Genomic DNA, 65,504 nt, shown 5'->3' with positions numbered 1-65,504 from the left:
TTACACGCGATCGTTCAACTTGAAAGAACCTTTTTTTAATGTTTTTGTTATATTTTATTTTCTGTTCTTCGTGAGAAAGAAAGGAGAACGAACGGGGAAACGATGTGTCTTGATTAAAGAAGGCAGAAAGTAAGAGCTGTCGTCAATACACATGTCAGACATTTCAATCCCGTTGATATCTCATATTTGAAAACTGAGCAATGTGGGTCCCACACTATGTGATAGATCTCGTCTGAAACACACCGTATTTTTTCTGTATACATGTACTTTCAAATAAATACCTAAATATGCCAAAGATTTTGTATCTTTGTTTGACAAAGCTGTGACATTGCTGCCTCTTAAAATGATTACAGTGGAAGAATATTTTGTCATCTTTGATAACTGACACTCGGAGTACAAAATTAATGTAAAATCACTTTGAGTAAGGTTAGCTGTTGATGTTAAATCATGATCTGTTTTGGCAACAAGTCAACAGAATACAGAAAAAATTATTTTGATTTATTTTGTATGATAATACAAAGATGTGTCGATTTGTCAAAACATAAGAGCTATTACCCTAATAGAGAGATGTGAAATTTAACATGTTTAACATCCTTGTGTATGACTGATAAGCTTATACAACGCAATATGTGCCTGTGCCGTTCCCTCCCCTCGACACCCCCCCCCCCCCCCCCCAATCTCTTTCTCTTTCTCTCTCTCTCTCTCTCTCTCTCTCTCTCTCTCTCTCTCTCTCCCTCCCTCCCTCTCCTCTCTCTCTCTCTCTCTCTCTCTTGGGTGATGTCGGACAACTTGAATACCCATCTATTACATCAAATTCTAATGTTCCATGATCAGGTGGGAAAAATGTATATATAGGCATTTGGCACTCTGCGAATAACATGACATGGATTATTCCACACATTGATGCTTAGTCATCAAGGTATCATTGGAGAGCAGGTAATTTCGACATATCCATCTGCGTTCTACACAATCATGTCTTATTCATTATTTCCAAGAATGTTATATCGGAAGATTTTCGACGACTGTTCAGATATTATATTCTATAGCTGATTTTTGTTTAATGGATTTAAAGAACAAACGAACAAATACTACTAATAATGATAATAATTAATGATAATGATGATGCAGATATTTATAATGAGCAAGATAGCCACCAGGGCCCCATTTCACAAAACTTGTCATCAGCGACTTTTTGTCATAAGCTAAAGTGAAATCCTTGCTTCTGAATAGTTATCAGAAGATTTCTCAATGATTTTTGTCATTTATCATTGAAAAAAGGCTTTGTGAAACGGGTCCCAGATGGTTCTCAATGTGCGTATTAATAAATAGATTAAAATGTAATAACAAAAGTACTTATAATGAAACATGATAACAGTTACAGTGGAATAGAATGAACATTTTAACCTGTGTAAATTTCCACTTTTCTGTATATACACACATATAGTTATGAGAAAATATCATCATCATCATCATCAAGGTAGCTTTGATTACTTGGCAACTATCGAATTTCATAAAACCGCACATCAAAACAATTACTCATACTTTGGAATTTGAATGTCACTCTAGGGACTTTTTCTTTTGTGGTTAATGCAATAAACGAAAGTAACCATCATTGCATACTTTATGACGCAATTAAATTTAATAAATGAACTAATAAATAAATACTTTTTATGGATATAGTATTTCCCTACGTCTTCTTACCCTTGGAATTCAGAATTCGAGGGTAATTAAAATTAAAATGGATTAATTGTTTAATTGTTTTTTTAACGAATTCCAACGTTGCTGTCAGTGTTTATGCTTGAAGCATGTGAAGGTTATACGATCACGATTAAACCGCATGAAATCTATGAAATTCCATTTCTAATCAAACTATTAAATTCTTTCAAAACAAGGTCTATATCATTTCATGGATGTATTAGATTTCGCGCTCATTTATTCATACGTGTTGTGGTTTCTGCTTTCTATAACAGGAGGTCGTTGTGGTATTTTCACGCATAACCCTTAATTCCGATTAAAAACACTGAATCGAAAAAAGGGGAATATAGGAAGCTATTGCTTATTTCACACGCCAGCAGTTGAAGCTTGAATTAATTTGTTTTATCTCATCTATATTCGTCATTGGCTAAAAGATTGATCGTGACTCAACGACTCAATAGGTTGGATTTGGTTTTCTTTAGAAACAACTTCGGAATTTGATTCAACTTATAAAGCGAGATAGCGTTTTAGTTTTAGGCGTATTTTACAGGTGAGCAACTAAATTTGATCCATTTTATTCTATATTTTATATTTTATATATTAATATGTTTTAATTTGATTGCATGTGCATAATCTCTATGCGTAGACAATGTTGAGTTTTCTTTTCGAAATATCAGACTTGCAAGTGGAAACTGGAAAGGTGTATATTGAATTCACACTTCCCGTTCATTGCGTATTTTTATTCAAAATATGACTCGGTACGTGTTGATGTATCCCCGACTAATATGTTAACATCAACACCAAAGACAAAAACAAAACACTCGTATATTTTTGTACCTTTATTTTATCTTTTTAAAGCAGCACAATGAAACATGGCGTGTCTAACGAGTTTTCTCACAACGAAATTTATATATCTCTGACTTTTGTTACTTTGCTGTCTCTAGCAATCTAGCGACAGTTTGTTGAAATGTTGAAGAGATATAGTGTGTTTACTGTCCAAATACAAGATAAACCTTTTTCACCCGCATTGCTGTAAATTTTGTTTACATCAATTTGAGGAAGTGTTTTGGCGTGTATAATAAAGACTGCCAAGGTCTTAAAGACACTGGTTTTTAGATTAAGTATTCTAGTGAGAAGAAACCACCCGATGGACCAGTTGACCTGCTTGTGAGCACGTGACATAGGTCAAGGGTCAGGACCTTGAGTTTGGGTCTTGTCTATGAAGTGCTTCATTAAGTCGTCAAACCTGTCGTCGTTTGTTTCTATTGTGGTTCATAGTACTTTATCAGATATACTTGCTACAGCTGCCTCGTCTCGTTTTCTCTCGCAACGAATCGAACCTAAAACAATTTAGATTTAATGACGAGTACTTTTTTGCCATTTTTATATTGGTTTGGTTATGTTTTTTTTTTTTTTTTTTTTTTTTTCGTTTTGTCTTGTCATGTCTCTATTTGTTCATTTCTTCCCGTTTCGTTTCGTTTCGTTTTTGTTTGTTTTTGTATTGGGTTTTTTTCGTATTGTCTTTTTAGAACCTACCCCGCCTTGATAATTATACGCTAAAACATTCTTATCACATTGTCAACAAGATATGTTTGAAAGATGACTTTTCACACGAAATCGACCTTTAGGAGAGACCTCAAATTACAACAAACTTAACCACAGCATTTAGCAAAATAGATCAAGAGTTAGTTGGGAAAGACACCACTGACTATATACGGTAAATTTAATTCTAGGTTAAGTGTTTCAGGAAAGACTGAGGAGTCATGCACTTTGTACATCTGATACATATTGAGATGGTGCTATATAAAACACAGACCCGTTCATTCACACTCGATTTGACAGTGGTAACCTGTGAACTCTTTGAACTTTGTAAGTGTTTCTATTTATTTTTATGTTAGTAGATACGTTATGATTTACATCGTTCTATATTTCTTTTTCCTTTTTTTTTGGTATTGCCTGACATCATTTACGAAACTGTTAAGTTAGGGGATACTAATTGTTTGCAAGAAATCTTTTTTTTTTTAAATAAACATTATTGAGTAAGACCATTCGGGAGACCATTAAAAGAAAGAAACGTGTTAAAACAAAATCAAACAAAAACATGAAAAGACTAAGTAAATAACTCCTCTCTCTCTCTCTCTCTCTCTCTCTCTCCTCTCTCTCTCTCTCTCTCTCTCTCTCTCTCTCTCCCCTCTCTCTCTCTCTCTTCCTCTCTCTCTCTCCTCTCCCTCTCTCTCTCTCTCTTTCTCTCTCTCTCTCTCTCCTTCTCTCTCTCTCTCTCTCTCTCTCTCTCTCTCTCTCAGCAGTAGAATTGACCATGAAAGGTATTTATCTTATATTTACAGAAAAAAGACACCCGTCAGGATTGACACCATGTCGTTACTAATATTTATATAGCAATTACCCTTACTATGCTAGGAAAAGTCGGCCAATGCATGAATGGTATATCCAGAGGACTGTATGACCAAACGACCAAACGATGAACTTTTAGGACAAAGTACTTTGTGGCCTTTACAAATTCATTTGCTTTATGAATTCATTTGTGTGTCACATTTTAAATTGTATGAGATTTAGAAAGAATTAATTTCGCTCTAAAATGATATTAATGTAACTGGTTTTGATATCGGTCGTGGTGCTTGTGATAGGGTTCCCCATTTGAACGATTCAAGGCTTTGACTGTGGATGGAAGGAAACGGAAGAGGAAAGAAGGTAAGTGAAACTCAGTTCACCTGGATAGAAAGTATATTTACTCAAAGAAAAACAGAAGAAGACATTTAAAAGTGAAGAGCTGAATGGCCTTGTGAACTTCGAATCTATAAAGTATATTAAATCGTGAATTTGACCGTTTGACCATTTGGTATCTCAGACAGTTAGAATCCCGCTAAAATTAGTCCTCGTGTCAACTATTTTTGTAAATTACCGGATAATACATTACTCTACTAGTATCCTAATGCATGGAGCACCTGTCCCATGTTTAAGTTTCCCAAAGTCGAACAGAAAAAAGAATGTGCAGGAACGGCAAATTTGTATTAGATTATAATATCGCTTTAAACTAATGAATTTACGTTATAGGGGAAGCCCACCCTGATATAAATTTGGAGAAGCAGAAAATAAGAGAGACACAAATTAGTGAATGTTTCAGCAAAATCCGATTAAAGGTAGAAAAGTTATAAATTTTTCAAATTGTCATCAGTGAAACACAAATTGGCAACACTTTGACGTATCATGCGAGCTCATAGAGATATATATATATATATAATACTGTCTTATTAAGTATATATCTCTATGTGCGAGCTCCTCTCCAATTTGCTCTGTACAGACATTTCGATAAACTTTCATGTTGTTAATTATTGATGACGGAATAGATTTGTTTCATACGAGGGTTGTATAAAAAAAAAAACATATTTGCATTCATTTTATTTAGGGTGAATGTATGATTGAATATTTTGTTAAAGGGAATATATAGATATTTGAAGGTTTTTAGTGTAGGCAAAGGGGATGTGAGCTCACAAGATACGTCACATAGTTGCCAATTTGTGTTTGATTGATCGCACCTTTAACAATTCACAACTTTATTATTTGTATTCAGTTTTTACTCAAACTTCCACTGGCCTATTTCTCTCATGTTCTGCTTCTACTAAAACCAGCTTAATGTTAGGGTTAACTCCTCCTTTAAATATTAACTTGAATATTGGGACGTTTGAACATAAACCTTGTATGCAAGTGACATCTTTATACATACTATCATCATGATGGTGCACGTCTAGGTTGTACCTTATGTTGTTTTAATTATTCTCTTCTCAATTTAAAATTGCAGAGTAAATCATGCACTTATATTGACAAGGTTTGCCTCGCTGATATAGTGAGTTTTTGAAAAAACAGTTTTGGAATATTATCCTAAAACAGGTATCCCTACCAAGGAAAAGACTAGTTTTAGTGAGTTAACGGAGTTTTTCCACGATGCTTTTGGCACAAGGGTCGGTTAATTTGTGGTCTGGTCATCCATGCTCTAACCGTCTTATTAAGTGTTGTCTGAATGACAACACATACCTTACAACCAAGAACAATTTTGTGGATCGGCTATATGTTATACCTGAGATTTATATTTTTCTCGTCTGTCTACCAGTATGTTCCACCTAATATTGCACTTTTTTCTTCTTTTTTTGCTTTTCTAAGCAAAACTCATAAACGGTTATAGGATTTCCGGCAAGGGAAAGTGAGATTAAAGAGACCAACCATGATGTTGAATCATTAGTTTGTTTTACTCTGTTTTTCTTGTGATCACATTTCCTCTTTCAGAGTCTCTTCATGCCTCATTGATATCGATCGATCGATTTGATCCTATAACAAATTCATGAATCATACTTAGGTGTTTGCTATCAATCCGGAACAACACGTATCGATCACTCGACCACCACTATGTATATACCTATCATCAACCCTACCTCGTTCTCCTACCATCACCCCACCACCACCACCACCACCACCTACTCCTCCTCCTCCCCCTTCCCCTCTCATTGTCATAACAATTTCCGTTTATATAGCCTACATGATATTTGCGAGCATAATTATATCACTAGCCCCCTCCCCTCCCCCTCATCTTGCCTTCCCTTATGTATGCCCTCAATCATGTAAATTACAATTAAAAGAAACAATCCCCCAAAATTGATAAAATGCATGGAACAAAATCGTGTACTTAGTTTTCGGATTTAGCATATCAATGGTGCATTTCTCAAATCATAAATCCCATGATAATTTCGGGAAACATGTAGTATGGATAGAATAAATACATACTACATTAGTTATTCCCATACTTACCATTATTCGACCTTAGAAAATCTTCCAACTTAGAATTAGGGAAGGTTGTTACTCGGCCTTCCATACTTGATTCATACACAGTTTTACCTGAAACAAGGAGTTATGTCGCCTCCCTGCCTAAAATGAACGCATTCAAATAAACTAAACATGCTAAACAAGCATTTAAGTCTATTTTCTATCTCAATTTCGCTTGGAAATATCACCGAACGACATAAAGATTTTGAATATGGTAGAAGTTATTTTGTTGTAATAAAAATTAAAAAACAAAAACAAAGACATACTGCTGGTGATCGAAATGTCATCATCAATCATAAGATTACCTAGATTTGGTTGAGCCATTACTTTGTTTGCCTACTAAAGTAAGTTCAATCGGAAGGAAATGATGTTTGTGGCAAGGATTTAAGTTTTGAGAAGAAAACACACGTGTGCATAGGAATGTGAATGAACAATTTTTGACATGAGCATGAGAATGAAACACAGTGACCTCGTGCAAACATGTGTGTCACAATGATGTTAAGGAGACCATAACATGGAAAACAATGTACCTAATCGAGAGAGAATACTTATTGTACAAACAACGACGGAGTCAAATCAATTATACAGCCCTAGACAGAATTCTTGATCAGATATTAAGGACAAAAGAATATAGAAGATTGAAACTCGAGTTTTACTTTATTTTGCGTTGTACTCCAAAGAGCGCCAAACATTTTCGTGCGGGTGGCATAAGACGTCTAAAATTCGGTAATTATACCCTATTCACTCTTTTTTTTTCCTTCTGAAATAGCGTATGTACGTTTTTCTTTCCTTTAATCCTTTTAAAGGGATAGTTGAGTTCTGTTGCAGAGGGCGCTACACACATTTTTTGTGTGTGTGAGATAATGAAATACTGAGTGTCAGATTTGAAAGAACATAACATTTTAATGACAAAATCATCTTTGTTTGATCAAAATCGGTTCAGAGACGGCTGAAATATAACGATTTCTAAAACTTATGTACCACCACAAATATTAGATATTTAGAAAAATTTGAAAAAAACCGTTGGAAAAACGAAATAACGCCTTTTACGTTGTATTTCGGCCAATGCCGATGTTGGCTTTTTTGTTGGCATTTCCGTGTTGGTTATATTACGCACAACCAGCCGGCCCATGTATTGTTATTTTTAATCGAATAATTAATTAATGGTCACCGGATTTGTTTAAAGTGGAGCTGAATTGGTATGATCGTATTGGCTAAATTTAACACATTTTGGGGTCTAAAATTACCTTAATAGCAAATTTAGGTTCTAAAAGGGCACTATAAATGTCATAGATAAGAATAAGAGCAATAACCATGCACTTTGAAGGCATTTGCGGTCTGAAAACAGAACTCAACTATCCCTTTACGGGTAGGTCTCTTGAATAGAAGAGGTAATGATGTAGAACGAAAGAACATGTGAAAAGCACCACACCGATGAGGAAAGTTTTGTCTTTTGATCTGTTTAGAGACGGACCAGAACATCTATTGATTAAGTCTTGGTTTATTTAGAGAGAAAGGAAAGTGGCTTTTTGCTAATGCATTAAGCTACTTAAAAAGAAAGGAGATGGTCATTTCATGTCGATATACGCTTGTATGGGCAGATGGATTTATCTCTTTCAACATTTCTAACAAGGGACTGTTTTCCTTATTTTGTCTATACATGTTTTTGCAAGAATTAGAATGTGCAACTGAGGTTTAAAAGGAAAGGGAAAAAAAGAATATCCGCAGTTTTGACAATGATTTGCAATTCGTCAATAGAAAGCGTGCAAATATATTGTCAAGATATACAGTAAACGGTGACATGTAGAAAGAATATAATGATGGTTTCCTCGGAATGAAGTGTCAAAAGGGCGAAGATTACATCTATAGAATATCACAAATATGTAAAGTATTTGCTATAGAATGATTAAAGAAGTTCAAAACTAGAGAATGATATGCGAGCATTTGAAGAAAATTTACGTTTTCTGTTCCAACTATGGCGTGTCGCAGGCGGGCAGTGAATTTGTTTAACCATTGTAAATCAAATATATTGTTTTCTCCTTCGAAAAAATGAACTTTGAACCGAGACAAACTTTAGAACAAACTTAATTGCCTATAATTATATTGCAAGTTGTCGGAAATTAATACCTATTACTCGTGCAAAAAATAGAATTTAGAGAACCAGTTATGTATCGAAATAAACATGTATGTCTTACATTTTGGAGTACAGAAGTGAACACAGAAGAAAGAAGTAAACGAGGAGAATGTTTGTCCAATCCAGAATTCAAATTTGAGATTTTGTCAAAAGTTGAACTCAAATGTTTGTTCTTCATACAAAGTAAAGAATGCCAAACTGAAATTCTATCATTTCAGTGAACGTGCGCGTCGTCTGGTGTGCGATGTGCGTGCGTCGTGTTAGAGCTGGTGTACTCAGGAGCAGGGTGTATTATATCTCACAGTCATTAGACTGAATTAATGATACGGGATGTAAACCTTCTTCGCTGGCTTGGGAGCACCTGGGATTTACATATTATAATTGGATTCATATTTCTGGTGCGTATTGTTGCTGTATACTTCTTTTGCGTGTGAGTATATAGTAGATTTATATTGCAACCTGCTACAAAGATGAGTCGGTGATGATCTCATGAGGCATGTAGTCATGATTAAGCAGAGAAGATGATAGTGAGCACTGAGAATGATAGGGATCGATAGAAATTATAGTAATTTGATACTTTTGTTGATCTTGGAGTGAAGTGCAATAGTAAGAGAGGTTTTTTAATTCCACATCAAATCCATGTTAGAGATATTAATTGCTGTATCTTGGTAAATCGAGTAGAATGCAGATGTGATACAAAAACAAATATTAAAGAAAATTCAAGGGACATTAGGAATAAGACAATTATGAACATTTTTCGCTCCTGTCTAAAACTTTGACTTAATATATATATTTTTTTTTTTTACTGTCATTGTCTCGATCACTAATATTTATTTGAGGTGAGAATTGGGAAAGTCTTTTTTTTATAAAAAATAAGTCAGAAGCTGAAAGAGAGGAAAGTGAGAATAAGAACGCACGAGAAAGAAAGAGGAAAGGAAAGGAAAGAGAATTGTTAGAAAGGGGAGCGGATAAGTGACTTTAAAAAGGATCTGCTATACCATGTCTCATACCTCCATTTGATGTCATTGTATTCATTATACTGCTCTTTATACGCCTATCTTTGTACTAATTTCTTTTAGTCTACACTGCTAAAATCGTGTCAACATGCACTGATGATTTATTTGCATTTTTATTTGCATCGGGTGTGACAAATGTATATTAAACTTTGTTTCAATAGTTTTGTTTATTTTGAATCGATGTCAATAATCATTTATCAGAGGCAGGTCAATTAGTTTCTAACCGTGAAGGATTAGAATGTAATTAATTACTCCCATCGCCCTTTGATCGGATACCACCCACTACAAACATGATTTTTGTTTTAATGGATGAAAAACAATTTTGAGACGGTATCACGCGCTTTCTTCAATCATTATTTGATATGGGCCTTGCACTTTTCAGACTTTACAGGTGTTTCCTTTAATGTGTTTGGTGATTCAGTTTATTTCCTACATCGTTCATGCAAACCGGGTCATTCTCTACTACTGAAAACTTGCACCTTCTAATCTATTTCCTCGGTACTAGTGGGATATTCCAATTCAATTACTTAATCCGCCCACCTTTAGACTAATGACTTTCAATAAGACAGTTAGTGCAAAACGTTTCAACCACCATGCAATGATATACATTTACACTTACACTATAACAGGTTTACTGTAACATATATAAATTCTATTCGTGTGTATATGACAAAATTTACTTTTACTTCACACGTTGAATTGATATGGACTCGTATAAAGACACAACTGCATTTATAGCTAACTTATCGCAGTATAGAACACGGTACTTTTGTTGTTGTTGTCGTTTTCGAATGGGGAAAACACAAGTTCAATTCATGATCTCATTGCCAAGTATCAGAATGTATTTCCTAATTCTATACCCGTATTACCCGAGAAATCTAATCCTTTCAAAACATTGCCATAGTACAAAACATTCACAAACTAAATTTTTCAAACAAATGAAACTTGTGGTAGATCATATTGGTTGGTTGATGTTTTGCACCGAGAAAGTTTCTCTTGCAACGCTTAATTTTCCCGAGCACTTCAGAAGAAGCAGTTCGTCTAAAATTATTTTCGCCGATTCCAAATATACTGTATCGTGTATATTAATGTCAATGATTTCATAGCTTTCTTGTCACAATGCAGCAAACATAATTTATACACAATGTATAGATTGATTTTATTATAACTACCAATGATAATGTTAACATGAAGTAATAGCTTGGTAGATTTTTCATGATGTGGGGCTTATAAGAATCAACGGCATAAAAACAGATACACATTTTTTTTTCTTCAATGTTATATTGCTTATTTTGTAAGTCTTTATCGTATATAAAATATATATCTCTCAATCATAATATGTTGCCATGTCGGCCCATATAGACCTCATTACCGACAGTCTTGTATAGTGGGATATATTCATCATGTATCAAATACAAACGGGAGAAACAGGAAAAGAGGGCAGTAAAATCGACTATGATTTCCTAATGTGTACTGAATTTCTTGGTAATACACAGGATGTGGACTAAGCTATAGTCATGCTAGCCCAGACGACTGTGTTCTCAAAATATAACAAAAGTCATTATTGAAAAGACATTAATAAAGACATGTGACAGTCATTATGGAACCGCCTTCCCAGGCGACAATGTACTGCCTCATGAATTCATTCATGTATTAGTGTACAACGTGATATGGAGTTTATTTCCATCTTTCTATAATGCAGATATTTTGAGAACTATATTGCTGCAGGGAGATGAGATTTTAAATTCTCATCTCCCTGATTGCTTTTTCTTTTTTAGGTTAATTGTAATTCCTCTCCCATCATAATTACGAAATAAGTCATCCCAAAAGTCAGTACTTTTTTATACAGTAACCATGGTTACCCGTTTACTCGTTGTGTAAGATATTGCATTGTACTACGACTAGACATTTATGATAATAAACTGATACCAATTGTATGTGCATATTCTGTCTATCTATACATTACATGTTCTTTTCTGTTTATTTTGTTTCAATCTCTTTCTTTTGTCATTTCTTCTTTTATTTAACGTGCTTGTCCTTTATCCGTGTGCTTACAATATGAGCCCATGCTATATCAAACATGTATAGGCCTATTATTCCAGTTTGTAAACTTTGGTTGTAGACAACTTTGAGAGACGAGGGGTTTATTCAATTCCATAATACCACCGCCCCCTCCCAAAATAAACGTTATGGTCACAGACCTTATCTTATCTTCTTTCAAAGTGTTTACAGAACTCACACAACAAGTTGTAAAACGTCCAAGTTATCTGGATTATCTGGATTTCATTCCAAAGTCTAATTTCAAGATTTTGTTAACGCCTAACTAATCTAACGGCTGATTTAACTTTATCTTAGTTTACAATTTCATTGACACACAAGCCCTTGTAAACTTACAACACAGGAAAAACAAATCGATTCCTTTTCCACCACATCTCCAACCAATACTCTCATCAAAGAAAAACTAGTTTTCGGATCACGAGGTTTAGCTTTATTTTCATTTTTGCGAGTATCAATATTTGTTAAAACTATTACTTTCTCCCTTTTTATTAATAAATCCGTAAGTTGTGCTTTACTGTTTGTACACAGCCGTTGAATATCCAACACTTATTAATGAAAATAGCTTGAGTTTATCTGGACTGCTGCTTGCATGATGTCGTTATTAAACCAAACTATTCTGTTGTACCTCTTGACATGAACTCGAGAAGGTCTATACGTGAATAACTGGTATAAGTTGTGGTGAGTTCGAATTACTGTATATTATAGGCTTATGTCACGGATAGTTATGATTATTTTATCAAATGATTAAATGGTGCTTTAAAACTTCTCAAATGTTATCTGTTACTGATATCCCTGATGAGATAAGCTCAAGTATCAATTAGGGTGAGATTTGAGTAACAATCGGAGGACTAGAATACCAGCACCAAACATTGACACAATTTGACTTCCAACGTGTAATGATAATGTTATCAGACAAGTCTCCCCCCCCCCCTTTCGGCCATCTATTGAGGAGAGGGGAGGAAGACAGAAAATTGGAAGATGAGTTATATCCCTCTTCTATCCTCCCCCGCTAAGTCGCTTTGTTCTCTTGCATTTCGTCCACTTAGTATGCCTAGTGCCCCTCCCAATAACAAAGACGCATCTGTTCCACCCCTAACTTCTACCTCTTTCTATATATTCGCTGATATTTTAGGAGGGAGGGGGGATTCCGTAGGGACACCTGTACCCGTAATTTACCAAAGTGGATGAATATTATTCAGTATTGGTGCAGTCTTTGATGATTTTAATGATAGTGATACTTATACATGAATCTCTAGTAATTTTCTCACCTGTTTCCGGCATCTCGTATCTGTATTTGGGAAGCATCTCTATTTGAGCATGACGCAGAGTTTTGTTTAAGTTCTTTGTGACATGAGTGATGTCATAGTTATTGGATATAGACGTACAAGGATAAAACAAATTACTGATTCACAACAAATGTGAACGGTAAACGATTTTCCACCCGACCTCAAAACGACTTTCATCTGTATACCTCGTTATAAGTGGATTGAATGGGCGAGTAGAGTGGTCTTAATCGCAAACTTTGAATTTGAAGTTCAATGTGAGATTTTAAGGGGAAGCAGCTACGGAGAAGACAACAGCTTGGTGAAAACACCCCAAAATTAGGATCATTGTGTAAGATGCAAGTATTATTTTCATCAACGGTCAATTTTTGTTCCTCTTCTTCACTCATTCTTCTTCTTCTTTTTCTTTTACTTCATCAGCCTCAATATCATCCTCACAATCAGGATCATCTTTTGTATACTTACTTTATTGTTCTTGCTTATCTTATCATTCTTTGAGTAACCATTTCATTGAAACCCTTCAATATGTTGTAAGTTGTACTCTTTTATTGCAAAGATAGAGATGCATTTCGTTAGAATCATTGTATAATATTTATGTGGGATGTACTGAATATTCGCAAGGTTGACAGAAAGTATAGGATTGATGCAGGTGTAATGATTACTTCGATGACATTTGATCGTTTGTGCAGATGAATTCAAAAGAGCAATTACCAACAATCGCTTTGCGGTCAAGCCCATTGCTGTGGTCAGCATATTCTAGTTCTAATTCAATTACAATTATCAATGATATATATCATGTCCATGAAGCACGTGGGAACTAACCGAATCAATTGTAATCACTTAATCGATTTAAGTGCACTTAGCTATGAACAGCGGCAAACATAATACGAGTAAATAGTGAAGACTGTATAGATGATTGTGGTAGTAGATGTATGATTGATATATCTCTCTTCACAGTAAGAACAGTAAGAAGGTCATGTGGGAAGGGATCACACCTCGATAATGTGACATTACGGTGCAGTGTGGGAAGGCAGTACGCTAGTTGGTGGGTGTGATATACAGTTTACCATTTACTCATTAAACTTTTGCTGCCACATCTTAAATGTGCCATGCACGCCATACTGGTGCCATATTTTAATGCTAGAACGCTATTGAATAATGAACTTGAAATTGATAACAAATTTATGTCAAAATCTAATAATGAGGGTTTTGATGATTCGTGAAATGTATATAGATCTGTCAAAGAAATTGATGACGTCGTCTTCCTGTTATTTATCTCATTCCTTTTCCTCATCAAACAAGTTAAATACCGTCAGATCTTGATTTCATTCATCGCACAACCCTCTCTTTATTTCGTTTGTTCTCTATAACCCTTTCACTCCTCTCTTTCATGTTAACACTCCCTCCCACCACTCGTTCCCCATCTCTGCCCCCTGCCCCTTTCCCCTTCCTTACTCCCCATCTCGTCTCTCCTTCCTCCTCTGTTTCCACTTTTCCATTTCTTACCATTCTCAGTCTTCTAACTATACGTCTTCTCCCTCTATTCTACTCTCATTGTTCTGATTAATTTCATATTATTCTTTTCATCTCTCGGGTATAACTCGAGGTGTTTTTCCAACACACAAAAACAACATCACCAACAAAAGACAAGAATGCGGAAAATAATTCGACAAATCTTTCCGATTCATTTCTGCGATTGTTCCACCGAAGAGAGAAAGTCTCCAAGATTTGACTGACGCCGGTCCAATAATCCTTCAAACAAAATCTGTTTTCAGATTTTTAAAATGAACCCGACCACCAGGAGCGTTTATGCAGCCCCTTTTTTGTACAATGATAAAAAGAGATCAAGTATTTAGGGGGTCGACTCCGAACTTCTTCTATTAACGTCACTTGTCGTATGGTTATAATATATTGAAGCACAGTTCTTTTCCTATCCCTATATTCGCGAGGAGCGAGTCTTTTTTTAATAAAATAATGGTATTTTCATTGGTTTTGATTGTTACAGCTTGTAGCAATGGTCTAGATTATTGTGGAATTTGTTCGTAGACTCACAACACATTTTGTTTTCTTTTTCATGTATTATGACAGTGTGCAGCATTTAAACAATCTTTTAAAATTTGAACATTTGTTCACATTGATCAGGGTTTGCTCCTATTAAAGGCATGTGGGAGAAATCATGTGATCATATTTAGATTACATTGTCACATTAGATCTTTTCCTTCATCCCATATCGTGGATGTTCGTTGAAAATGGAGGGGGAGGGTGGGGGCAATCAGCTACGTTTACTGCTTGTAATGGCATACACAGGGTAACATTTCTTTCTATAATCTCATCAATGGTGTAGTAAACCCATCATGACCATGAGCGCCAATTACTTTACATACCTCGTTAATCATCTCTCATGGTGTACATGATTAGAGTCTGTGTCAAAGTAGATGGGGTACCAAGATATAAAAATACGTTATCATTTTGTAATCTTCTTCTTAAAGGGATAGTTGAGTTCTGTTTTCAGACCGCAAATGCCTTCAAAGTGCATAGTTATTGCTCTTATTCTTATCTATGACATTTATAGTGCCCTTTTAGAACCTAAAATTGCTATGAAGGTAATTTTAGACCACAAAATGTGTAAAATTAGCCAATACGATCATACCAATCCAGCTCCACTTTCCCAAAACATGGTGACCGTTAATTAATTATTTAATTAGAAATAACAATACATGAGCCAGCTAATTGTGGGTAATATAAGCAACACGAAAATGCCAACAAAAACGCCAACATCGACATTGGCTGAAATCCGTCGTAAAAAGGCGTTATTTAGTGTTTTTTTTCAACGGTTTTTTCAAATTTTTCAAAATATCTAAAAATTTGTGGTGGTACACAAATATTAGAAATCATTATGTTTCAGCCGTCTCTGAATTGTCATTTAAATATTATGTTCTTTCAAATTTGACACTCAGTTTTTCAGTATCTCACAAAAAAAATATTTTGTGTAGCGCCCTCTGCAACAGAACTCAACTATCCCTTTAAATGATGCGAACATAATTTCTTGAAATTCAGACAATTTACTTTCTATTATTTCTTTCTTCTTCATTATTTTCTTATTGTGCTTGTACTCGAATGACCGGGGTGAACTCTGTTAACATGGACATGAGGTTTGTGAAACGAAAAAAGAAAAAAAAAACTTGTGGGAAGCACGAAAGATTACTCCTGGCGTCCCGGAGTCAAAAGACCCTCCCTAATAACCCCCCAAATCAAGAAATTGAAAAGTGATTATTTCGATGAAAGACTGGACCAATATTTTTGTAAGAAAAGAAAACGGACCGAGGGCTCTTATTCTCTATTCTCATTCAGACTCTTGACAATAGAATAGTAATAATTCAGAACACATGAAATCACTTAAACAAGTCCGTTTTGGACAGTCTCCCTTGGTGTCGCGACACACTTATCTCGTAGTCTATGCCATAAGTCTGTTTGATCATATTTGACCAAACGGGCTATAAGATATAACCTGCACATATATTTGTTTAATGTGCTTATATCGCTGCTCCATTTTGCTTGCACCCATTTAAATTCCTTAATTACTTTTCTTCCAAAATGCGTTATGATAATACATACATATTTCGATGTTATACAATGCTGGCGTTTGCTAAAACCAGAAAGATTATCAACTTGATTTGTTACAGGGGAATATAGGATTTATGGTATTCCTCTATTGAAAATCTACACAAAGTTTCATTCAATCTGTCAAATAATATACATTATACAACACCTACGTGGATCCTTGTCATTTGATCGGACGATTGTTGGTCACATGATATTCAATAGATGGTATATTGCACGGTCGTGCATTTTTGGTTATGCGCCGTGCATTTTTGGTTATATGCAGACTGCGTACCTCTCTGCTGCATGTGCGCGCGCGTATCCCTGCGTGTATCTGACGCGAAGGCAATCTGCATGTAATTAATTGAGAAGGCTTGACTCGAACTGTAATTTATCTTTATAAGGAGTAAAGCATAATTTGTTGATTAACGTTCTATTAGGTCTTCTTCGATGTTGTATAAAACAAATAATGAATGTTTTTCATTCGTTTAATAGTGCAAATATTTTCATTCGTTGAAAGATTAACGTTAATTCTATTCAACTCGGCTGACGCCTCGTTGAATAGAATGTTAATCTTTCAACTCATGAACATATTCGCACTATTGAACTCATAACCATTCATTATTTGTATAATATTTGTGTAAGATTGTGTAAAGATAAATGCTTGTTGAGAAAGAACATGCTTTTAAAGAAGAAGGAAAAAGTGTCTGAATGTTAAGTGAATAGACTAAAGTGACGTATGATTTAATGTGTTAGCATGTGTATACTTGGCATTAACCGAGATTTTGGCGGGCTGACCGGAGGTTATTTTAGTTGAGTATCAGACGACATTCAAAAAGATGTTGCCTTTAGACTTCTTACTTAAATCGCGTGTGACCAGGAGCCCTACTAACTTCTTAAAGCTACAGTCTCTCTTTGAGTAGATCAATTTTACTCAGCCATTATCACTTTAAATATAAATAGTTCATAGTATAGCGACATTATCTAGCGGCTTTTACAATATCTTTGATTATTCAATTTCTTAATTCGTCGTTTTATCCATTGATCATTATTTTGATGTGTTCATTGATTCATTAATACGTAATTCGTTGCGTCGTACATTTTCAGTAATTATTCATTGAATTATATTTTTTATTTTTTATTTACCCGGTTAGTCATCCTCTTTTCCGACTCATTTGCTTCTAAATCTCTTAATCTGTCCATCAAATCATATAAACTTTCATTGCACATCTTACAACAGCGAAAAGTTTAGGATATCTCGAAAATGGAAGCTTTCGTTTTAAGAAAATAATATTTCTAGGGGGTACAGTATATACGTGCCTTATACTTTCATAATATGGGTATCTATAGTATAGAAGTGGGTGACCTCTGTGAACTTTACCAATACTTTGCAATTCATATGAGGTTGCAATTAAAGACATGTTTTTCAGAAGATTGTAAACCTCATTACTGTATTCATTCTATCGTTTGTAAAGGTTCGTATCACACCTTTACCTGTTCTGGTATTGCATAACCCGATCTATACCATTGTATGGAGAAGAAATCAATTGGTGTTTGTTTAAGAAAAACTATTTCGCCTCAAACTCACGCCTCCTTTTATTCCTGTCTTTTTTGCTAAAATACCCTGTGGATTTCATTGAGATTACCGTGTGTGTAATCCTTGTTTAATTGCGTTTCTTTGATGTCATGTAGTCAACGAATAATAATTGTCACGAGCCATGTATTAGTTTTTTGTGAACAAACATTTTCCACTTGGTTTATCTCATTTCTTTTACACTGTCTTATTGATCGGGCTTATTCTGATGTCTTGAATAGATGTTTTTCTTAGTACGTACACAAACGAAGCATTGGGAAATTGTTTTGAAAATTCACTGGGATGGGAGGAGTTATTTAAATGCTTAACAAGGTTGTGTCTAATTATGAAGGTGTTAACATGAATAGAATAGACGGGCTTTAAAGCAGATCCGCAGGGATAGATTCCCATGTACATCTATAGAGCTTAGTTAGCAGAGGACTTACCGTGTGGCATATTATAAGGCGATCAGGATATTTTGGTTTATTTAAGAATTCTAGTAAGTTGGATGCTTAGAAAGCGTGTTCTGGGTTGACTGAATTAGATGAACCAAAGAGAGAACGAAGAGAGAGAGAGAGAGAAAGAGAGATAAAGAGATAGAGTTTGAAAGGCAAGTATACAAACCATAGTGGTAATCACTAGGGGGACATTGAAAGGGAGGGTGTGTTTTACGTGCCTTATCGAAGGGCCCTATCGAAAGGCACTCGCATATACCGACTTGGATTCGAATCCGGGATCTGCTTCGTTTTAAAACCAAAGGGCCAGCTGACTACCACTCAGGGTACTTAGTAAGGGGTATGTATTAGGGGATAATTATCCTAGATGTGTTGTTGTCCGGTATATGGTGTCCAAGGAGGATTGCAAAGACTTTCGAAAAATTAACTTTCAACAGCCTTATCCATCGCCATTTGATACAATGACATTACAATAACTATTCGGCCTATGTAAACCGAACAAGATTTCATATGAAGTACAATGATTAGGGTTTTAAAATTACCCCTAAGTTCATTTAGGGTAGTGTTGAGGTTTTTGCCCTCAATAAAGATGTTTAGGAGTATTTGCCCTGGATGTGTTCAATGTTAGGAGTGGCTGTCCGGAAATAGATATCCGGGGTAGTTGTCCTGGAGCAGTTGCTTTAGAATCATCTAAAGCAATTCATACATTTGCATTCTCTTAAGACCCGTTTCACTCTTACGTGGTTTGCACAAAATGTCAGAATTTATTTATCAACCATCAAATGTGACTTTCCGTCCCGTAACCAATATCTCAACTCCACCATACTCCCAAATGTACCTGTTCGTGAGAATGCGTCATTTTAGCCGTATATTGAACTGTCTATTTCAGCCTCACCTGCCAGCGACCGAGCTCCCTTGCACAAAGGTCAATGACAACACCAACACGTGGAAACTAATTTCCTCTAGGGTGAGGTAAGGTGGTACTTTCATTCACGACTATTTTATTGGAGATCCCTCGAGAAAAGTACACATTTAGACGACATTTGTTGTTTTATGAAAGGAAAAGACTCAGGAAGAGAATGTCTGATTTTTTGTTATTTGGAGCAAGGCCTCAGGAAATTGAGGGGGTTTCTCTTGAGCGGCGACGGCGATGGTTTTTTTTTTTTTTTTTTTTTTGGGGGGGGGGGGGTCGTCAGCATTCTCTAGATTCAAATTTACGGGAAAATAATATTCAGAACTACTTTAACCAAGTTGGCCAATTCAGAAAGATCTGACAACCTAATACTAATTTTTGTTTTTATTTTGTTTTGAGTTGCTTAGACATTGTGGCTTTTCTTGGTGAACTTGACTACAAAACTTGTCTATTAAACCCCCACTTAAATGTGTTTGCACTCGTCGCCTTTGAGGAACCAGACATTCCTCCTAACTCGTCAGTCATTGAACTCTTCAAATTGGTCTACCATAACGGAGCAATGCCATAAGTATTATGTTACTTGATTCAGTGATACATGTATACTGATTGAACCAAGGAGATACTGGGCGACCCCTTTGAAACTCCTTGATTGAACATAATTCAAGAATAGGATGTATTACAGAATGTAATTATTTACCTGAACATACAATGAAACATGAGGATAGGGTATCGTGGTTTTGATTCGTTGATGTTGATCTGTTGATCAAAATGACGTCTTGTAAGAACCTCTTAAAAGAAGAATTAGGAAGGATACGACAATCGATGAAGATTTGATAAATATTGATTGCTGAATCGTCTAGTGGATATGCTATCGGAGCATTAGGATAGAACCATCATGACGACAGATCAACAGTACCTATCTTGGTTCGAATCCCCGGTGAGGCACTATACTCTACGATAAGCAAGACATGTCACTGTACCTCTTCTCACCCAGTGTAGTAGACGCAGAAGCAGACACATGATTGCCAGAAAGGATGGGGGGGGGGTGAGGAAACCGCATAGACAATCCCTTGGATGCGTAGTGAACATGCAAAGACAATTTCTTTTTCTACACAAGTCATGCCTATCAAGGGGGAAAAGGAAATGCTAAAACTTGGCGTCCTGTGATAAATCATGGTAATTAGACCTGAGCACTGCATCTTCAGGAAAACCATGGACATGTCTTAGAACCTAATCATCAAGCATTATAGTTTCTGTTGGCTCAATTGCATTACAAAACGTGGTTCCTAATTCCTAATTGCTTTATTGATCTTAAGAGCTTACAAAGTAACTGTTTTGTTTGCATTATTTTCTTGTATTTCCGCTCTTTGCACTTATACCACCCACTGTGTGAGACAAGTAGTATTGATTAACCTAGTACAATCCTTTCTGATCCATCGGTTTAAAGGAGAAATGTGGTTCGAAATGAAGCTCTAATAGTTAATCTAGTATGTCTACAATGTAAAACACGACATAGTTAGCCCTGAAAAAAAAATCATAGATAGCATGAAGAAACCAATGATGATTAAAGAACATAAAAACACTTCATTAAAACATGTATCTCTGATATTCTGACATGCATTTCGTAATAAAATAATACAGCAATTAAAATGATAAAACTTACTTGTATGTATTTAAAAAAAAATCAATATTTTATAAAAAATATACATGACTGTATAGGCAAACAGAGAATAATATAGTTCAAGTTTTCTTTATTTTTGAAGGAGATATGAAGCACGTCACTTTCCGAGGTAGGAATTATTTTATGAACCTCAAATCGACTCCTTGAGAGTCGTTTGTCTCTTATGTGCTCCGCTTGAAATGGGGCCGTTAACTTCATGAAAAGGGATTTCTCCACAACAATAGGTAGGTTATTGGATTTCTGAACAGGGTAATGCTGTTTGCTATATCAATATTGAGAGTCACTCCAGGGATGAATGAAAGGGGGGGGGGGTGGCAGATCCAGTCACTTTTCCCTTCTCAGTTGTAAAAGACGTGCAGATTCGCAAAGGGACGTATGCCCCGACCGGGAGAAGATAGTCAATTACTGATGCACTTGATCTACATTTAAGTGCGCCCTTTGGATTTTGTAATTATTTTCTCGTTCATTATTAAACGGTACGGTTGACTGCAGAATAAAGTCCAAGTTACAACGTCACATTTTTTGTTTTGCTGGTACTAAACTAATCTTTGAAACATTGCTTGTACCAAACATCCGTTTTGTACATTACTTGATTCCGTCTCCCATACCAGCCTCTTCACGGTAGAAATTAATCGGAATTGCGGCATCAAGCTGGCAGAAGTGGTGAACATCGTTTTAGACGCCCTGAATCGTTGCTGTTCTTGTAAGTTCTTACATTTTCTGGTAAACTTTCTTTGCACATCGTGCGTGGGATTTTCTTGATTCGCGGAGACGTTACTATGGTCGTTGCTGTATTGTTTTGAAGTGTCCATCGCTTGATTCATATCATGATACATTCACCCTACTGTCATAAGGACCTCCGATGTGATTTATTCAGTACGAGTGGGTTGGATATCATTCTTTGAATTGACGTACATCAAGGCAAGATTGAAAAGTGGAGACTCTATAGTAATCAGAAAGAAAGAACAACCGTATGAAGGAATAATTTCTGTAGTTTTCATGATCATTCTCTTGCCAGGAATATTTTATCAATTGTTGAGGCAAGAGTTTTGCAGCGTACTCGTAAGTGTTTAATCTGAATAATATCATCATTGAGATATTATCTTCATAACAGTAGCCGGTAAATATGGCCTAGCTTGTTCTTTAACCTTTTATTTAGCTAAAGTAAGACGGGTGCCCCCCCCCCCAATTGATATTGGCTTAACCCATGCTACACCATCGACTTAAATACACTATCAACGGCTTTGAGTTTTGATATAAAAAATCTTCACGTAATTTTGTATTAAATGCTTTGTTTGATATACATGAGACAGAGAGGGTAAGAGTGTGGGGTGGAATGGGACAGAGAGCTTCATGAAATATATATCATTCATGTTTGTAAAGCGTGCAATTGAATAATTGCTAGCACGTACTACTTTTTCTTATTTATATTGCACACAAAAAGCTGCTACAAACTATTTGTGCATACATTGGCTAGAAGTAGATCAGAAATAAAGGAATGGAGATAGCGGGATAAGATATCCGCCTTCATAATATTTTGATTCATGCATACTGATGAAACCTAGCAAGAGGGAACAAATATCCAAAAATAAAATTTCAAATACTTTTTTTGGTATCCCCTCAGTTGCACCATTTATTGTTCGATCTGATCAAATAAGCTGATTCCTTCTCTAAATTTACACAGTCATTGTTTACATGTAACGGCCTGTAGAGTTTTGACAATGTATAGGGGGCGTTTCCCTCAGACTTAGAACATGTCCAAAGTACACATGTAACTGTTGAATAGATCGTCCATTCGAAGCCATATTTAATATAGTACTAAACATTGTTTAATTAACACAAGTTTTGAATTACAAATCGAGTAGTTTTAGTTGTAGGACAACAACCTAAACCGAGGCTAAGTACATGTTAACATGTCTCATCATACTGGCTTCTGTAATAAAATTTCAAGGGGGGGGGGGGTAGCATATGGTATTTAAATGTAACTTATAATATTTTGCTCTGTATTTTCTATGAAGTACTATATGTGATTTGATAAAGATTTGGGAATGATTCGAAGAGATTATTGAAACGAAAGCAACAATTACATGTACTTGTAACTGTTCCAGATAAAAAAAATATAAATAAGTTTATTTGTATCCATGAAAGTTCCACTGGTTTCGTGATAACAACAAATAAAGGTAGATTTTTATTCCGAATATAAATCCAATCCGCGTGGTAACCTAGGAAACTAATCATGTCATTAAAAATGGAAATCTCGAATATGGCTTATAGCTGTATATCTGTAGTAATGTTTGCTGGATTGATATAGGTAAAACGAGACAGATATAAGCAACACTTGCATGCATGTGAAGGGGTAACTTTTGTTGAAAGACGTGCAAGGGGAGTGGTGTAGTTTAACATGTGGTCGTTGTAAAACTAAATCGTAGATGTCGTAATGATAGTTATACATTCGGAAGCTTTATCATAAACAAAAATGTAATCGCGGTGTTAAAATATCATAGAAGAGTTTGAAATAGTATACTACTAGTAGTAGTAGTAGTAGTAGTAGTAGTAGTAGTAGTAGTAGTAGTAGTAGTAGTAGTAATAGTAGTATTAGCAGTAGTAGTAGCAGTAGCAGTAGTACTACTACTACTACTACTACTACTACTAGTAGTGTACTATTTATCATAGAAGAGTTTGAAATAGTATACTACTAGTAGTAGTAGTAGTAGTAGTAGTAGTAGTAATAGTAGTATTAGCAGTAGTAGTAGCAGTAGCAGTAGTAATACTACTACTACTACTACTACTACTACTACTACTATTAGTGTATTATTTATCATAGAAGAGTTTGAAATAGTATACTACTAGTAGTAGTAGTAGTAGCCAAGTATAGTAGTAGCAGTAGTAGTAGTAGTATAAGTAATAGTAGTAGCCGATTAGTAGTAGCAGTAGTAGTAGTAGTGGTAGTAGTAGTAGTAGTAGTAGTAGTAGTAGTAGTAGTAGTAGTAGTAGTTGTAGTAGTAGTAGCAGCAGCAGTATAGTAGGCGAGTAGTAGTAGTATAACATATACCAACAATATTAAAAAGAACACATTTTCACCTTGAGCACGATCATACTTCCCTATTCAGAATCGAAAACTCTAGCTAAATAACTATAAATATCAGTTTGGCAGTTGACTATAGTTTTAGTTATAAAGCTCAGGCACCTGTCCAAGCCAGCTCTGGTTTTGTACTGAAAGTTTCCCCTTCAAAGAGTAAATGGCAGACGCGACAACCCATCTTTTTCCAGAAATTGATTTGGCCCGAAGTAAAAGAGATGATCAATAATTAGCAGCTGCGACGTAAGGGAGGAATATTGTCTGAAAGTGATTTATCTGTGCCGTCAAAATACAGATCAATGACAGCTTAGAAGAAAGAGAGGTTATGAGACTAGTCGTGTGTATAATTACCACTCTATTGAATATGTTATTGTGTGCATTATCAAATACACCGCAATGAAAAGGCCAGCCATAAGTTCGACTGTCATCAACATTTAGGAAGTTAAAATGAGTTCATGAATCAATGCATTCGCGTGTGTTTCCTCCTAAAAGGCAGGGGTGGGTCTGTGTAAAATATTATCAATCGAATTTAAACTATACAGAATAATATTAATCAAATCAAGTAAGGAATCTGTAAGAAAATGCATCTGTCGGAGGAAAAAAACCTCCCTTAAATAAAAAAGTTTATGTTTAGGAGTTCAGGAGTAATTGTGTCCTTATTTTTCAATTACTCTTTAACTAAATGTGTTGGTGATAGCTGCTGATGTCTGTTTTATCTGCATGATATTCATATCAATACCTGTATAGCCATCAATTATTGTGTATTACGTATTACCTTTTTATTTATCTATTTTATATTATTCATTTTATGAAAGGCCCGATCACCTTTATATGTATTATTTAATTCTTTAGGCTTAATTTGTTCTCCTCCACTCATACAGGTTGGAGCTGGCCTAGATATCCACTCGAGACATCCTAAATGATAATGAAGCATTCACTCTCCTGCTGGCTTGCTCTCCTGTCATTGTTGAGCTCACTGAGATCATCGACGGCCGTGATCGGAGGCCTGATCGACTTCGAGTACCATGACTATACAAGCCTAACCTTAGCGATAAGATCATTGACGGTTGCATACCCTGATCTCACACATCTATATACCATAGGGCAATCAGTCAAGGGTAAGTCATAGATGATGCAATCTTAATTGTTATAAATTTTCACCCAATACTAGGACCAATATACTCATAACACTCCGAACAACTTCATCTGAAGAAAAACAAAAACTTGCCCTAGAACAATAGCATCCCCAAGAAAAAAAAAACCGCCCCTGACATCTACCCCTGATACAGTTATCTTAGAAGTAGTTGACTGAGGGTAACTTGGGCATTGTACACTGTCGCTCATATAGTTAGGGTAGGGGGTAGCCCCTGCTGCGTACAGTCATGGTTCAGTGGCCAAGCAATGGCCTCGTAACTGTGAGGCCCCAGGACCAAAACCGTGTCGATGTGCTATATTAGTGCCCTTTTGTGGGGCATTAATCGTCATTATTTTTTATATTTTTTTTATTATAGTTTTATTTTAACAGGGTGGTCTCATTCAAGTTCATTTCTGAGCCTGCTCTCCCAGAGAGCCCTGTATTCACATAAAAACATGTACAATAATAACATGAATTCAAAACATATATACAAAGGTAAAATATATATGGTATATACAATAATTAAACATAGGTAACGAAAACCACGCATTAACAATAAATTATAAGGGGAAAAAAATACAACTATCAAATTGAGAAAACTAGATGAATAAAATGTAATAAATAAAGGTCAAATTAACGTGAAAATATGTTTACAAGGGAAACTGAAAGGTTTTGACATTCTTTTTAAAACTTTGCAGCGACTTACAATTTTTAATATGATAGGGTAATTTATTGTATATTTAAGCTCCTGAAACCGCTAAGGTTTTCGTTTTAAAATTTGTTTTACATTTTGGAATGAATAATGGACTGTTTAAAGCATAACGAGTATAATATAATATCGGTCTTTTACTTATACATGGATTAAGATATGGTGGTGATAGGTCGTTTATGATTTTAAAAATCAAGATGCATTTCTGATATTTAATTCTTTCCTCTAATGACCGCCATTTCAATTTACTCATTAAAACATTTGGGGTGTAAAATATTCGGCACGAAGAACTAATCGTGCATATCTATTTTGTAATTTTTGCTGTCATTTATTACTTAAGGGCGTAGGTCCCCTAGTTGATAAGCATAGTAGCATACACATCCTTTAGCAGTCACGCAATACAAACACTGGCAAATTGTTTTTCAATAAAATCTGAGAATTTAACCTATTTTCTAGATCTATTAGGAATAAATAATTGTCAAAATAGTTCCATAAATTGGGGTAACAAAAATGATATTCCAACTATATGAGCGACAGTGTAGTATACTGTTTGTCCGGGGAATGGGGTATTGTCATAAGGGGCACTGTCCTATGAGTAGGTGCTCGGGGTAGTCATCCGGGGGTAATTGTCCTACAATTATTAGTTGTCCTAGTGGTAAATGTAATTTATTAGGATAGTAGTCCTGATCACGAGTTCACAAACGCATGCTCCTACCGTATAGACTATAGAGTTAGACCTTCTCAATCTGCATCTATACCCAGGTCGAGAACAGATCTACTGAAAACGTTTCTATCGCCTATAATCTGCACTATTATTGATTGATTTTCAGGTCGAGAATTATGGGTACTCGCCATTGCTGGCATGGACGCTACCAAACACGTAGTAGGGAGACCAGAAGCTAAGTATGTGGGCAACATGCATGGAGATGAGGTGAGAAAACAATGAGACGATAAATTTATTAAATGTTTATCAATTTGTTTAGATTTATGAAAATAACTTATATTTCACTTGTCATAGGTTAGTGATGTTTCTGTAAGATAATTTTTAAACACAAAAATGTTGTTCATTGATGTTATCATTTTGTGAAATCTGAAAAAGATGTCATTTATGTAATTATAGGCCTATGTCATGAATATCTACAGTAATTCTGAATTATATTTTACACTTCTTATGTCTCTTCACAGCTTTATGACTTCGAGTTATTATCGTTAAACTTAAAATACCAAAGACTAATAATATGGCCATATTTACAGGTAATTGGGCGAGAAATGTTGATACACTACGCTGACTGGATGCTACTGAACTATGGTCAGGACATAGAAGTAACACAGTTCCTAGACTCAACCAGACTTCATATTCTAGTCTCTATGAATCCTGATGGCTTTGAAGAAGCCAGAGTCAATGAAAACTGCAGGAGTTTTACTGGAAGGTGAGAGACTTATCTACTTATTCCTGCTCACTCTCATTCAATCACCAGAATGTTATGTGTTGCTCCGCTTTACGATCTCATCTTAGTCTTCTTACTTCTTTGTAACACATTATACGGACTGTCTTCTCGATTATTTTTTGTCTATACGCTTACATGTAAATGAATCTCACTTTTATTCAATACCTCTTTTTGTGAAATGCAAGGACGTGTATCTCAACATTCATGTCTTCTGAAAAGATCACAACTCACTTTCTTCCTCTCTTCTCTCTTCTTTCACAAGTTGTTCACTAATACCTTTGAGAAGAAAAAAAGATTTTTAAAATGATTAATGATTTACATTTTCATTTATATAATGGTATTATAATGCCAATAGGCGTAGCGTGGGACAAGTGATTGAGGGGGGCACTTGCGGGGGTATTTGTTGGGGGGCGCCGAACGCAAAGGGCAATATCAATATCAGGGCCACTGAATAGAGGGAGGGAGGGTGTGGAGGGGTTCCTAGCAGCTTCGTTTCATATCCCCCTCCCCTCTTTTCCCCACATTTTCTTTTTTTTTTTGGGGGGGGGGGGGGCACGTGTACATGTTGTCCTTTGTAGAAACGCCTCTTGTTACGACCGTCAACGTTTTTGCTATAATTATTTATGTTATTATTACTGTTGTTAAACCTATCCGCTTTACGATGTAATACCCTTCTGTTCTCATCAGAATAAATCCTAGCTTTGTTGCCATAGCAACCATCTATAAAATGAATTCCCCTTCTCTCTGCGTAGGACGAACGATCTCGGCTTCGATCTGAATCGGAACTTTCCGGATTACTTCGAGAAGAACATATACGTGACACAAGTGGAAACCCAGGCTATCGTGGACTGGGTGGCAGATATTCAGTTTGTATTGTCAGCTAACCTCCATGGTGGTGCACTGGTTGCTAACTACCCCTTCGATAACATTGACCCAGGTAAGTCATCAAACTATTGGGAAGTGATTATGAAGATACACAACGTGACACACAATCCTATTACTGGTCTTCAAAGGAGGGATAACTCCACAGGTTTTACGAAATAACATGTCTTTAAAAAAAAAGCGTTGATAGAAATGTTGCCATTTTTTGTGAAAAGGAAAAACTGATACATTTTTCACAAGCACAAAAATAGATAGCTTGGGTATCTAAAACAATTTTTTTTTAGAGAATATGTTACAATGTAGAAGTTATCATCTAAAACTCTGAATCATTTCGTATACATTAACTGAAGAAGAGAAAGAAACAGAAGGAATCCAATTCTGCTTGCCTTAATCTGTAATCTGAATTTGATGAATATTGAAACAGACAGATCAACAGCGTCTTAAATTTCATGGTTCTGCGTCAAATAATTTTTCTTCCTTTTTCACAGAAATCAAGAAAGACAACACATCGATATACAGCCCCAGTCCTGATGATGATATTTACCGTTACCTAGCAACTGTATATTCGTATAACCATCGGAAGATGCACATACTCAATGAAACTAAATGTGAAGGGAAATTTACAGGATTCGAGGATGGCATAACCAATGGCGCCGAATGGTATATTGCAGTTGGTAAGTAGAATATTAAAGTAAGCATTAATAAACATGCAAGAAAGAATGATGGAAAATAAAGCTCAACTTGGCACATCGACTATAAGAACGTGTAATTTGAGAGACATGAAGAGCAAGCACCTTAAAGGTTATAAAAAGTTTTGGTATGGGGTCATGATTTGGTTCAAATGAACATATTGGAAGCATATGCGATACTACAATATTCAGGGATCGTTGTCGCGGTTGAAATCGAGTCTAAAGTTATGAAATTTTAAATAATAAACTCATTATGTTGTATAGCTTCCTCTCAAGTTCAAGATATTAATTCAGCTATAAAACAATGTGTCTTGACTAGAATCGACCAATTGGCTAAATTATATATCACAACTACATATTCTGAGATTTTCATGGTCGCAGCTACCATTGGTTGGCCGTAGGTGCTATTTTAAATTTATCAAAATTTACCGGGAGCACCGGTAAATGTTTATACTCAATTTTTCTCGAAAGCAGAAGTGTTTTAGGGGCTTATATTTTTTAGTGCTTATAATACATTCACAGGGGCATCCAAATATATATATATATATAAATTGTAAAGAATCACTATCCACCATAGTTTCAAAATTTCCCAAAACTTTGTATTACCTTTAAGCGCCCTACATAGGCGCATACAGGCGCCCATCATCATCATCATCATCATCATCCTTATCATCATCATCCTCATCATCTTTCTCATCAACATCATCCTCACCAACAATAACACCAGCATCATCATTATTATCCTCATTAATAACATTATTATTATCATCATCGTGTTCGGTATCACTATGACTCCCAGTCATCCTTATCATTGTATCATCACACCCAATACATCATCATCTTACCATCGCCATCTCAATCATAATAATCATCATTATCATCATCATCATCATCATCATCATCATCATCATTATCATCATCATCATCATCCTCATCATCATCATCATCATCATCATCATCATCATCACTACCACCATCTTTATCATAATTATCATCATTATCACTCCCAGTGACATCATCATTATAATAACCATCATCGCCATCATTATCATCATCCCCACAAACCATTGCAGCAACCATGACCATTCAATATACCCTGGCACAGTATAAAGAAATACATTATTGTTTTAGAGATAATAATATTTACCACCATTTTGTTGAAATCACCAGGTGGGATGCAAGACTATAACTACTTGTTTGCTGGATGTATGGAGATCACCTTGGAGATCAGTTGTTGCAAGTATCCTCCTCCTGAGGAGCTACCAGAGTACTGGGAGGATAACCGAGATGCGCTCATGGAATACATCAAACAGGTCCATAGAGGTAACAACAACAACCCATTCATTTTCCCTTTTTTCTTTTTGACTCTCTCAGTCTGTCTGTTTTAATCTCTTTCTTTATCTCTACGGTTATCCTCTTCGCCTCTTCTCACATTCTCTATGTTATCTTTCTACATTCCTTCTACTTTCTGTCCACTTCCAGAACTCAGCTTAAATGACATATCTATTAATATCTGCACCACCTTGCCATTCCTCTAGTCTTTCATAGTTCAATAATGGACTGCATGCAGTATTTTGATGTACCATTTTATGCAGATTCTGGGACTGCACTTTATTTTTTCCTGTGTTTATGTTTCCTCTCTCTCCCTATTTCTCATTTCCTCTTTCCTCTTTTTCTGTTTATCTCTTTCGCTGTCTGTATTTATCTTTTAATCTTTCATTTATCTGATTATCATATGCTCTCCCTTCTTCTCTGTCTCTGTTGTAGTCCTACTCTTACATTTTACAGTCATCTTAAGATTTAGATATTCTAATTTCTGAGTGTACTTTTGACGATGCTTTGTAATGTCTCCCATCTTTCCGATAGGTGTAAAAGGTATCGTTCGTAATGAGCAAGGTACGGCCCTAGAGGGCGCTGAGGTGAAGATAGTTGGTCGTGATATAACCTTCCGCACCACAAAGGAGGGAGAGTATTGGAAACTACTACTGCCTGGCTCCTACGAATTACAGGTAAATACTATACATACACGTACTTGAACTTGAACTTGAATGAAGTACATACTCATTGCATAAGATGAGAAATCATTAAAAAAAATGTATAGATATCAAAATAACTTAAGTACGTTTCTTCAGACTCTTAGAGAACAAAGAAACACGGCAATCTAAATTTCTCCTCTAACATTTTATGATAATCAGTTTGATTCTTTGTATACACAATTAAAAAAAATGCATGTGTGTCAAAGTGTGAATAACAAATTGAGAACACTTTTGTGAACTCGTAGCATCCGCGTAGGTGAAGTCATTATTCTTTTCTCAAGTATTTTCCTTCTGCCGTCGTACTCTTGTTTTGTATTCAATGATTTTCTTTGTTTTTGCCGAATAAATAATAATAATAATAATATTTTTGTTCCCCTCCCCAGGTGAGCATGGAGGGTTATATCACCTGGACGAGTACAGTTCAAATCACCAACTACGTCTACAACGTGGAACAGGTAGATGTCTACATGGCAACAGTAGATGACGGATCAGGAACAGCCCCTCCCAAGACTCAGGTATCACTGGTTGTCATAGTGATGGCTTCGCTTCTTGGGTCGTTATGGCATCTCTGACGTCATTAAGGAATAATCATTGAGGTGATAATATACGTCCTCGAGCGTTAACACGAAACAGATATACCAGCCGGACGCTGCAACTATCACGTACCTTAACAATAAAATATGCATGATTATAGATCTTCGTGATATACACTGACGTAATACCTCCACAAAGTGATTAACATTTGCAGTGATTGAGTCGATAGACAGGCCTTCATGAAATTCTGCCTTTCCGATTTGACAAAATTACCTCCGTATATCGCCTACCGTGAAAAACTTTTTGATGCTGTGAATTATCGAAGAATACTACCACGTAATAATGAGCTTTTATTATTCGTGAAGAATGGGAGCTGAACGCAAAAATGGTTTGGGGCTATTGATGCCAGGCTGATTGATGCATTGGTATGAACATGTATGATCTTCACCATTTTGAACGGTCATGATCGAGGCACCTGACATACTATTTTTGTTCAGAAGGAAAGTCCGAGCAGCAACCGAAAGGGTGGCGTCTAACAATAGTATTATTGTACCCGATTGCTTTATGATTCGCAGCCAGCAGAGTGTGCGATCTTTCCAATCGGGAGCACTGTACAAAGTCATGATTTCGTAATTTCTAGGAACATTCTAAACCTTTGATTAATATGCTTGATACCTATATTGTGATGTACCATAAAATCTGTCGTACAGCGAATATTCAATGACGTCCTGATTTTCGTGGGTTGTAAAGTTGAAGCCTAATACTTAAACAAGACCGAATAAACGATGAACTTGCGACACAAACCTATTTTCTCATCAAAATAATGATTTTATACCTCAGAATTGCTAATGAATCATGAGATGCACAACATCATTGTGTCAATTCTAAAGTTGATTGTATTGATGTACCGTGGTAGTATGTTTGATTGATGTCACTCCTTGCCAATGATTCGAATCATGAAACAAAATTATCATCACATTTTTGTTTATCTAATATCCTTTCACACTCTCTGTCTCTTGTTATTTCTTCCCCCTTTCTTCCCCTTTCTCTCTCTCTCTCTCTCTCTCTCTCTCTCTCTCTCTTCCCCCCCTCTCTCTTTCTTTCACTCTCTCGTTCTTCCTCTTTCTTTTTTTTCCTTTCTCTTACTCTTTCTCACAGTCTCACTTATTTCTTGCTTATAATCTCCCTCTATCCCTCTGTCAACCTATCCATCCACCCATCCATCTATCTGTCTACATTTCTGTCTGTTTATCATTCAATCTTTCTGATCACAGTATATATATATGGTGATTGGAAAGTCAAGAGCCAGAGCTCGTATTCCTTTAGAAAAATTTAGATTTGTAAATGATATATTTTTCTTTGCACTGAATCAATGTTTATACAAAAAATTATCTACATATCTACGTGTCTATCTAAACGATTTTCTTTATATATATCGAACTATATATCTGTTTCTAGTTTCTATAATCTATCTCATTGTAGCTACTGAGTGAATATGACATTTCCCACCAATTATCTAAGTAAATCGTGTTTGTATAACAAAAAAGATTTTGTATGGTTATTATGACGCTTAATGACATTGCTATTATTGTTTATTTTGAGCGTGTTTTTTCTTTTCTTTTTCAGTATGCCGTTTGTTAGATAAAGTTATTCTGTTTACAGAAAGGATTTGAAGTATCATTTATAACCAAAACATGTTGCCATGTTGAGCCAGAGCTCATTGAACGCAACTTACTTCTATTGATGTTGCTCGAAGGGTAAAGCTTGTGCAACGATAATACACAACATTATTCAGATGGTGAATAATGGAAGAAAAAAAGTAAAGCCAGCACTCTCAATTACCTTATTCTAGCTAATTGTGTTTCCATTCGGTTCCCGCCCTTTAACCAGTATACTGAAACATTCCTCATCGTTATGTGTATAATGATCTGACTTGTATGAACTATTGAATAATTATATGAAATAGTACTCGATATGTACTGCCTTCTTGTGAGAATTAATGTACATGTTTATTGTTTCTTTGAATTATTTAAGATCAATGTTTTCGTACATATTATCTATAAATTATGGTATTCTCAGAGTGCGATGTGTAATTTTTTTGGAGATCCGAAATACATTTTGTTGAATTAGCTGTGTAATCAAATGAAATGATTCATATGAAACAGCGATCGAAACATTTAATAAATTATATTTTTGAATCTCAATATCAAATTTGTTCGTTTTGTGTTTATATTTAGTAGGCCAATTAAGTGTTAAAATTTTAGGGAGGAGTGGGGGTAATTAAGTACCACCACCATTCTCACTTTACTCTAAAACTAAAACATATAAAATCCATTTTTTTTGTTTAATATGAAATGGATTGAGAAACGAATCTTCACCATTTGCATATTGCGAAGGAAACCCCCATCAATAATAAATAAATATGCGCACAAAACTGATGTCATTTTGCTTAGATTGACATAAAAGATGAAATTAATAATTATCAACTTGGCCAGCTATTAAACTCATTTTCTGTTTCGTTTTTGTGTACTACGTGTACTTCTGAACTTGTCAGTTTCGGCGGCCATCTTGAACTTACGTGTATATTAATTTCTTTGTGATAATGTCCGTATCAGGACATTTACACCATAGACAATTACCTCTCTAAAAATTCCCCCAAGGACAATTGCCAAAAGACAAGATATCATGTTTCAATCCCCCTAACCCCATACACACACGGACACAGGGGATGATCATTCTAGAGCTTAATTTTCGGAGGGTAATTTTCCGGGGCGATAGTCCTTCTGGGGTGATTGTCCTTGGGGGTGATTGTCCGTTTGGGGTGGTTGTCCTTGTGGGTAATTGTCCTGCTGGTAATTAGCCGGGGTGATTGTCCAGGGGGTAATTGTCCTCGAACCGATGATTTCATTTTTGTTTGATAAATTCATTGCTATAATGATTGATTTTATGATCATAATCATTATCCTTGACCTCGACAAACGCCACAACATAGCAAGTGCAGCATTAATCATCATCACTATCATCATCAGCAGCAGCAGCATCAGCTTCATCAACACCACCATCGTTAACATCGGTGTCTTCGTCATCATAAAATCAAATCTGAGAGTTGTCAAAATCATCTTCACAACCATTATTCTCATCACACTCACCGACGCCCAACCCCCTCCGAGAATTGTAACCCGACAGAATTTATTTAACAACACAATAAGTAAAGGTTGACACCGGAAGATACCGAGTCGAGAGATAATGATCCAAGTTTTGTGCTTTAACATGTTAAGTTTAATACATGTACTCGTAAAAGCAGTTCTAGCTTCAGTACTCAACTTTGGTAATAAATGCATAGTAAATGAAATATCACGAATCGTTATAGATGAAGTTAAAAAAAAAATCTATTGACAAAAATATAATATACAGGTTTATTCGGGTTTAAAATATCTGTTGGCAAAAATATAATATACAAGGTTATTCGTTACACCTGCCATACTTACATGAAGCGATTTACAATGCATGGTTATAAGGAAAGATTAAGTACGAGAAAATAAATGGCAATAAAGCTATTAGCCTATGTCCTAATGGCCCATTTAAATCTAAGATATATATAAATATCATGCACCCATTTTTACTTGGTAGAATAAAGGCTTTATGTTTAGGTACAAACAACAAAATGTTGTATATGCGTTTTAATAGAGAGAACATTATTTTGGTTGAAACTGGAGTGTCATTTACGTCCATAGAAACGTTATCGATGACTTATGGAAAATACGAGTTTAATACATACAGATTTTGAATGAAATATCTTCCATGCTGGACACATGGGACGTGATTGAATGGAAAGAAATCAGACAGTATAAATAGAGAACAATATACCCCAGATGTTATATCGCGAAAAATGTAGAAACACGAATAAAAAGGCGTAGAATCTGAATCACTTACTTGTTTCATTTGTCTTTGGTAATGGGTCGCATTCATGAAGTCTCATCAGAATATAACACTTCAACGTTAATGGTTCATTGTCTGATTGTTGGTTGAATTGCTTCATTTTGAATGCTCAATGTGACTAGGTTAATTGCGTTATTCCTGTTACTGTTTCAACATTTACTGTTTTGATATTTGAAGAACATATTTATCAGAAAGAAATGTTTCAATGAACGTCAGTTTATGTAGTTCTTTGTATATTGAATGTTTTGCAAATAGGTGCTTTACGTAGCGGTGAAAATCAAGATTTAATGTATAACAAATTGTACAAACAGTTCCTAAACAAACATAGAAATTCACCCGTACTTTCGTTGATAAATATAATATTAATTTTCTCTAGCTTCAGCCCTTTCTTCCTTTCATTATTTGAGCTAAGCTTGGGTTATGAAAAGTGCATAATAATATTTGCATAGTTATTATATTTTGTAAAGGCACATTATATTGAACATAAGAAAAAGAATACGAGTTGCATAGAAAATTACGATGTACACTTTTAGAATCAGTTATAAACAGTGACCGGGTTCACATCCAACATCACTCTCTTTGTCTTCTCCAAACCATGAGCAAGGTATAAGTCGGAAAAAATACACATACATTTTGGTTTAAATACCTGTAGATTCATTAAAATTACAAAACCACTATGTGTAATTCATGTATCATCTAAATCGTTCGTTTTATATATATCTCATCGGCCATTACTGTAAATATTCCTTACCTTACACTATTTATAATACACGTACAGTATGTGAATGAAGGTGACATTACTGAAAATAATAATAATTCTTACAGAAATAAGAGTTGTACCAAAGTTATGTGATTAATCAAATTATACAAGAGATGAAGAATACTCCGAACCAAGGCAAGATTACTAGAAGAATACAAGAAGTTCAAGTTAGTTACCCGAATCTATTACAAAAATGTTCCTCATTAAAAAGTTAATGCATTCTAACTTCCATCTGTTATCACAAACTGCGGTCTCATTACAAGGATGATATTATTAATATGTTCTATTCGTTCTGTATTACATTTCGTCATTATTTTGCGAGACACGGCCAGAATAAACGACTTCAAACTTCATTAACTTGAAACTCTAGGGGGCGGGCGGAGAATGCAGGAAGATAACCGAATCGATCAGTGCGTGGAACGTAGACCCACATCCAGTCGTTTTCTCGCTGCATGGCTGAGTTTACAACGACAATCTCTCCACGCTGTGCTTCAACCTCGTCCACTTCGCCTGGGGTATAAGCATGTGTGGTGACGTATACTTCTGTCACACCCGGTGACGTCTGTTTGAAATGTAACGTAGTAACAAATATCAACATCAATCTTCTTTCTGCATCCTATCTGGTACCTAGTTCGTTTACCGTCTTAAAATGAGATTTTCACAATAACAATAATAAAGTGTTTTAACTGGATCCGGGCCTATATAACTTTTTGCTCCCATGACATTGTATGCCTCAGTCTTAATACTGTAGTAATTGAAATTGTCTTTAAGGAAACCTCACCCCAAAACATCAGTGCAGTTATTCTGAAAAATTAGATTTATTCCTGCCCTTTGATGTACAATATTCCCTACGAAAATATACATCTTGCCACATATAAATGACTTCCCTCATGCATGCAATTACCATATCAATTATGTCGATCTGTATTATAATTGTGTTTTAGGTTGTAATGTCCTGTGTACGTCTTGCATTTTGTTATATTGTGACTTTTAATGTTTTGTATCTTCCACATTTGTCAATTATTTTATGGGTTCACCCACTTCCCTCAAGCCATTGGCTTTATTGGGTGCTAATGATCCAGTACACTTCTCAATGTATATATATTGTATGTGATTTTTTTTTAATGAAATAATAACTTATATATTCTTGGCATGGGGGCGTGACATGGGCGCAGCCATTTTCTTGAAAATGTAACGTACCAGGTGAAGTTGTACAGTCATGTATCATGCACCAAACTTTAGTTGGAAAGACTTTTTAAATCAATAACAAAACTTTTACTTTTCAACGAGGAAAACGGAGGCAGGTAAAAATGTCAGAGGTAAAAATGTCAGGGGTAAAAATGTCAGAGGCTTCCAACTGTTTACCAATACCAGTCTGGGGTCCTGTGTCCTGGGAAGTGACGAATACGTGGTAGGGATTCGACGAACAGAACTTTGATTGACTTCAGTACGCAATGTTCTTGGGTCACTCCGGGGATTTCCTGTCCCTTTACTATCTGCAGAATAGAGTGAAAAAATATGTATCATACGTAAAAACAAGAGTAAAATGTTGTATTAGTATTCATGATATGCTTCTGGTAGACAAGAGAGAAAATGCATATATCATATTATGAAGAGCACCTTTTCCAAGTATCATATCTACAGTTAAAGAGGCAAAAATATCAAACTAACCAAAACCTTTTACTGTCTTTGTTTTAATTGACCATTCTCTTTCAAGTAATATCTCTAAACGTCTGTAAATGCGAAAATATCCCAGTTTCTGACTTGAAGAATGCACTTACTTTTCCTAGCTCCTTTGATCCAGTTCACTCTGGCGGTGCCAACTTGACCTCTATCACTGGACACCGGCCGAGGTGGCTTCTGATCGGGTAGCTGGTTTGTAGAAGTTGTGTGAATGTGACCACCTACATAGTGAGTTGATGCGTGTCTTTGAGCGATTCTCTTCGAGCTTTGGTTCCAATCCTCAATGATCCTCTGTACACGTGATATCTCATTCCTGCCCTGCGGTTCACCAGGCAAGGTTTCTCCAGACTCGGAACATCTTTCATTGGTCTTCGTCCCTTCATGTAGCTGTGGAGGTGCCTCAGATTGTTCTTGGACTAACAGTGCCTCAAGGACTTCGTCTCCTTCAATGGTTCGTCGGATTTTACGATTCTGCTTCTGAGAAAGCTTCTCCTCCACTGCGCGTACATTCGTAGTGGACCGACGCTGAGGAGTCGTCTGAGGACGTAGGGTGTTCAGTGTTGATGGGGCTGGCAAGGAACGTCTGTATTCTATATGGGATGACTTCTTAGGCTTGAATTCAGCGTGTCTAGTTGGAGGCTTCGGCTTTGCTGAAATATCCTGCACTTCTCTTGAACTTTCCTCGATGCTGTTTGTCCTTACGATTCGTGCTTTTCTGATCGCATTGTTGACAAAAGATGGAGTTTCTACAAGTCTCTTTGTATCCAAATCTTTAGGAATGTAATACATTCCCTCGTCTAGAATTTGGCGATTGAGAGTAGGGACATTTCCGTTCCTGCCGAGCGGATCATCAGAATTTCTGACATTCCTTTCACTTCGTTTCTTCTGTTGAATCGTCCTTGATGGCCGTTGCTGATGTGACGGTTTGGTTTGAGCACCTTTAGACAAGATTACGGCACACTCTTCACCCTCGGTCGAGTGGCTGTTGGTGGCGCTTTCCCAAGAGGATGTGCTTGACCGGCTTTCTTTCTTGTGTGCACCATCTTTTTCAACGGTTTCTTTTATTCCCATCATATAGCTTTTCAGAGCACCTTGCATATTTTGTTTGTCGAGAGTTGAGTTAGGTGTCATCCGAGGAGATGGGCTCGCTTTAGGCAAATCAGCGAAGAGGTCAGGTTTTGAAGACAGCTTGGAAGATGTTCTTTGTCCTTCCGACCTTCTTTTGTTTTGTGAAAATCTACCATTTTGCTTAGCCGCAATGCTAACGGCTGGAGACATTCCTAACTGACCACTCCTCTCCAATGAATGTCTCATCCTTCTTTGTACAGCCGCGGATTTGGCGGGCGAACTCGACCAAATACTCTCGTAATCGTGAATACTTGCATTCATCTTCTTTGGGCCCTCTTTTGGCGGACTGTTCGTCATTATACCAGCGATGTATTCTAGATTCACATACGTATGTTCGTTTGGTTTATCCAAAGCATTCACCAGACTTTCCCGTGAAGAGGAAGGTTTGATTTTACGGTTATTCGATGTTCGTCCGTTTCGTCTCGAGCGTCTCTCTCGTGCTGATGCGCGTTTGGGAATCTTGTAGAACGCGCTCTGATTGGTCGGCTTAGCTGTCGATTTTGGTCCAGGAGAGTTATCCATATTCGTGAGGTCACCAAGCACTGATCTCTGGTTTTTCGACACATGGTCATCTTTAAGCTTATGTTGAATACGAGATCGAGGTTGAGACACTTCCTCCTTAGATTTGGAATTCATCCAGTTGTTATTCACATTGTTATTAACTGTGAACTTCTGTTCATTTCCCTCGTCGACTGTTTGAAGACGCACACCATTGGTTCGATCAGGGGAGAATAGTTGCTGTTGACTTTCGTTAGTCGGGAGGCTGTGTAGGCTGATGAGATCAATTTGATCAAAGTCTACTTCATCCAGAGTTGGAAGACAGCGCCTCTGTCTCACCCAAGATGGGATAGTACTTTCTTTATTTCTCTTATCCTGTAACCCTGACCAGTTATGTAACGATGCGGTCGTGGTGTCCAGTGTTCTGGACCTGTTCGCAGCGCCACCCGGAGAGCTGGTGGTGAGATGAGAGAACTTGGCACTCATGAAGGTCTCCTCGAAGAAGACAATGGAACCAAGTGTTCCATCAGGGTTCAGGGTGTCGTTGTGATGACTCTGCTCTGCTCTCATTGGATGCAGTAGGTCCACACGCTCCGATGAGAGTTTGGTATCCAACTCGACGACTTTTGTAACATCTATCAAATGACAGAGAAAATATTTATGATTTACCATGGCACTTTCAATTAATTACAATGAGCAGATAGTGATGAATTTGATGTCTTCATTGAATCTAATCTTGACTACGAAGTATTTAGAGAAGTTATTTGTTGAATATTATATGTTTGACGAAGTATATGTACATAATGAAGATAGCCTTGCCAATTTATAACCGCCATCAGACAAGAGACATGTAAGAGAGGCGCCTTCAAAGCCTTATCGTCGATAATATCTAGATCTTCGACATGCTATGCTTTTTAATATATTTGATATCATATAATAAATATTTTTCACCCACCACCGACCACTGGACGATCTGACAGTAATACCCATTTTAGACTAAGAATGACATTTATAAAACCTTTCCAGAGACACCCAGTACATGATAAGAATTAAAGAATATCGTAAACAGCGCCGTCGTTAAATGGTGGAGTTCTTAAAGGTAAAGACCAGTATTGGAAACGCCCCAATTTCAAAAAATGAAATGGAAGCTCTCATTACCAATCATGTGAAAGAATATGTTTTGACTAATACATGATGATAAAAAATTTGCCGGGAAACCGCCTACTAATTCATATATTTGGTAAATTTATTTCTCTCATGGTCTGTGAGAGATATAGGGTAGTCCCATATACATCTTTCTGTGTATAGTGCTTGTAACTTTACGAAGAATGGGCCAAATTTCTTATCATTTTGATGATTCCAGAACCTTGCAGATGCTAGATGCTAGATGATCAACCTTTTCTGATCGATTCCACAACGTTTCTTTCACAATGCAATCGCATGACCATAACTGGTCTTTACCTTTAAGTCAAGGACTGTGGGATCATAAGAGATAGATCTACCTTGTCCAATGAAGACATTTCCATCCGTATAGTAATCCGTCGGAGACCGAATCTCAGCGAGTTTCTTATCCTGGGCAGAAGGAGTAGCGGTGGTGGTAGAAGTGGTAGACGAAACCTTATCTTTCTTCTCTGATGGCCCCAGATACACACCTCCTGAACTACCAGGGGACATTGGGGGACCAACGTCTAACTCTTTCTGAGTGAAGGGGTGCGCCAGCGTACCCCTCGCTTTGACAGGTCGGGAGCCTGATGCAGAATGTCGCGAGTTTGATCTTTGCCCTCCTGTGTTTCGAGAAGAACAGTAATACATGTTAGATGTATTACTATTATTATTCGCAGCGAATTATGTACATGTAGTAAGCAATGTAAATGATTAAGATAATTATATCCGGTATAAAATGTATTTAATGACCAACATTTCAAGGAAATTATCTATTTTTTAACCCACATCCCCCTACACCCCTTGAAAATCTTCTTGTTATTCATTAGGGGAAAAAAATTATACACATTATTTGGACTGCCTGGAGTGCATTCAGACAAACGGTTTTCACATGGAATTGCTTTAAAAGATTTCCCCCATAAGAGCCGGTCTTCTCTCGTTAAATTAGATTTAAGCGGGAATTAAGCAATGACTCCATAATAAGACCATGTCACAAAAGAGCTTAATGTTGAGACCATGTCACAAAAGAGATTAATGATGAAACCTCAGTAACATTATGCGCTTGGTTGACTCCCTTTCAAAATTCACAATGTGTCATTAAAGCGTGTTTTAATCCTTATAACAGCTTTCTAAAGAACACTAGTGGCTTTCACTTAGAGCGAGGATGTTCAGGAGATTTGTATCTCATTAAGAAAAAGACGTCACATTTACATTCACCGATGTCTGTTGATCATACAGTTTTATAATGACCATCACTAGAGGGGCCATTGAGCTATTTACTTCAACGAGATGGGCATCTTTTGAAAGATGAAACGGGAAGGACCCAAACAGGAGAGGTATCTTCATCCAAATTCTAATCGACCCATACATGATTTAGCAGGAAGAAAGGGCAACTTTACAACATCCATTTTATTATATAAATCACTAAAATGATATCATAATTAAGTGAATAAATCTGAGGAACACCATGCTCAAAACCAAACAATTTATTAAAGAAATAGATGCAAACGTTTTCGAGAGATACAACTCTCTTTTAAGGAATACATCTACTGACTAGAAGAAATGTTGGTATACAAGACTGATCGACGCATTACTACGGAAGCGTTGATGCAGCCTGGCCTAATTTCCACCCTTTCGTTCACATTGGATCCTTCTTTTTCATCACGATTATCGGTAATCCAAATTAAAATATTTTTAGTTACCTCATTCATTTTAAATGTTACCATCTTTCATTGGTCATCGATTAAAGAGGTAAAACTAAAAGCACAATCATTATGTGTGGATTGGTAATTCAATCCGAGACCAGGATAATAATAACCCCCCCCCCCCCCGGAAATCTTCTTTCTTTCTTTTTTTACTTAAAAAAATACTTTAATACATTTTCTTCTTCTAAAAAACGGTGTAAAAAACAAAAACTTTAATGTGACTATTATGATTAAGATTATGATTGTATAATTAATTCATTTTCTGTACTCTGAAAAACAACTCATGTATTCATCTTTCATAGAAAAAAAGAAAGAGCTGTACAGATGAGGTACATGTATTTACCATGTCTAGAATGTTTTCCTAGTTTCCAAAGAGAACCAGCACCCGGACATAAAATAGGCATCTTGCTTCGAAAGACCCTTCTCCAGGCACCATTAAAGGTTTATACGGAAACCATGAAGAGGCGAAGTCGCTCCGAAGGAGGTGTCATCTGGTTGCTGCTTTCATGCAAGCCTGTGATGAGAATGAAATCAGTGGTAGGAGAAATTACAAGAATAACAAAACAAACAAAATCAGAAAATCATGATGACAATGATTATAGGCCCTTGTAAAGAGGATTGTTTAGTGATGAATTCCACATGAAAACGGATGTATGTATACGATACAATCGTGTCGTAATTATGCTTGAAGGGTTACACGACTATGTAATTATTTTGTTCTTATATGCATGCATGTATATCTAGAAATAAATAAATAGAGAGGCCCCTCCCAGGGGCGAATCCAGGAATTTCTTCCCGGAAGGGGGGGGGGGGGGGCACACGGGGGGTAATAGGACATATATTTTGATCCCCCCAAAAATCGCAACGACTCAGCCAGCCGCTGAATAAGCGGGGGGGGGGGGGGGGGGGGGGGGGGGGGGGTGGTTAAGAGCACATTTTTTTTTTTTGGTCCCGAATATTTGAAAATCGCGCCGGCTGCAAATTCGCTCAGTGGGGGGGGGGGGGGGGGGGGTGGTGCACACTATTTTTTTTTTTGGCCGGGGGGGGGGGGGGGCACGTCCCTGTTTGTCAGTACATTTTTGGCGAATTTGGGGCTGATTATAACACTTTTTTGGCCGGGGTGCACGTGCCCCCTTTTGCCCCCCCCCCGGATCCGTTCCTGCCTCCCAGGGTGGATCCAGATCCAGCCGGCGGCGAGGGAGCGGGCCCCATTCGTGACAAAATATTTAGCGGCGACTCAGTCGACCGGTCGAATAAGCGGGGGAGGGGGGTGGAGCTGTATTTTTTGTTACTCAACACCCCGCCCCATTTTGGGGGGGGGGGGCAGTGGAGGGGGTGACCCCTGATCTCTCCTCTCTGGCTTCGCTACACATACTATAATAGTCACGTAATATTTTCAACAAACGTTATTTCAAATCTTATCAGAAATGGTTGATGTTTAGTATTGTAGTCAGTACAGTCCTCTTTGTATAGTCGTATTTGGCTGATTGCAATCATAGCATTGTCCACAAAATTGTATGATCTCGGTGTTAGATAACGGTAACTACACATAATTATCATCGGTGTAATCCTTGCACTACGTCAGAAAATAGATGATGAATCAAGAAAAAACCCTGAAGTGATGTGACATTTAATTAAGCTCAGACTGCAATTTTGTGTATTGTTAGTGTATGTATTTTGTTAACTATAGGGCCCCGCTCACAAGCTTGGCTTCTAAAGGGGTCCTAAAACCATTCAGTTTATGATGTAATCAAGTTAGAATATGTTGATTGATGTACTTCTATACCAGTCTCTTTTTTATGTTACAGATTATATAATGTTTTGAATAAAATGAACTGAACTGAAGATTAGCCCGGTCTTATTTCGTTGATTGTACCTTCAATGCTAAGATTTTGCGCTAACGTCATGTGTGGTAGTCCAGTTACAATTGTTGAAGATTCAAAGTGGACAATTTGGTTGGACCTTAGACTGACCAGTATCTTGATTAAACTAACGCATATTATTGGTCAGTTTGACCAATAATCCTGTTCATATTTTTACTCAATGAATTGGATGACACAAGGTAACACACAAACTAGAATAAAGAATATCGGACAGGCCAATGATGGTCTGGATGGAGTGATGCACAAGTGACAAGATGAGGTCACTACTATAATAGAGCATGGAGAGCAGAACAAAGATAAATCAATACCAAGACAAGATGGAGTTGAATAAAAAGAATACAATTCTAAAGATACAAAGGTAGAAGGGATATTTCTAAAGAAATCCCCGTTTTTTACAACGCACGGCACTATTGAAAACATGTCATCTCTGACCAGTGGAGGCCGACGGATGTAAAAATGCATATTTCAAACTGTAAGGTGAACACTACATAGTACACACAAATACACACAAGTACATTATGACACGAAGCATCTTAATGGATATATAGGCCTACCCAGAGTAAATTCTGGTCCGTCCCTTTGGAATAAGCTGCCACTTAGTATTCGTAATTTAACTACCCTTCATGCCTTCAAAGTTGCTCTAAAAACCCATCTCTTTCTAAACAGTGCTATTTAATCATGTCAATGTAGCGTAATAATTTGTGTTGTTTAAGTTTACTTTATTTTAGTTAAGAATGTTATATTTCTGTGATAGTAATACATGTATGTACAGCGCCATGAGCGTCAGAGCCTGGCGGATACCGGCGCTATATAAATATCCATATTATTATTATTATTATAAGGACTGCAATTCTCAAAAATGGATCATCCATCAAAATAAGATTAACCATACACAACAGCTTTGAAACGCGAATACGAGAACAATATTACACATAATAAGTATATTATAATTTATCAAATTTATATTTAAAAGAACATGGGTTATAGCAACTATATATGGATGGGTATACCCTCATTCTTCGTATGAATTTTCGATTAGCATTAATGTAAAACCAGGGAGGTGAGATCTCCCTGGTAAAACTCAGTTGTATTGAACATTTTAGTAGCGAGGAAACATATTAAAAAGATATCATTAATTCTACATGAGCATTAAAAAAAAAAAACTCGCAGATCATTCTTGTATATTTTATATTGAGGATATATAATATAAATCTTGTTCGCAGGACATGTCTGAATATAATAGCTATAAATCATCTTACCTGCTGCAACTGATTCGCCGCTAGGTGTCAAGTCCTCATTATATTTTTATAACCTCATCTCAAACCGCAGAGCACACGACACGACCACCAGTATATTACACTTGTAAATTTGAAGATGTGAGCCCGCGACCAATTCAATTCAATTTCTAAACGTCAAGTTTAAACAGTTAAGCTCCTCTCCAGACTCCTCATTGAATATCAACGGTTCTCAAACACGGTGGGGAATTCAAATAAAGCACGCATGTGGTAGGCGGTTTTGATGTACATGTAGAAAGGTTGACCCTGAAAACTACTGCAAGAAGGCTAAGTCAATTTGTCAACGGCAGTGATATACACTGAAACCCATCAAGCATTGCATTCCGATGCATAAAATGCCTTACCAATAACATGTATGCAGCTTTGAAAAAGGTTAGCGGGGTCGAGCGAATCTGAGTGAGGCTAGGATTTAAAACCTGTAGTGTTGAATCACGAACCATATTCCATCTTCTAAAGCTTGATACATTATTAATTCGACATTTATGTCATTCTAACATTTTTCTTAATAACTTGCATTTCTGAAGAGTAAAAATTTATAGCAAGTCATGATTTGGATTCGATTATTTACTGATCAATTTTACAATACGAGACAACTTCCTTGTTGAGAGTCTGGATTGTAGACCAAATGACGCCGTTTCTGCACTGTTTTCATGTAGACTTTGCTCTTTTGCTTCATGTTTTGCCTACAAAGGTTGATTCCTAAATCAAATAGACCAGACAATAAGCGGTCGATTTGAAAAGAAGTGTAGTCGATCGTGCGAAGAATGGTGAAAAGTTTGATAATACAAAAGGTTTCCTTCTTTTTGTCGAAGCCTCCTGTCGACTCGATCGACAGAGTGCTTTAGAAAAGAACAACTAATTCGCCACCTCCTTATTCCCTTGCATGACAAGCGCTTTCTTTCTCTCTCTCTCTCTCTCTCTCCCTCCCTCATTCCCTGTAACGTCACAATCAAAATTGAGTAAAAATTATTTGAATCTTTCAAATGGCCCAATAAAATCGTTCAGGTATATGTCCTTCGGATTGCGACCACAATTGTGAGATACTATTAAAATAATTCCCATGGCCTCCAACGTACAGCTGTGACCGTCGCAGGTGTATAACGGCCGGGTCTGGTAAATATAGGCAGATGTATGCTATATGGTTCTTGAATAACTACAGCTGAATAGCAGTTTTATTTACGTTGTCGGATACGTAGATAATCGGAGTAGAGGGAGGGGGGGGGGGGGGGGGGAGGGGGTGGGGCTTTGTTGACGGGAATATATATCAACATTATTCCACTAGATAGTTACTCAGAAAAACTAGTCCAAGCTATTGCATGCCAAATCTATTGCAAAGACTAAGATACATATAGGAGAGTTGGTAAACCATGTTTGAGGTGGCGTATACGGCCAAACAAAATACTAATATACATGTACGTCATGTTGTGACCAACTGAACATGCTGTGATGGAAAGCCTGCTGAAACCAAAGAGATATTACATTTGCTGAAACCGAAGTTGGCCGAACTCGATCCGTGTCTAGTTGGCTCTGTAACCCTTTATATCACCACCCCCTCTACTGCTAATATTATGTCAAGCTGCCGTGATATCGCACTCAATTTTAGCAATAGTTACTCAATACAGAGAGCGATATCACAGTATGTTAATTGAATAATTAATATTATTATCAACTTTACGAATCTCTTTCAGACGGACGAACTCTCGATCTCGGCCAAGTACACGTTTGCTTTTCCTATCTTTCTTTCACCCAACCCCAAATCATCAGTTTCATGATCAAAACAATGAAAATTATCTGTGTCGCCTTCTCACGATAAAAGAGGTAATGAGGTATATGAAATACAAGGCCAAATCTTTTACAGCGACAGCACAGACCTGTTTCTGAAGATCCTATTTTGAACCGTCCCATGAATTACTGAGATAGCCCATATGCTAGATCGACCTATAGCAGACCTGTTAAATTTGCTTCTCCCGCCAAGTACAAATCTGTTTAAATTCCATTTATAGTGTAGTATGTTAAAGATTAAACAGACAGTAAAATGTTCTATGATCTGCCGATCGTGTGTCACTCTTAAATTTTTCTTCACATAATTATACGTACATATGAGTGCATATAACTTATCACAAAATAATACACAAAGCTGCGAATAGAGATGGCACCCCCTTCTCTCTCTCTTTCTCTCTCTCTCTCTCTCCTGATTATATTTTCTCCATTCGATATCTCCTAGTTGTGGCTACCACACTCATGGCAGAGGGGGCACAGCTGTCCCCCATTTTTACTTCAAGTAACTCCAAAGTGCCCCTGTTTACATAGGAAAAGGGCCCCTATTACTTTGTAAAAGTGCCCCTTCCCCTTTTGATCTGTGATAAGTGCTCTTTTCATTTAGACACGTTTCCCTTTTCCTTTGACAAGTTCCCATTTTTCTTTGCAATAAGTGTCCATTTTCCATTCTTATAAGTGTCCTATTTAATCTCTATTAAGTGCCCCTTTTCAGGTACGAGAAGTGCCCCTTTTTCACTTTTGATAAGTGCTCCCTTCACCTTTGATAATTGTCCTATTAATATCTGAGAGGTGCCCGTTTTACTTTGACAAGTGCCCCTTTTCCTTTGCAAGAAGTTCCTTTTCCCCTATTAATAACTACTAATAATAACTACCCCATTTTAACTCAGATAAGCGCGTCTTTTATTTTCACATGTGTCCCTTTTCTTTTCTAATAAGTGCCCCTTTTCCTTATAAGTTCCCCCATTACAAAAAAGAGAATGAAAATGTCCCCTTTTCATTCTCATAAGAACCCTTTACATCTCTGATAAATTACCTTTTTCAGGTACGAGAAGTTACTCATTTTCACTTCAGATAAGTGTCCCATTCACCACCGATAATTGCCCCTACTCAAATCTGAGAGATGCTTGTTATAATTTGACAAGTGGTCCTTTCCCTCTTGATAAGTGCTCTTTTCATCTCTGATAACTGCCCCTTTTATTTTCACACGGTCTGTTTTCCTTCTAATAAATGCTCTTTTCCCTTCTATTAGCGCCCCTTCCCCTTCTCTTAATTATCCCTTTTCATGTCTGATAAGTGCCCCGATTATTCTAACATGTGTCTCGTTTCTTTTGAGCCACTTCCTCTTTTCATATAAACCCTCTCTCACCTCTGATAAATGCCCCTATTAAAATCTGATCGGTCTTCCTTTTTTTTCAACAAATGCACATTTAACTTTATTATAAGTGCCCCTTTTCATGTCCGGTCAGTAGCCATTTTCAGGTGCGATAAGTGCCCCTTTTCACCTCTGATAATTTCCTTTTTAACAAGGATACATGCCCCTATTCCTTTCTAATAAAGGACCTATCCCCTTTACATAAATACCAATTTCATCTCTTATAAATGCCTCTACCAAAATCAAATGGATGCCCCTTTTCCGTCGACAATTGCCCATTTCCCATTCTCATAAGAGCCATTTTCCACTCTGATAATTACCCTTTGTACTTTGACACATGCTCCTTTTATTTTCTAATAATTTTCTTATCTCTTTCGATAAGGTCCCCCTTTCCTCTCATCATTAAACATGCCCAAAGCTCGCTCGCATTTATAGATGATATAATTATGTTACTTATCAAGGGCCTGTTCAGTATTCCGTTATGAAAATGTTCTTGTAATTACATCAGGATTGGGGTTTTTCCCTTATAAGATGTCATTTTTCGCAGTGAGACCTCACAAAAAATGACCTCTTAAAGTTTCCCTCGCTCCCTTCGCTTACTCGCAAATGAATATTTAGATTATCACACCGAACTGCAAAGTATGATGCTTAAGCATCTCTCTCTCTCTCTCTCTCTCTCTCTCTCTCTCATTCTCTCTCTCTCTTCTCCCTTTCTTTCTTTCCATGCCTATTCTACATTCTTTGGGCTCTGTAGTTCTAAAATACTTTCCTTAGATAAAGAACACAAAAATCTTGACAGTGATTTAGAGGGATTGGGTGTTGTAGGATATTGCATCGGATTCCTGCACTGAAAACGCACTGTTTCTCTTATTTTTCTGCTTTCTTACTAATTAACTTATTACAAAGGTTGGGTAACTTGGGTTACAAGGGTAATTCAACCCTTGTAATTAGTTTATTATTATAATAGCAGCTTCAATTAAGAGAATCGTGATGGGGGAAAGTTTGATATAAATCAGACCAATAATAAGAGAACTATCAATGTTTGAAATATGAGATCCATATACAGTCATGTATAGCTACGTGAATCTCAGATGGACGATTTTGCCAGGAGATTGTGATTTAGTCACGGAAACTCTCCCGTTTGTAGTGTATAACAATTTCATTAATTCTCATTTTCTTGGGGCACTACTCAAAATTTATGATGAATAAGATATTATCATAGGTCCTTAAAAAAGAATAGACCCGCCCGAGTTATACACTTTGGGGTACTAAATGAAATTAAAGTCACTTTGTGTGTTGAAAGAAATGAGAAAGTTGTCCGGCACTAAACCACAGTTACATTACCGATTCACCCAATTTGAAATTCACACAAGTGTAGTGGTTAATTTTATTTTTTTTAAATCCTTCTTCTTCTTCTTCTTCTTCTTCCTCCGTTGTTCTCGGAGATCTGCAGTTGTATTCTGCAAGCGTCAGTGTTGGTGTCTTTCGTCTCCAGCTGTTGACACTGTAGTTACAAACATTCAAGTGGGAGAGGAAAGGATAGAGGTACGGGCAATGTGAATTTTATGGAGGAAGAGTAGAATTAGAGTGATCAGTCTATCATATAGATTTGATGGGAGCATGAGGTGGTTGGGAAGAAGTATAGCTTTTGTGAATGCAAAGCCATCATTGAAGTTGAAGTATGAGAGGGTGGTTTCAGAAAAGTGTCTGCTCTGCATTTCTCCGATGAAGTCACTTCGGTGTGACGCTAGGATACTACAGGAGGCCACAAAGTGGATATTATCCTCATCTTCCTGGTGGCAAAGACGGCAAGTGGTTGAGGTTGCTTTCTTAATGGTGACAAGCCTAGTTTGGGTTAGGTATGTGTTGCATGCCAACTGTGATCTTATTATGATCGCTTGCCTCAGAAACTGTGAGCTGCTGGTCTGTGGATACAGGAGCATTGGGTCTGGTATGGGCATGTTCCTCCATAGTGACAGGGACGACTTCTTTTCTATTGCTTGTAGGATGTTGTCATTCACTACGTCCATCACTGCCCTCTTGGATTTCTTCTTCCACAATGTGTACGGAATTGGGTGTTGTATGAGGGTATGGAGATCTGGGAGTCTGTACTTCATTAGGATGGCTTGCCAGGAGTTGATGGAGAGGGTAGATTTGGTCAAGGCATGTAGAAATGTCCGATACTCAAATCTTTCATGAGGCAGGTCTAATGTTTGCCCAATCATCTGAAGCTTCTCAATATCGACTTGGTTGCTTAACGGCATAAGTCCTAAGAGGAGATATATAGCATCATCAGCTGCTGTTCTTGGGAGACCAAGGATTTTCTTGAACAGTTGGTGTTGGGCCTGGTCAAGTCTAGCTGACATCCCTTTGGTGATCTTTTCCACTGCTGATCCATATAGCATTCGCGGGATACAGTATACTTTCCAAAGGGATACACTATGCTGGGGAAGGAGTCCTCCTGTGTATGCTCCTGATCCAGTGAGTGCATAGAAGGTCCGCACTCCTTTGGAGATTATATCTTCTGCTGAATTCCTCTTTATGCTTGATTTTATGATGCCGAGGTGCGGATGTTGCAGCACAGATGGCACTGTGTCATGCCCAAGCTTCCACAACGGAGGTTGAGACATATTTTTCCCTTTGTTGTTGAAGGTAATTACACAGCTTTTGCTTGGGTTGATCTTGTATCTCCATCGTTTCGTATAGCTATCGACGACGTCAAGCATTGCCTGTAGTTCAGAAGGTGACGAGCTCAGCAGGGCTACGTCATCAGCTAGTACCACAAGGCCAGAGTATCTGCCTAGCAACTTGCATCCAAGATCCTTGTTGCGGAGGATTTTCATCAGTTCGTCAATGAAGGTAATATAGAGAAGGGGTGACAGTACACCACCTTGTCTTACTCCCTGTAGAATTGGGAAGGGGTCACTTACAGTTCCATCCCAAAGGACTTGGCTTTGCATGCTGTTGTAGAGGGATCTGACCATGTTGAGGTGTTGAGGATGAATACTTGTCGATGTTAGCTTCTGGAACAGACCAGCGTGCCAAACCTTATCAAAAGCTTTCTCTGCATCCAGTAGGGCTACAAAGGTGGGTTGTTTGTTGGCACAGTTGATCTCTATGATTAGTTCTACGCAGCTGGATGTGAGAAGACACGAATGGTGCTTCCTGAAGCCAAACTGAAGTTCATCCGGGATGTTGTTTTGCAGCAGCGATCTCTCAAGGTGAGGTTTAAGGACCATTTCCATTAGCTTGCAAAGGGTTGAAGTTAGAGTTATTCCTCTGTAGTTCTTTGGTTCCTGAGTGCTCTTGCCTTTACCTTTGTGAATTGGTATTACAAGTCCCTTCTGCAGGCTCAACGGAGTGTGTGCTTTGGTCAGGAGAACGTTGAAGATAAGAAGAATAAGCCTCTTTGCCATTTCACCAAGGTTTTGGATATGTTCTGTTGTGATGTCATCTGGCCCACTTGCTTTACCTTTCTTAAGGCCTCTAATTGCTTCATCCATTTCCTGGGATGTAATAAGCATTGTGGGAGCTGAGGACATTAGGAGTGTGTGATATTGTTGTGACATCTGGGCACTAGGTTGGTCTAACTTGGGTTCTTGTGATGTTAGGGCAAGATCTTCAAAGTAGTGTTTCCATCCTTCTGACATCGCATTCCCTTGAAAAGTCTGTCCTTTGTAATGTATCATATCTGTTTGTAGTTTCTTGCTTCTCTCAGGTCCTTGCTTCTTAATCAGGTGATGGAACAGTTTGGTGTTTGCTGAAGATGCAGATTCAATGCAGGAGAGGAGGTTCCTGTGTTCTTGAGCTCTGGATTGGCGAAGTTTCCTTCTGAATTCCTTCTTGTGTTTGTAGTAATCTGCATGTGTTGAGTTGTTCTTTGGCTTTCCTGCCCTTTTCCAGCGTTTCCATCCCTGGAGTGCATTCTGATATGCTTCTGCAACCTGCTTCGTCCATTCAGGTTTTCCTCTTTTCTTTCTTGATGGGATGCTGTTGGGAAGTTCTTTTGACTGTGTAAGCATTGATAGACTAAAGTCTTGCAGGAGTAGCTCTGCCTCACTTTCATTGAGCTCACAGTCCAGGATTTGTTTGAAGAGCTCGAAAGCTTTGAGTTCTAGAGGACAAGTGTAGAGCTCTCTCATTTCTTTATTGTTTACCTGCTCCCATTTGATTTTGATGCGTGAGGATTTCTTAGCTCTGTGATTTGCCATTTCTGAGTTTTTTGGCAATGGATAGGATTGTGGCAATCTGTATTCAGTTGTGACAAGATAATGGTCTGATGTATTCAGTGGCTCTTCTTCACTTATTGTCAAATTCTCAAACTGGGATATTCCTGCAGCAGGGACCAGAAATCCATCTATATTAGATTTCTTCTTCCGATCGTCTGAACTGAATGTGTATTGTTCTCTACTGCAGACGGCTTCTGTGACACTAAGTAGACTCCAGGAGATCATAAGCTGTCTAAGATATTCTAGGGATTTTTTTGTGTTCTGATTTACAGTATCAACATTCAGGTCACCAGCAATTACACCTGTAGACTGTTCCCCAGGAGGTAGGTGAGTGTCTAGAAGGTGGCCTATGATGCCTAGGCAGATTTGATATTCTGCCAGATCAGATGAGTTAGTGCCACTGGGAAGATAACAGTTAATCAGTAGCATCCTTTTCAGCGTTTGCAAGAATGTGATTTCTACTGCCAGTATTCTGGAAGATTGGCATGTTATCCTCTTGAAGTCCGATATGATGCTCTTTCGAAGGTATATGGCAACACCTCCTTTTCCTCTTCCTCCATGAATGATGTTTAGATTTGTGAGATTATCTGAGGATTTGCTTATAACATGGTGATTTGGGCTTGCATCTTGTAGGATGTGTAGGTTGTGCTCATGGAGCCAGTGCTCCTGAATGCATAAAATATCAATATTGTTTAGTTCTCTTTCTAGCAATGATTTAATACTTTTAAATCCACGGACATTGAAGGTCCCAACAAGGATCGCTTGGTTAACTACTGTGAGAGAAGGAGTTGTAGGCTCGTTTGCGTTAGGTTTATAATTTGATGATGGTAGCTGGCTAGCATTTGGGTCACTGGCATCTGGTTCAGTGTGTTTGGTGTTGCCAGTAGTTGAAATGAACTCATGAGGAAGTGGTAGGCTGCTTCCAGCATCGCTATGTGTGTTGATGTCGAGGCACGACCTGGACGAAAAACCTGCCTTGAAGCAGATTGTGCATTCGGGGTGATATTCGTAGAAGGATGGTAGGAGGGATTGACCTGTTCAGCATGCTTTGGTGGCATGGTTGGTAATTGTCTCTCTGTTCTGCTTGTATTTCTCAGAGTTGGTTGATCAGGCCATGTTGGCCCTCCAGTGTTTATGCTGATGGGAGTTTGTTGTATCCCATGTTCACTACTAGGGAGATAGTTTCTTGCAGATCTCTGGGGTTGTCCACGAGGATACTGGTTGTTCTGGGCTTTAGATGAGTTACCAGGTGCGGCAACAGTGTGTGACCTTGCTCGTGGTTCATTCTTCTTGTCATTCGAATGTATTTGGGTAGGCTTTATTTCTGAGGGTTTGTAGTGATGATCAGTTTTCATCAGGCAGGGGTCACTCATGGTATGCATTCCTAGAGTCGGGAACTGAGTCGTAGACTGTATATTTATTAGACTCTGGGTATTCTGATCCCTGAGTGAATGATAGTCTGTTTGTGGCAAGCGTTGATCCTCCGTGGGTCTGTGCTGAGCATTGTTGTATGCATTTTGGCCTTGAGGACCCCTCTTACCAAAGAAGGTCTGGCTGGGTATGACTATGGGAATGTTTATGTCACTATGACGTCTAGTCTGCAAGTTTGATGGAAAATCTCCTCTAGTGTTTGCATACATGTACTCTTGATTTCCTTGGTGACTCTTGTTTTTTGTTGGTGATCCTTTTCTTCGTTCTTCATTTAGTCTGTGAGGACTTCGTTGAAATAGAGATGGTCCTGCTGATCTCTTCTGATGATTGCTGGGTGGTAGTCTCTTTGCTATCGTCGGTTCGTTGCTTCTATTGGTGTTGTTTCCTGGAATGTGTTGTGTTACATGTTCTTTGTTTCCATTTTCCTGCTCACAGTCACCATCAAGGATTTCAAAGCTATTGTGTGTTGGCACATTGTACATAGAAGTGCTTTGAACATTGCTCCGGGAATTCGTTATGGTCTCCTGGGGCTGTTCTTTTGTTCTCCCATCATTTCTTGACATTGGTAGTTGAGCTGTTGGTTTGCACACCTCTAATCCATTTCTCAAGCATAGTGCATACAGGTAGTCTTTGTCTAGTATTAGGTTTCTTATTTCAGATTCATGCTTCAGAGTTTTTGTTTTGGCATGTATTAGTTCCAGTTCTTTATTTTCCAAGATTTTTATCTTTTCCTGAATCATCTTGTTTTCCATTTGTGCTTGTTTGAGTTCCTGTCCCAGCCTTTCATTCTCTGTGATCAGCAGGTCATTGCTGGTTGACTGTGCCTTGAGATCAGCTCTGAACTTCTTTGTTTCCGAGGATTTCTTTTTGCAGGAATTACATTCCATGCGTTCTTGCTCTGTCTGTGTTTGTGCATCTGATATAGTTCTGCCAGTCTGGGATACAGTTGGTATTGTAGCTGTTTCTTTCAGTTGTACTTGTCTGCAAGACAAGATGTTGTCCTCCTCTGAGTTTGCTTTGTGTCTTTTGTTTGTGATTTTCAAATTTTCATGTGGTGGTATCGCCGACATTGGTGTTGTGTACTCCTGAGTTTCGAGTTCATCGGTATCCCTTTCTTTCCACAAAGCGGTACAGGAGAGACATGTAAAGCAGTCATCTATATGAACATCAGCAGCTCTATTGCAGCAGTGGGTATGAAACCACAATTCACATACCTGGCAGATTATTGGATTTTCTGCAGCACTTTTGTGACAGACTGGGCACATGGTCGCGTCATCAGTATCTGTGTCTGTTGAGATGTTTAAAGTCATTGCCTGCAGTTGACTGCATTTTGTGCAGCTATATGGTTGTAGATCATTTCCTATCATCTCTTCTAGTTCCTTTGCCTGAAGATGCGAGCATGAAAAGTGGTACCATTGACTACAGTCACAACACTCAATTGTATCTTTACATGCATGTTCAAGACATTTTGGGCAGACAGCTGATTTGTCCGAAGGCTCGCAGTGGCATGGGCCCTTTTGTCCCATTTCGTTATAATTTGCAGTAGTCTGCTTCTAGCTGACAGTTCTGATTTCTTTTAGATTTGCTTGGATTTCAAGGCCTCAGCTCTCTAGTTGGCGGATGGCGTTGGACACTACCAGCATCCCCCAAACAAAAATGTGGATACATGTGTAAATCTCATACATTTCAGGTGGTAAACTTGTTTTGGTCGGACACCCCCCCCCCCTTTTTTTAAATTTTTTTTTATATCAAGCTTGCTATAGTGGATTTCATTACCAGTCGTCTTGGAACTCGGAGGATTTTTCAAAATTTTTCTTTACTTCTAGGACACCATAACTGTTGGAATTACGTACACGTTTACATTGGCGATTTCCTCTCGGTCGGCTGGTTTCCCGGTAAGAAAATGCATATTTTGTCAACTTCATGTTTTCATAATACGTTTTAATGTCATTCATTTCAAAAAAATAAATATTCAGAATTGTATTTGTGAACTTATAAAGATATTGGTAAACGTTAAGAAGTGCATCGGCCGACCGGCGTCAACGGAGCCTTCCGAGGCCGAGTAAGGCTGAGCCGCAGTACAACTGTCAACTGCTTCGCCGGTACGACGGATGGCTGCCGACTGGGTGGCTGGCCTGCGTCACTGGGGCCGACATAAAAGCCACACACACAATACCTGCATTACTATCCTGGCTAGCTGGCTGTGTATTAAAACCTGTTCTATTGATTCTCAACATTTGAAACACCACTGTACAAAACTCAACTGATTTCAACTCAAAATCGGTTATTTAGTGACAATTGATCACACATAGACCTCTAAATGGCAGTAAAATACAATTTTTTAAACTCACCGATGTTGTTAGAAAGAGTAATTTCAAAATTAAAATAGTGAGTCATCAACTGTAAAACTTGCTTACATTGCAGCCACATCGGCATAATTTTGTGCATTTGTGTGTTATTTGTGTGTTGACTATTCATGTGTGCAATTGCTGCCTATTAGAACGTAGTGGAGTGCAGCGCTAGAGGTCAATACACATTAGCATTGACTTGCTGGAGTGCATAAAAGCCAAGGTGGACGCGGGCGGCTACAATTTCATATAGTCTGCACATTTTGGCTATTAGTATTTGTATTGTAGTCTGGGAGGCTCTATATAAGAAAGCATAAGGTAACAGTTAGCAAACTTGAAGTTATACTAGACCTACTTGTGATGGTTTGTGAAGTGCTGCCCAGGAAAGAAAGGTAGCTATTAGAAGAATCCCAATCAAGACAATATTTATGTGGATATGTGAATATGTCTCATTTTCTCTTTTTTTCTTCTCAAAGTTTCATCATTAGAGAGCAAATCATTCCACCACCACCAGCACCATGGGGGATCCATCAAGCTCACCATGGATGTCAAGAAAGTCTACCTTCTTGATTGCTCTCACTCTGGTAGCACTGATTGGGATTGTACAGTCAGAGGATTTCTATGAGTTACTTGGTATAGAGAGAGATGCTGATGCCAAGGATATCAGACGAGCCTTCAAACGTCTTGCTTTAACCATGCATCCGGATAAGAATCAGGTAAATTATCTCAAACATGTCTACATCAAATCTTTTGTACCAAATAAGATATCTTTGCTGATTTACCTTGAATACCAAAGCTTCTGGAAGAAAGCCGTCTCCAGCTGCCAAGCTTCCACGTCTAACTTCAAGGGGGTGTGGGGGAGGTATGTCCAAGCTTCCGGGTCTTGCACCATAGGTTCTTCTTTGACCTGGTATAAGGGATGGAATGTTGGAACAGGTATTATTTTTTTTGGTCAAAAAGGACCCAATTCTGTACTTGGGTAGTGTATATTTTGATTTAGATTGTATAACTGCAAATCAAATTAAATGTTTTAGTGCAAGAGTAGAAAGAGCTAATATCACTTTTAGAGTCCATTTTCTTTCTGATGTTGTATTTGATTTTAATGCAATGTAACTCTTTATGTTTGGAAGTGTCAACACTTTTCAATGAAAGATGACTATCAATATTTACAAATTGTTGATTCCCCCAAACTATGTTGTGAAGATGAGTTCATTTTATTTCTTGTAAACCTGACAAAAGAACATCAATTTGTGTTCTTCTTATAAATAGGATGATCCCAAGGCCCATGACAAATTTGTGCGCATCAATCGAGCGTATGAAGTGCTGAAGGACGACGATCTTAGAAAGAAGTATGATCGATTTGGTGAGGAAGGTTTGAAAGAACAGAATCAGCGATATAATAAATATGAAAGCTGGCAGTTCTACAAGACAGAATTTGGTAAGTGACTGATCAACCAATTTGATGTCTGTGTCTCAAATATGTACTTTTATGTGCCTGTAGTCATAGTGATTATGGAAAAAGTTCATCTCTTTACTCTTAACAAAATATATCAAAACAGTGAATTCATTTTTTGGCAGCAGAGACAACGTTATTCATTATTCAGCAAATGCTTAGTTATTATTAAACTTATTAGAACAGGTCATATAAGGATCCCAAGATTTCTTTAAAAGTTTGTAAATCTGTATTATTGATTATGTTTTGATATAAATATTTTCTTTCTTTCTACAGGTTTATATGATGAGGACCCTGAGATTGTTACACTCAGCAAGTCAGATTTTGGTGAGTTACATCAGATGTTTATCCATCAGAAGTTTTCTAGCAAGAGAGTGCTATAAGTGTGTTTGGAATTCACCCGCGTACGCCCTTTTGCTGGGTCGATGACAATTATCTCTTCATCTTTGTTAGTGAGATTAATCTAATGCATGGAGGGAAACCACACCATTTAAATTTTTACCAAAGAAACACACCCCTCCCCTGCTTGAGCCTAAATGTATTATGGATAACGCATCATTTCTTGTCCTTCTACAAAGCTTTTACAAAGAATGTCTTGAAAGCCTTAGAATAATTAGGAAGTTGAATAGAGTATTTGTGAACTTAAGGAAAACAAAGAGAGTAATCAATATTTTTGTTTACATTAATTCAGAACAATCTGTGTTTGGAGAGGATATCTGGATTGTGAATTTCTACTCCCCAAGATGTCATCATTGCCATGATCTAGCTCCAGCTGTAAGTTCAAACTTCAAAACTCTTCAAGTTGGCAATTTTATATAACATCCTTAACCTCCTGTTACCTAATACAGACCCTTAAAACTAATTATATTTCTATTGACCTTTATTCTGTAGCTCCTCTGTCATCTCCAGACTACAATATGCCCCTCAATTTTGTCCTAGATCACAGTACAGTTTCGAGATCACCTTGGTCAAAAGTTTTAACTATGCTCCTCAAGGCAGACAATACTTGTAGACCATTTCAAGAATAATAAGTTGATTTTGTAGGAATCAAAGTGAAAAAAATGAATTCATTGTCAACTTAAAATTCATGTACTATATACATATAGATTTTGGCTATTAATACAAATTTTAGTAAATTCTTAAACCATCTTTCCTTTATTAATAGCTTTGAATTCTGATTTAGAACTGTTTTGTTTTATCATAGTCACTTTCATTTATTTTGTATAGACTTTGCAATGCTTTCACATTATGTCTACAATCAATGTACAGACCATTCCTCATTTGAGCATTCTCTCAAAACAAATCATGTTTACTTTTTTCATTTGAACATTCTCTCAAAACAAATCATGTTTACATCTTTTGTGTGATAACATAAAGAGATCAAATCACTTGTGCAGGATCAGAGTCTATCTGAATATACATGTCAAAGGAGAGCAAATACAAATTGAATGAGTGTGTGCATTAAAGCACCAAGTCAAGTTGATGCATGTATGATTTTACAAAAAGACTCTATGATAGATTATTAACTGTCTCTTGACCGAGGAATGATATAATTTCAAAACGTTTTAGTATTATATATATATTTTTTTTAAAGAACAAAGCAGAAGGCAGTGGTACTTCAAGATGCCTTATTAACTTTCCCCATCTCTCTTTCTTTCTCATATTCTTCAAATGCTTTTATATGTAGCCTGTGTTATAATGTTCATTATTTGATAACTCTATTTATGTTATAGTTAAAGATTTTCATGCGTGGGTATATAGTCGTTCATAAAGTAGGCAACTTGGCGATCACTACATAACACTGAGCCAGCGGATATTACTCTCCTGTGTGTACGTACGTGTGCTGCCCTCTATATACCCATGCATGAGCAACTTTAACATACAATATGTAGGTTGACTGTGTTACTATCCCATCGCTTTCTCCCTCTCTTTTGTTTCTATATCTGTTGTAGTGGAGAGAGTTTGCGAAGGAGGTAGAGGGAGTGATCCGCGTAGGAGCAGTGAACTGTTGGGATGATCGCCCTCTATGTACAGCTCAGAATGTGAAGAGATTCCCTACGCTGTTTGTCTACCCAAAGGTAAGGATTACAGTTGTCAAGTAATGTCCTGCGCTTATTTTTATGTGACTAACAGTACTCAATAGATAATTAAAATAAATTCTGAAATGCCACCAATGACTATTCTTTGATGCTCTCAAGAGTGAATATATTATAGGCCGAAATACTGTCAAGAATATAGGCCTAGATGCTACAGATAGTATAATAAATGTATGTACTGGCTCAAAGTGTAATAACACATTTGATGACTTGCTAATGAACCTGATATTAGCATATTGGATTCTATTTTCAGACAATATCATGAACTAGGTAAATAATCTTACAATGGGTCATTAAATGCTATTTTTCAATGTGTATAAAGGCCTGTAATATCACAGAAATTTTAAAGAAGAGTGCAGTGTTTGTGAAATTCACTAAGTGAGATGATATAATTGCATGTAGACCATTGATATTATGTTTGGCTGTGGAGTAGGAAAGAAGCTCTTACCTTTTTGTGGCATATAGAAAAGAAAAAAGGACCTGTTCACAAGGATTGTGGGCCAAGTTTGGTGAAGTTTTCTCTTTACCTGTTTTAAAATATTATCACGAACACCAAATATCCAATTGGTTAATGTGGTCGAACTGGCCATCGTAATAGAAACCTCATTGAATTATATGCCGTTGTTGCTTTTACTTAATACAAGATCATTCTCAGCTCACTGACCCAAGATGTAATTTGATATATTATATTGTTCCTTCTCATGATTATTTCCTTTCTAACGCGCATTTCTCTTTCCTTATCTTCTTCTCAACCCCACATGCAGCTCATCTTTTAGTATTATTTTCTGTACCCTTGATCTCTCACTTCTTTTTGTCATTGTCTACTCTTTGTATTATGACCGTGTTCTTCTATCTTTGTCGTGTATAGTATTGTCTTGTGCCTTTCTCGTCTCTGTTGGCATTCCCCCCTTTTTTCCCCCTATTTTGTAGTTTTTTTTGTAGTTATAGATTAGTTAATTTAATTACTCATTATTCCTAAGCTTCATTTGAGGTGTTCACACTTGTACAAGCATTGCTTTTTAGTGGACCCCTCTGTTTCCAACATGTATTTCTTAAATTTGTTTTAAATGCTTATAATTGATTTGTAATGTTTTGTTGGAAACATGAATAAATTTGAAATCTTGAAAATCTTGACCATTGCTTCATGTTTTCTCTATGTTTAGCATGAGGAGTACACCGGGACGAGGTCACTAGAACCATTAGTCAAGTTTGCTCTTAATCTTGTTGATGTGACCATCCATCCACTGTGGATAGGTGAGTGACCAGTCCAATCAATCTAGTTTATGTTAAAATACTTTTCAGTCTCAGAATTTATCACATATCCAATCCAAAAGAGGAACATATTTGGAAGATATTTCCATGCTATTGTGACTGTTGTCATAGATACGGTACCCCCTTTCCTTTTGAGTTATCAAAACTGTTTGCTCTCTTCGACATATAACCATAAATATTTTAAATTCAAATCTGGCTTCTCCCATGCAGTTGATTAGTTTATGGTATGCTAGTTGACTGGTGTAGTAATATGTACCTCATAATGCTAGGATGTGAGAATTCAAACATCTGTCAAAAGAAATTTGAGAAAAGAAGTATTTACATAGACTGTTTGACAATGGTCAATAATTTACACCCATGCACTTGCTTTGACATAAGTATATGATGACCAAAGTTATTATGTACAATCATTATTGTACAGTCAGATTTTTAGGAAAGATATCAGCAAACATAACATCTTCCTGAATATTTCAGAACATAAGAGGATATTAAAAAATTTAAAAATATTGTACAAAGCAATACATTGCAGATAAAAGTGTGGTGTTACTATATAAATATTGATTTTGCAACAGGGCAGAATGCATATGATATGGAAAATATATTTTTTTGTTTCATGTAATTTTGAGAAGACAATTGTTGCAGATTTATGATATTGTTTATTGATGTATTACTTTGTTGATACAGGTAACTTTAAGAAGGTTCTGTTAGCTGATGAAGCTAAAGATCATCCCTGGTTGATCTCATACTGTGGCTCTCCTGTAGGTAAGCTCTCTTCATACATGTATGGTAAGCCTTGTTCATACATGTGTGGTTTTCAAATCAATATTCTTACAGCTTCATCGTTGCTTGGATGCCTTAATCTGTTCTCAGAGACATAACATGTACAGTGTGAGCTTTAGTTGCATTAGAACCTTTCTCTTGAAGCTTTTGAGCAAGAGAATGCTCTTTAAATTATCATATGTGTATTCAATCAATTTTGTGAATCATTTAAATTAATAAATTGAGCTGTCATTGATTTTCATTAATTTTACAGCATGCGCATTTCTGCTATCAAAGTATAATTTTGATAGGATTTCTCTGAAAGGCACACTTCAACTATTTTACTTTGGAATGGAATATAAATGTACTACAGCAGAAAATGCCAACCTAATGGGGTTATAATTTGTCTAAATATTTGTAGGAATATAACATCATACATTTCTTTAATGTTTGTTTTACTCCTCAGGAACTGAAGATGAAGATACGCATGATATGGCCAGTGTGGGTTGTTTAGATAGAGATGATCAACTCAAATTAGCAGCCATCTTGGTAAGTGTTGAATTATGAATATTGTAACTCTTTTGAATAAAAAGATTAGTTTGAAACAAAAATCGTTTCATAGTGTAGTAGACAAGTGAAATGGAATTTCATTACTGCTTACATTTTTCTGATCCATACATGTGGTCTCCAATTGATAAATGATTATTATATGGACGCTCTCTTGTTCATGTACAAACAACATTAAAATTATGCTCCTTTTTGGTTCAATTTGTATTGCTGCATTGTTTCGATGTCCATGTGTTTTCAGCCTCTCCTTTGTGTTTTGTGTTTTATGCACAGAATAAGGTAGTGAGTGTTGGGTCAGTAGACTGCTCAGCATCATCCCAGCTCTGTACCAAGCTCAAGATTGAAGAGTCTACAATACGCTTCTATAACAAGGCTAAAGAAGTCACCAAGGGAGGAAAGGTAGGATCAAGAATCTCTTTCTCTGGGATGTGTATCATCATCATTGGTTGTTTTGTGTGTATTCTAGTCCAATAAGATTTTGGTGAGAAATTGAATAATTATGTTACCTCTTTTGTGCTTAATTCTTTTAAATGTATCATTATTTTTTTTCTATTTCATATCCTTAGGCATTGAGATGAAGTTGTTGTTAAATATTATTAAGTAAATCTTGTCTTGAAAAACTAGTAGGTTAAAGGTAATACAAAGTTTTGGGAAATCTTGAAAATTGGCTGGATAGTGATTATTTTCAATTTTGATATATTTGGATGCCCCTGTGGATGTATTATAAGCTCTAGAAAATTTAGCCCCTAAAACACTTCTAATTTTGAGATAAATTGAATATAGAAATTTACTGGTGCTCCCGGTATATTTTGATGAATTTCAAATAGCGCCTACGGCCATACAATGGTAGCTGCGACCATGAAAATCTTCAAATATGTAGTTGTGATATATAATTTCCAAACGGTAATAGCCAATCGGTCGATTTGGGTCAAGAAACATTGTTTTATAGCTAAATTAATATATTGACCTTGAGAGGGAGCTATACAACATAAACAGTTTATTATTACTATTTCATCACTTTACACTCGATTTCAATCACGCCAATGATCACTGAATATTGTACGATCGCATATGCTTTCAATATGTTCATTAAAACCAAATTCATGATCCCATACCAAAACTTTGTATTACCTTTAAGATCCTGTAATACATATTCCAAAGATACATCTTGGGTTGACATTTAGATCCATTTAAGTGAGTTTTTTCTGTATATACTACTGTACATTCTAGAAATGTTCCCTTCTTTTGCTTTTTTTTCTCCATCCTATCGTTTTGTTTGATTCTGATAGGAACTGGAGCTTGAGCAACCTAAGCAGATGGCAGATGAGATTCTCAAACAACTACCAGATCTCTCTTCATTCACAAGTGCTGAATTACAGGTTTGTATTTGGCTCTTTTTAATTAAAATATGTAACATTAAAATAAGGTTTTAACTAACTGTGGGCTCTTACTTGAGCATGTACTGTATGACAGTTGAATGAGACAAATTAAGAGTTGAATGAGACAAATTAAGAGTAGAAGGATTATGTTTTTGTGACCTTTCATTGGAAAGGAAGCCAATCATTTCATATGCATGATAATGTTTTTTTTTTTAAAGAACACACATCATTTGGGTACAAAGTGTCTGCAGATCGTTGGATACATGTACATGTACATTCTTTGCTATCTTACCCATATATTTATTTATTCACATTTTTTATCAAATCTTAAATTTAATTGTTGATGATTATTCCATTGAGATACTACTCTTTGTCAGCTTGTAGCAAGTATATCATTCAGCAGCTAAAACAGTTATACTTTAAAATATACACTCTCTCACAGGAAGCAAGGCAAGCCCTTGAGGTCGGTGGTGAAGCCCCTCCAGTGGTGACCTACTTCATGAAGAAGGCTGGAGATGATGACCTTGAACTCAAGAAACTCCCTCATCTCCTAACAGATATGAAGGTAAGATCTTCTTATAGTGATGACATTACTTTCTAAGTTATCAGGGGGGGGGGGGGGCTAGCTCATGGTAAAGAAAACGTATACACTTTATGCTTTCATGTCTAACTATTGCGTGCCGATCTTTTCGAAGAGTCTTTTTTTACTTTTCTTCACTAATACTTTCATGTAGAAGAAGTATACCAGTTTCAGGTTTAGTAACAATATTTGTTAAATTGATATCTTTACTCTTGAAGTGATAAATCGAAATCGCTATTAATTTTTTTATTCCTAGACCCATGTATGCATACTTTTGTTTGTATTTCTTCATTATATTTATTCAGCAATTTGTTGTTCTAATAATAGTAATGCTGAGCTGGAGTACATGAGTGCTTCTGTTACCTACTATCAACAACTTGAAATAACTGCTATCTGACAATTTTCACAAAATACTTTATCAATGAAAGAGCAT

At 36.9% G+C, this 65,504-nt stretch overlaps 3 protein-coding genes across 10 annotated transcripts in view; 2 read left to right on the top strand and 1 right to left on the bottom strand.

Moving 5' to 3' along the window:
- Positions 1-8,970: 8,970 nt before the first annotated feature.
- Positions 8,971-32,779, top strand: LOC580514 (carboxypeptidase D). Of its 7 annotated transcripts, none has more exons than XM_030973893.1 (9): positions 8,971-9,060; positions 25,202-25,438; positions 26,995-27,095; positions 27,419-27,594; positions 28,365-28,549; positions 28,983-29,168; positions 30,354-30,506; positions 31,050-31,192; positions 31,603-32,779. In XM_030973893.1, the coding sequence occupies exons 2-9, from the start codon at positions 25,240-25,242 to the stop codon at positions 31,789-31,791; spliced, it is 1,332 nt and encodes a 443-aa protein (XP_030829753.1). In that variant the 5' UTR covers positions 8,971-9,060; positions 25,202-25,239; the 3' UTR covers positions 31,792-32,779. The 7 variants fall into 7 exon arrangements, with proteins under 7 accessions (XP_030829753.1, XP_030829754.1, XP_030829757.1 ...); XM_030973894.1 differs by having other exon boundaries at positions 8,973-9,092; XM_030973897.1 differs by lacking the exon at positions 8,971-9,060 and adding an exon at positions 19,508-19,619.
- Positions 32,780-35,859: 3,080 nt separating this feature from the next.
- Positions 35,860-46,136, bottom strand: LOC115918332. 2 transcript variants are annotated; one of them, XM_030973890.1, is made up of 6 exons: positions 45,771-46,136; positions 42,972-43,142; positions 41,264-41,545; positions 38,234-40,396; positions 37,818-37,948; positions 35,860-37,014 (listed from the first exon to the last, which is right to left on the bottom strand). In XM_030973890.1, the coding sequence occupies exons 2-6, from the start codon at positions 43,030-43,032 to the stop codon at positions 36,796-36,798; spliced, it is 2,856 nt and encodes a 951-aa protein (XP_030829750.1). In that variant the 5' UTR covers positions 43,033-43,142; positions 45,771-46,136; the 3' UTR covers positions 35,860-36,795. The 2 variants fall into 2 exon arrangements, with proteins under 2 accessions (XP_030829750.1, XP_030829751.1); XM_030973891.1 differs by lacking the exons at positions 42,972-43,142; positions 45,771-46,136 and having other exon boundaries at positions 41,223-41,325.
- Positions 46,137-56,429: 10,293 nt separating this feature from the next.
- The window catches only part of LOC115920060 (dnaJ homolog subfamily C member 10-like), an 18,185-nt gene continuing 9,110 nt past the window's right edge, over positions 56,430-65,504 (top strand). Inside the window, exons 1-12 of the mRNA XM_030975010.1 lie at positions 56,430-56,512; positions 57,442-57,681; positions 58,235-58,403; positions 58,695-58,745; positions 59,110-59,192; positions 60,371-60,496; positions 61,678-61,768; positions 62,471-62,548; positions 63,012-63,094; positions 63,386-63,511; positions 64,402-64,491; positions 64,934-65,056. Of these exons, the coding sequence (XP_030830870.1) occupies positions 57,484-57,681; positions 58,235-58,403; positions 58,695-58,745; positions 59,110-59,192; positions 60,371-60,496; positions 61,678-61,768; positions 62,471-62,548; positions 63,012-63,094; positions 63,386-63,511; positions 64,402-64,491; positions 64,934-65,056 (1,218 nt within the window). The 5' untranslated portion in view covers positions 56,430-56,512; positions 57,442-57,483. The remainder of the gene's footprint in view (positions 56,513-57,441; positions 57,682-58,234; positions 58,404-58,694; positions 58,746-59,109; positions 59,193-60,370; positions 60,497-61,677; positions 61,769-62,470; positions 62,549-63,011; positions 63,095-63,385; positions 63,512-64,401; positions 64,492-64,933; positions 65,057-65,504) is intronic.

Source organism: Strongylocentrotus purpuratus, unplaced genomic scaffold (assembly GCF_000002235.5).
Source record: "Strongylocentrotus purpuratus isolate Spur 01 unplaced genomic scaffold, Spur_5.0 spur5_scaffold_7, whole genome shotgun sequence".
NCBI classification, from domain to species: domain Eukaryota; kingdom Metazoa; phylum Echinodermata; class Echinoidea; order Camarodonta; family Strongylocentrotidae; genus Strongylocentrotus; species Strongylocentrotus purpuratus.
The sequence above is the reverse complement of the archived record's forward strand: the minus strand, read 5'-3'. Positions and strand labels throughout refer to the sequence as shown.

Coding starts and splice junctions, on each gene's coding strand:
- LOC580514 (XM_030973893.1), top strand. CDS start 25,240: ATGATAATGAAGCATTCACTCTCCTGCTGGCTTGCTCTCCTGTCATTG. Junction 27,595..28,364: donor TGCAGGAGTTTTACTGGAAG/GTGAGAGACTTA, acceptor CTCTCTGCGTAG/GACGAACGATCTCGGCTTCG. Junction 31,193..31,602: donor CTGGCTCCTACGAATTACAG/GTAAATACTATA, acceptor TCCCCTCCCCAG/GTGAGCATGGAGGGTTATAT.
- LOC115918332 (XM_030973890.1), bottom strand. CDS start 43,032: ATGCCTATTTTATGTCCGGGTGCTGGTTCTCTTTGGAAACTAGGAAAA. Junction 40,397..41,263: donor AAATGTCTTCATTGGACAAG/GTAGATCTATCT, acceptor GTCATTTGATAG/ATGTTACAAAAGTCGTCGAG. Junction 37,015..37,817: donor AGGACCCCAGACTGGTATTG/GTAAACAGTTGG, acceptor CATTTCAAACAG/ACGTCACCGGGTGTGACAGA.